The 64,525-nt window shown below is 40.9% G+C and overlaps 2 protein-coding genes across 5 annotated transcripts; both read left to right on the forward strand.

Annotated features, from left to right (window-relative positions):
* The first annotated feature begins 6,391 nt into the window (after positions 1-6,391).
* fzd6 (frizzled class receptor 6) lies at positions 6,392-35,114 on the forward strand. 4 transcript variants are annotated; one of them, XM_031903284.1, is made up of 7 exons: positions 6,392-6,534; positions 9,717-10,077; positions 24,787-24,983; positions 26,655-27,672; positions 27,990-28,138; positions 32,556-32,993; positions 33,873-35,102. In XM_031903284.1, exons 2-7 carry the CDS (start codon positions 9,844-9,846, stop codon positions 34,009-34,011), a joined length of 2,175 nt encoding a protein of 724 aa, XP_031759144.1. In that variant the 5' UTR covers positions 6,392-6,534; positions 9,717-9,843; the 3' UTR covers positions 34,012-35,102.
* A 12,040-nt stretch (positions 35,115-47,154) lies between these two features.
* cthrc1 (collagen triple helix repeat containing 1) lies at positions 47,155-61,433 on the forward strand. Its single transcript, XM_002931537.5, has 4 exons — positions 47,155-47,407; positions 59,045-59,266; positions 59,708-59,924; positions 60,605-61,433. Exons 1-4 carry the CDS (start codon positions 47,282-47,284, stop codon positions 60,745-60,747), a joined length of 708 nt encoding a protein of 235 aa, XP_002931583.1. The 5' UTR covers positions 47,155-47,281; the 3' UTR covers positions 60,748-61,433.
* The last annotated feature ends 3,092 nt before the right edge of the window (positions 61,434-64,525 follow it).

Here is a 64,525-nt window from a genome sequence, read left to right on the forward strand (position 1 = left end):
GAATACATTAATACAAACAGGGGGTTATTAAGATAATAATAGATAAATACATAGTATTACAATAAATACAAATTAATACAAGGTACAGTTGCAAGAAGTTAAGAATAAAAGAGACAAGAGGATGGAGGTCCCTGCACCATAGAGCTTACAATCTATATGGGGGGGGTAACTTAGAGACACAACTAGGAATTATGGGATAATCGTATAATTGTAGGACGGTTGAATTTCTTATGTATTGGATTTAAAGGGGTGGATCATCTTTATGTTAACTTTTAGTATGTTATAGAATGGCCAATTCTAAGCAGCTTTTCAGTTGGTCATTATTTATTTGTTATGGTTTTTTAATTATTTGTCTTCCTCTTCTGCCTCTTTCCATCTTTCAAATGGGGGGCCCCGGGAGCCAAAAACCATTGCTCTGTGAGGCTACGATTTGTTTATTGTTACTTTTACTTATCTTTTGATTCAGACCCTTTTCTAGTCATATTCCAGGCTCTCATTTAAATGACTCCCTAGTTGCTAAAATAATTCAGTCCCTAGGAACCAGTTAACTGTTGAAATACCAAACTGGAGAGCTGCTGAACGAAAAGTGAAGTAATTAAAAAAAACACGAATAATGAAAAATAAAGGCCAATTGCATATTGTCACAGTATATTACTGGCTGCATCATACTAAAACTTAAATCAAAGCTGAACAAACCCTTTAATGGATTTCATTTGTACCCATAGGACCAGACCAGATCTATTCTCTGTAGTCTTCTTTCCTTTCTTTGCTAAACTGTACTTACCCCTGTGGAGTTACTAGTTAGACCCCATATTGACTCCACATTCTCCTTTGCTATTTAGCAATTAATTTAGATGCATGCTGCAGACTGAACTGATTTATGTGCAGCCATGCAGCATGCTTTTAAATGAATTGCTAACTAGCCATGCCGAATGTGGATTCATTATGTGGCCAGTATTAAAGGGGTGCTGTATCAACGCTAACTCCCGATGTGGGGTAAATTTGCTTATGGGGGGCCAGTGGGACCACTGACTTTATCTCTTGTTATTTACTTTTCTTAATATGATGAATACATGATTCCCTGCTGATTATTACTATATATGTCCATGCTGGAATGATGGCAACTTGCAATAGTGTGGGGGGGGGGGGGGGGGGAGATGGTGCTATGGAGCCCCTTAACATGTTCTAGAATTAGTAGAACACCAGTTGATAGTGGCTTAGCCTGCAGATTACAGTTGGATTACAGGGATTTTGTTTATACTACATAGGTAACAAAGATATTTAGTAATAGGAATGGCCATAACACCTCCTTACCTGTTTAACCTCAGGTGAATTCCCAGCATGGGGCCAACTCACACCCTCCTTTCCCCTCAGTAATAGCAGCCTGTGATAATTGCTTATGATTCCTTATAATTACCTATTTAATTAACCAGACTGCCCCCAGGAAAAACACTTTGCTTAGAATTTAAGAGCAGAAAGTGGTTTTCTTTTATATGTTTGCTTATAGAGATGCCAGCTAACCCTGTGTCATTAGGGAGATAAGGAGCCGAATCCGGGCACATTTGAGACTTTATTTCATGTTCTCAGAGGGAAGAGGATCATTATTCCACTAGTGACACAGGGTAAAGCTGCTAATGCACAGCTCACCTCTAGAGGGGGCCAACACACAGGTGACTGTTTGGCCGACAATTATGCAGATATCCATGGGGCAGGTAACAAAATCCCATGGGACAAGAGTCCATCAGAACAGTGAAGTGGCCCTCTCCCGAAGGGCCTACTCTATTATGATCCAGTCATTGGTCAGGGGTTGGTACCTGGTGCTAGTCATGCTTCTTAATACTGTGACACTTACAAGGAAATGTTTTGTTATACTTTCCCTTTATTGGTCCAACTATTAATTGTGGCTCTAAGGGCTTATTCAGGAATGAAGGTGCTGTATTGCTCCTCTCGCCAAATGATGACCATCAAGTTGTTCCTTTTCATCTTGTAGTCAGGGTCGGACTGGGCCACCGGGAAAATACCGATGTCCTACCCTGATGCGTTTCACATACGTACATTCAGGACGTCGGGAGGGGCCCTGCAGGGGACACGTCCGGTGGAGGTAACCTGGTGGCCCCTGCACCCCCCAGTCCGACCCTGCTTGTAATAAAATGAATTGCTGATAGGTTGCTACTGGCAACTGCACTTGTGCAATATAGTGCCTATGTTCATATATCAGCCCTTTAAATGTATTAAATAGCAGGGATATGGGGAGCCCTGGAAAATAAAGGGACCAGCAGGGACCCCAATTAAAGTACGGTTTTTATTTAAGCAAAATATAGATATGCAAGGTTTGTGGGGTATCCTCAACATTTGCTATGGATCAAGAAAATGCGTGTAATTTCCAATATACAAACATTAAATGTAATTACATTTATAAGCAGGGTTGGACTGGGCCGGTGGGCCACCAGGAAAAAGACCTAGACCAGATCCTCACTGCACTCCCCCAGGCCTCTGATCTCTCAGAGGTAACTATATTGTGCTCATGTGGGTTGGGCAGGTGGTGGAGGGCCCTGGTGGGGGGGGATGTGGGGGAGTCCGACCCTGTTTATTAGCAGTATTTGTTTATCCCTTTCTGGTTCTGACTCTTACAAATGTAGCACAAGACTGTTAAAGACTTTTCCAGGTCTGTTAACCAGCTGGCTGCTGCTACATTCTTTCAGGAGTCAGAACCCAAGTGCAGAGAATGTAAACAACCAGACTGACCCTGCTTTTAGTAGCAATTACATTTACAAATAGCTTTAGAATGCTTTTTAATGACTTTATAGTAGAAAATGGCTTAGAATTCATTTTTATTCATTTTTAGCATGGGCATTCCCCTTAAACAAAGTATTATATGCTTCTACTATAGCATCAACTGGATTTCTCCTTTTTCTAGTTTAGTCACAGCTAGTGGTGCAGGTATGAAGCAGCACAGGGATCAACAGCCAAGCAGTTTACTGTATATGATCCTTATTACGTGCAGAATATGTACAAATGGCTGCTGCTGGGTCCCATGGGTAATGGGTGGCCTGGACTGGCCTGTAATGAATAGGTGCCTGGATTATGTCAGAGACAGACGAAAGGCCAATTATACATTCTGGTGTCACTTACTCTGTAATTGACCCTTTAAGCAGTGTGCATGCTTGGAGTATTAGGCCTAGATACCCTGGGATACAGTGTCAGATAATGATGGCTTTGGTTTCAGCGGTTTCTCCATAAACCGCCCCAAAGGCCAAAGGACAACTTACATTTTGGGAAACAATATATTTTCCAGACTGTGTGGCTCCTACCTTTAGCTGATGGTATGGGTGTCTGGAGTGGGTTACAAGGTGGAGGGTGTCAAACCACTAATTTCTCCTTGACCCTCTCCATGTAATCACACCTCCCAATGGTCCTATTGCTAACAACACAGTCCAAATTCCTAGGCCCCAAAACAGGCAAGGCTTACTAGAAAATTTGTAGATATCCGGGCAAATTAGGGATGTGCCTGGGCATTTCTGTGCAGACGTTGTACGTGCCACTCCTGAACCTGGGTAAGTTAGGTACAGAGCATGATGCAGAGCATTTTCAACTAGTTTGTCAGATCAAGACAAGAATGGGCAAATCTCCATGTTTGGCAGCCTTGCCAAATGAGTAGATCTGGCTGTTTATAGACAGCTCAAGTCCTGGAAAAGAAATATACATTGCCCCAATTAACACTTCAAGCGCTGGATCTGTTGGCACATACTTGTGTCTGCCAATATGATCCGCAAGCTTGAGCATTAACCAAGCAGGGTGACAGGTGTTATAACTCAACAGCAGAACAGCACCTCCATTTTTATTGTGGCCAGAGAGTGCAATATAACATTGAGCAGCTGAACATACACCAACCAGAACAGGGGGACAGAGATTGTATAGAGAGGGGTTAGGTCTGGCCAATCGCAGGGATGGACACACATGATGGGCAGGAATGCTGTATCAGAGCGATCAGTTGGGCAGGAGAAGTGGTGTATCACTGGTGCACACTGGCAGTGGGTAACCATGGTAGTGTTTAAGGATGGAGACTGCTGGTTCTGGGTTCAGATGCAAGGACAAAATGTCTGACCTAAGGGATGTATGCAGAGCGGTGTAGTCAGTTTCTGAATAACCAGGGAAGGATGGGAGAAGTCCAAAGTACATGGTACAGGGGTGCTGTATAGGTGCTATAAGAAGCAAGGAAAAGGTCCAGTGTATCTGGGCTCACATAACCCCCTTTCATTAAAAATATATAGAGAATAATATTCAATGCTCCATCTGTTTTTAAATGACTCTCTTGTGGAACAGCATGCTGGGAGTTGTAGTTCTCTAATAGTGTGAATACTAAAGATTGACTCTCCCTGTCAAGGAGGAGGAGTTCCTTATATTCCACTGCCTATTAAAGACAAAATAAAAGGAAAATATGTCTAATTATAAAAAGAGCATGTAAGATGTTCAACACAACTTTAAACCAATATTCTTTGCAAATATGTATTGTTTCGGTCACTTGCATTGTAGAGATGGATTCTTATATATTTGGTGCCAGTCTGCCGGATACCCATGGAGATTTCCAGTTCCTGCCTCCCATATGTTTCAAGTTCCTCAGCGCTTTGCTCCCGTATGTCCTGGATTTAGCGCATATGTACTATACTGCCTTAGGGCGCAGGCTGCTTAATTCATATGCAAAGGCACACTGGGAATACTGGGAATACTGGGAATAGGTTCAGCTGTAGGCAAATACTGCTACCCATGTACTCCAGGATGGCACAGTCTATATTATACATATGCACCCAGTGAGGGCACACAGTATAGGGTCACACAAACATAAACACAGCCATTCTGCATATTGACACTATTCCTTAAAGTGTTACAGAGTGGCCAATTATACATTATTTATTTTGTATATTTTTTTTAATTATTTGTATTTTTCTTCTAACTTTTTGCAGCTTTCATATGGGTGTTGCTGACCCCAGCAGCCAAACAATATTTGTTTTGGGAGGCTACAGTTTTATTGTTGTTGTTACTTTTTATAACTTATTTTTTCTATTCTGGTCCTCTCCTATTCATATATTAGTCTCTCATTTAAACCACTCCCTGGTTGCTAAGGTAAGTTGCACTCTAGCACCCCCATAGTTGCCGAAATTCCAAACTGGAGAGCCGCTGAACAAAATGCTAAATAATTCAAAAACTGCAAATAATAAAAAATAATAAAGATTAATTGCAAATCGTCTCAGAATAGCACTCTTTACAACACACTAAAAGTTAACTCAAAGGTGAACAACCCCTTTAAAGGTACCTGCACCTAAACACGTGCCCCACACTTACACGCATTTGTGCCTAGCTCTGTTGCACCCACCCAGTCTATTCTGATCAATCACTTGCAAGTGGATCCATGGAGATACTGTCACCCCAAAGGCAGTAATTCCAGGTTTCTAACTGCAGACTTTAGCCACCTTTGGGGTGACAATAAACATTACAGTAGATGCGCAGACATCATTTTGATGCCGTACTGGAATTTTTCATTAGCAACAAAGTGCATCCGCAATCGCACAATTTAATGCCTCCTGGCGCAATCGCATCATGTGCAACTCTCCCTCGGCAAGGGGCAAGTGACACAACAAATCCTATTACAGGCATGGGATCTCTTATCCGGAAACCCGTTATCCAGAAAGTTCCGAATTACGCAAAGGCCATTCCTCATATGCTCCATTATAAGCAAATAATTCTAATTTTTAAAAATTATTTCCTTTTTTTCCTGTAATAATAAAACAGTACCTGTACTTGATCCCAACTAAGATATAATTACCCCTTATTGGGGGCAGAACAGCCCTATTGGGTTTATTTAATGGTTAAATGATTCCCTTTTCTCTGTAATAATAAAACAGTACCTGTACTTGATCCCAACTAAGATATAATTAATCCTTATTGGGGGCAAAACAATCCTATTGGGTCTATTCAATATTTAAATTATTTTTCGCAGATGTAAGTCATAAAGATCCAAATTACAGAAAGATCCCTTATCCGGAAAACCCCAGGTCCTAAGCATTCTGGATATCAGGTCCCATACCTGTAGTTACATTCAATCAAATAATATTTGTTTCTTATGAACTGTGATTGCCCTTTGATGCTCAAGTTGCCTGTTCTTGCCCCCAGGACATATGCACCTGAGCGACCTGCTCCAGAACTGTGAGGGTTAATTAGGGCAGCCACTGTTTCCTTAACAGGTCACACACACACACAAAGGCTGTAGGGTTTAGGAGGGTTGTGCTGTGTCACTGTGCAGGAGGGGCGGGAGGGTTGGCTTGGAAACCTTGGGCCAATCACATTGCACTGAGACCAAGGAGGCAGGGAGTTTCAAACCTGGAGCAGCCCAGTCCTCCCAGTGCCTCCCAGTTCCACTGCTGTGGGAAAGAGAAGCAACAGCCTGTGTGCGTCTCCCAAATAGGAACAAACAGGCAGAGGAGGATTGTGCCCCAATACACACTCTCAGCGCTGGTCCTGGTGAGCAAAGTGAGCATGGTGTGACACTTTCTATTGGCTGGATGGGTAGTGGGGTCCTACTTTTGGTATAAAGTCCTGTATCTCCCATGGTGGGAGGGTTATATTAGATCCAGGGGTGGATAGAATATACTCTGTGCGATACTGTGTATCCATAGGGCTTTCCTGTAGCCTGGGAAAGGGCGCAGAATGATACAGCTTAGGGATACTGCTCTGTTGTTATACTTTCAACTACAATTCCCATGATGCTTAGCAACTAGGACCTTGCAGGTGGGCCTGGGGCATTATGTTTCAATCCCATCGGCTGGCCTGCCCTAGGGACATATAGGGGTGGTAAGGGGAGAATGAAAATGGCCAGGACAGGAATGAGAAATCTGACCTAAATCTGACAAAATCCGAAACTATTTGGCTGCAGGGAATCAATGTGAGCGTGCTAATGTCACTCAGAGCTTTGTAGGCGTCACATTGGGGCAAATGTGTTAGAGCTTGTCAGGTGCCTGCGGGATGATATCCTTCTGTATGTAGATTGAACTCAATTATCACCCCTTGATAAATATGCCCCCTAAGATCCTCTACAAGTGAATAGAGAGCTGGTCTGAACTGAGGTGTCAGTGTGCTACCCATCTGATCTGCACAGCCGGAGACGGAAGGATTTGCCTAGGGTCATACAGACCAGACAGAGCACTTTCAGCCACATTCACTTGTCACAAAGGGACAATCCTAGTGAAACTTGGTCACGCTGGCCAATACTTATCTGATGCTTTTCAACTGCAATGGCAATGTGAGAGGGTCTTGTGGTTTTCATGGGTCAGTCTAATTGTCTTGTGTTCAAATAAGGCTCATGAAGTATAATGTTATGTAAAACGGTGTAGTTTATTTCTTAAAAAAGTGTATTTTTTAGTAGCCATGTGTTTCTACTTCCTTTTTGGCACAACACAACATCACTGTATTGCTTTATGGCAAGGATTTTTAGATCAAAATTCAAGATCAGAGCAAGTGGGGCTCATTTACCAATGCTATAGGCACAAGTACTGGTGGGATAATGGGGGGCAACTATTGCACCTGTAAGGGCCCATACACAGAGCACAGGGCCCATACACAGAGCACTTGCACCTGTAGCACTGGTAGACGCAACCTGTAGACTAGTAGCGCAACACAAAGTGCAAAAAGGAGGGCACTTTTCACCTGATTTTTGCACTCGCCTATTTGCCTCATGTTTTGTAAATAGTGCTCACTTTTGCACTCAGTTCTTTGACCCATGTTTTGTAAATAATGCTCCAGAGACAAAGAGAAGGGTCTGTAAGGGCTTTCATCAGAGATGAATAAATGGAAGATATTGCTCTTTCTCTAATAGCTTTGTTGTTGCAGTGATCACCCACCAGGATAGTGACATGGAGCAATTTACATAACATCGGTTATCTGTATGAGCAATATAGCGGCTATAACCTAGGCCCTAGTGTTACTACATATACGTAGGGCTCAGTAAAACACACTGGCATAAGGTATTCTGCATGGAAATCATTTGCCTGCATGTTTATTTGTTCATTTGAGTGGGAACTGCCCTACTGTTTGCTCTGACTAGTCCCTTTTCTTTTATTTCTTTCTTTGAGTGCTCTCCAATAGCTGATGACATTTCAATATTTGCAACTCTTTAATAGGGCTTAGGTAGGACTCTCCTGAGTGGTGGCCCTAGTTGGATGATGGTAGGTAGGAGAAGTTGTGAAGAGTTGGTATAGATTATGATAGGGATTCTAGGTGAGTTGGTGTTGGCCAACCCCCTGCAACCTTTCAGTGGCTGAAGTGCAATGACAGCAGGGCTGCAAGGTTACTAGCCGCCGCCTGCTTATCTGCCTGTGTATCTCTCCCACAGGGGTGTAGCCTGCACTTATTCAGAGATAGATAAGCCACAATTGTCCAGTACTTGGTCACATGACTTACCCCTAAGGCCAATTTGGAGTTTATTCTTGGCTCTCCTGTGCTGGCTGTCTAGCCACCCATCCCAAAACACCTGTCTTTAGCACTCCTTCCTACTCCTGCAATCCGAAGTCTCAGGAATCTAAAACTCCTGCTATTTACTACTACTTATCTACAGCGCTAACTACACCACCAATACCCCAGTTCTACACTCCCTACACTGGCTTCCAGTTAAATGAAGGATTCTGTTCAAAATTTGCCTTCTCGCCTTTTAAATCTCTAAATAATCACGGCCCTGTTTATCTGAAAGAACTTCTCATTGCTTACGTTACCTCCTATCCCTAGTTCTCAAGACTGAGGAATAGTCAAGGTGCCCAGAGTTGCAGTAAAATCCTTCGGGTCTCGTGCTTTCAGTATGGAACATGTTGCCATATGCAGCCCGAGAGGCATCTTCTGTGGGTGTTTTTAAAAGCAGACTCGAGACATATCTGTTCATCCAGGCTTTTTGAATACAATAAGAAGCATATCTTCAATCAGTAATGTATTAAGCGCTTTGAGTGCCATGGGAAAAAGCGTCATAAAAATGTTTTTATTCTTACTTTTATTAACACCCATCATCCTCAGTTATGCTGTTGGTGGGGTTTTCCAGATAAGGAATCTATGTAATTCAGAGCACTGGGCTGCCTTCAGCTTAAGTAATAGATACTTTACCTATGCTCTTTTTATAATTAGCAGGGTATCATTTCCTTTTATTTTTGTCTTTAAAAGGCAGTCAAATTTAAGGGCATGACCTCCTCCTCTGCAGGGGAAAGGGGGTTTTTAGACTACTATGTACTCCATGCAGACCCACTTGGAGATGACTGCTGACATTTTTAAGCCTACCCAAGAGACATCTGGCTGATCCTTGACCATGCTTTGGTTGGGCAGGTCGCTGCTTTGGTCCCAACACAGTCTAAAAGGGCTGAGTCAGCAACTAAAATGGACCTTATATGCGCAACTCTGTAGTCAGCTTTTCTACCTGCATGGGGAAGGGTATTTCATGGTACTGAAAAGCATCCAGACTTGGCCAAGGACCCTATTACTTTAATGCAATATGTCTGCATGTATAATGTGCTTTCTGATCTGCAGTGCGTCATGGGCTGGGACTTCCTTGGTTCTACATTCTGTATTCTTATTTAGAATATTAGGATGGAAACAGATAATACTAAAAAAAAAACTTTGTTTCATTGTGTAACACAGAATGTCATTTCCTACCATTGAGTTTTTTTTTATCCCTTTTATATTAACAGGATGTCTGCCAAATATAAACTCCATGAGTTTTCACTGGTTGACACTGTGCATTTACACTGGAGCACCACCATAGGTCTATACTGATGTCCTCTATGAATGGAACACTCCTGTGCTAGCTGCTGACACATGGATCTGATTGGCTGTTACTTCCATGAACAGAGCATCTGCTGTACAAAGATGGCAGCTAGATTAGGCAAGGTGCTACTTGTGACACTGCTACTGCCACTTGTGCAAAGTCACAGCCTGTTCACATGTGAACCCATCACCGTGCCCAGATGCACAGGAATGAATTATAACATGACGTTCTTTCCAAACCTCCTGGAACACTATGACCAAGATATTGCAGCGCTAAGGATGGAAGTGAGTATATTGTCTCTGACTCTGTATACACCGACCTGATTCTCTGAATTGTTATCATTCTAAATCGGTGATTTCCAACAAACTAAGCCCAGGGGCTACAGTCTGACAGCTCTATTTAATAATAGTGCTCACGCTATGCAGACCACACAGGGGAAAGGGACAGAATGTGATAAATCTGGAAGGAAGGCGTTAACAAGAAGATGAGTGCTAGAGTATGGGTCATAGAATGGAAGCTATGGGAGGAGAAAAAATAGTACAAATGTAGAGAATACATGGAGGTTAGAGCTGAGAAGTAAAGAAGATGATGAACATAAAAGTGGAGTGAAGAAAAAGAAAGAGAAAAGAAGAAGAGACGTTAAAATGGATAAGGGTAGCAGATAAGAGAAAAAATGGGTTTAAGAAAAAAAATGGCAAGAGTGGACAAAAATTTAGGAGATAGAGCAGAAGAGTAACATTAAGGGCATGTTGGAGGATAGAAGAGAAATATAAGTAAGGGAGAGCAGAAAATAAAAAGTGGGTCTGCAAAGAAAAGAACATTAGAAAAAAGGGCAAAGTCAGAAGAATAGGGGCAGAGGGGAAATAAGATATACTGAAGTATGGGGGAAAAAAGAAGTGTTAGAGGAAAAGCTGAAAGAGGGAGGAAAAAAGGGCATATTGTTGGGGGTAGGTTATTAAAATTAGAGCAAAAATAAACAAGGTGAAGGTGGGAGACAAAGGAAAGGAAAAAAAATGGGGAAATGGAGAAGGGGAGAGAAGGTGAAAAAAACAGAAGAATTAGATAAAAACAAGAATTATAAAGAAAAATATAGAATAAATATAGAATAAGAGGAAGAAAAATAGAAAAAATTGGAAGAAAGGAACGGCAATGGGATCCCAGATAAGCCTACATACATGTGGCTACTGTACTCAGCAGTATATAGCGGTACCACCTCTCTCACACACACTAATATATATGTATTGTCTATTATATTGCAACAATATGTGGCCCTCGCTCTATAAGACATTGATTTTAACCAGACTACAGAATTATACAGTTTTGTTTTGACTATTTACTGGGCATATGTATATATCCTGCTGGGGAGTTGAGACAGATATGTGTACATGCCTCGTAGCTTGTCGTTTAACCCTTTGAATGCCAGCAAATTCACTGCAATTAGCATGCACCGAAATGGCCTTAAATGTACAATCTACAGCAGGTACTTGAGAACCAGTGCAGATATGGCACTGACTAGAGGTTAAATTGAAATGTGGACCACATGCACTATAGGGTTAGAAAGGGTTAAAAGTTAACGAGGAAAAATAATTAAATAATCCCTGCTCTAAGCTGGAAGATCACATGGTGTTTCATGCTCCTAGATCAGGGGTCCCCAACCTTTTTTTACCTTTTGGGTTGCCAAATAAGGGCTGGGATCAGTGGTGATCCTGAGACTGATGATGGCCCCTCTCCTTCTCCTCACTTACAATTTAAACATCAGAGCAGGTCCAGAGGGGACCCCATCACTAAAAAAAAAAAAAGAAAAACGAAAATTCAGCTCTTACCAGAGACAGCTTTTTGCCATCCCTGGTAACTGGCCATTAACTGCTGCCTGAGGTAAAGTTGCTGCCTTATGGCAGAAGCGGCACTGGCTAAGATTGGCTATTTGGTAGCCCCTATGTGGACTGGCAGACTACATGAGTCTCTGTTTGCCAGTTCACCTGGTTTTTATGCCACCAAAACTTGCCTCCAATGCAGGAATTTAAAAATAAGCACCTCACTGTTCTAGATCTATCTATCTGTCTATCTATCATTATCTACCGTATATACTCGAGTATAAGCCGAGTTTTTCAGCACCAAAAATGTGCTGAAAAAGTCACCCTCTGCTTATACTAGAGTATATGGATTTGAAGATATAACTTACTGGCATTCTGGCGAGCAACATCACCCCCCCCCCGCGAACATATGGAGTCTTTATACCAGTGGTCCCCAAACGGCCCTCCGCTGCCATTTACCCGGCCCCCTGTCCCCACTCCATTGTTTGTACCTGTGTTGGCGTTCTTCCCCAGCAAGTCACAGCGTTGGCGCATACGGGGGTTTGCCAACAAATGCAAGTGAGTCTTTATACCAGTGGTCCCCAAACGGCCCTCCGCGGCCATTTACCCGGCCCCTTGTCCCCACTCCCTTCTCCCTAGTTAGTACCCGTGTTGGCGTTCTTCCCCAGCGAGTCACAACGTTGGCGCGTAACGCGGTGACATCATCATGTTGCGCGCCAACGCGGTGACTCGCTGGGGAAGAATGCCAACACGGGTACTAACTAGGGAGAAGGGAGTGGGGGCAGGGGGCTGGGTAAATGGTCGTGGAGGGCTGTTTGGGGACCACTGGTATAAAGACTCACTTGCATTCGTTGGCAACCCCCCGTATGCGCCAACGCTGTGACTAGCGGGTGAAGAATGCCAACACAGGTACTAACGTCAGTTCATAGAGTTAGTGGTTTATTTGTGCATTTGTTTGCAGACCACAAAAATTTTGGAAACGGCAGCTTACATAGGGGTGCGCTGATAGATGGACAGCTACTAGCTAGGAAACAAAGGACCTATAAATAACCGTTTTGGGGAGCACTGTAGTCATACTTTTGCCCAATTCCAAAGTAGTCCCAGCCTGTTTTGTTGTTTAACCACTGAAACCAGCTGCAGTAAAGATTCTCCCTTTGGTGTTGCATTTAGCTAAGAGACTGTGCAAATACCTTATTGGGGGGGGGGGTGCGCGCAATGAATGCCAACGCAGTGACTCGCTGGGGAAGAACGCCAACACAGGTACTAACTAGGAAGGAGGAAGGGGTTTGCCTGGATCTGGCTACTTTTTCTGAGAGGGATGACAGCACATTATGCACATTATGCCCAAACTCAGATCCTGCCTAGCAAGTACCTGTGTCTGTATTCCAGTAGGTCTTCTTACAAATGCAGGTATCATTCTGCCAAGTTTCACCCTACTAAGCTTCACAACGTTATTAAAAAAAATATGGCTCATTATTAGTATGGCAGCTTCCTTACCCTTCCCAAACTTGCTTTTGTCTGCTGCTGTAGCATTTTTCTTTCCCTAAAGTTATCAAGCTGTCAACATGATATATTTATTAAGAGTTCACGGGGTCACGCAGAGTGTCCTTTTATTATTTATTTGATTATTGAAACTTAGCAGTAGCTGCTGCATTTCCCACCCTAGGCTTATACTCGAGTCAATAAGTTTATCCAGTTTTCTTAGGTAAAATTAGGTACCTCGGCTTATACTCGGATCGGCTTATGCTCGAGTATATACGGTATATATTCAAACTCCAATCACATACACATTATGAAGATCTCATTGTTTGAGCAGATGTTTACTTGATTAGGCCAAGTGATGGGCAAAATGAATCTTGTCATTTGGTCTCTGGACCAAATATCAAGGCACCAAAGGGGCCTATGGAAACCCACCAGGAGGAAACCGCATCTGTGTGCTGATGTGGTTCTCATCCAATTAGGTTTACAGATATTCCTCATCCATCCTATAATATCTGGTCAGGAGGAAGTTCTTTTTGCCCCATATAGGGGCTGACTTGTTCGGAAATGGCCAAATCAGTAACAGGATTGAGCAGTATATGTCAGTCTAGGAGTCCATATAATTACTTTATATATTTGAGTATCAGTTTGGATCCGCAGCTCCCCTACCACATTTAGTTACTCTGTAACTTTAGGAATGTTTGGTTGTGCAAACTGGGGCTTTGTTCTGCGAAATGCAAGATGAAACAGCGCTCTGAATCTGGCACTGAGCCGTGGAAGCAATGGCATTTCCACTGCAACACTCACAGGTTTCATCAAGCTCTGAAGCTTCGGAGAAGACCCTATCAGATGTCAGACCGAACACCTGAATGGAAAGATCTATTTGATACCCCCCTCCCTAGAGGGGCCCCTCGCCTTGAGAGGTTCAGCCCTAATTTGTTAGTGACAAGGAAAGCAAGTTGCATTCTTTTCCACACTTCCATGACACTTACACGTCAGTTCCAAAATCACACACACGCGCCTGAAGTTAAAGGGGATGTAAACCCAAAGAGGAATGTGTGACTAATTCAAGAGAATGTAAATATCTGCAAATTTCCAGTATATATTAATTTTAAAACATACAGTAATTTTACAGTTATTTTTAAATGTAATTGCAATAGGAAACCATATTTGTCTGCCCCTTCCTGCACTGCTGGTTCTCTTTCTTAAATGCAATAATGTAGTAATGCTGTGCATTACAGGTCTGTTAACGAGGCTTCTGATTTCAAATGTTACCAGGGCAGAGAACAGAAACAGGACAGACAGATACTGCTTTCAATAGCAACCCTTGTTACAAATATCAGGAAAATATGTCATGAATGTTTATAGGAGAGTTGCTTAGAATTACATTTCCTTTCAGTAGATACAGTCACATCTGATGCCAGGATTGTAGCTGGTATTTTTTAGGATCTAATGTAAATAACCAATCATTTTTTACTCTAACTAGGTCCAGATTATTCTGATGATCGTTAGGGGGCTGAAAGCCACATGGTCACTGAAGGGGGCTGTGCCATTGTTACACCACAGTGTCCCCATGGAAAGTGCAATTAGGAATGCAGTAGTCTATACAAAAGAAAGGTTAATGATTGACATTAGTGCTGATCAATGCACTCCAAGAGGCAGCTGGAAGCACTATGGGCCCTGGTTTTGCTCTGCAGGGGTGCATTTAACCATATTCAGTGTCAGGTTAAAACCAAATAGCAAGAGGGCTCCCTGTATATTGAACTTCATGATTTGTTCATGGCGAGGACTAGGCAAGAGTTTAAGCAACCCCTACAAGTCTCCTAAATTTCTCTGCTATTCTGTAGCCAGATTGGAGAGAATCACAAGAGTCCCTCCCAAGTGGAACTCTGCACAGGGGGCTTCTCTAGTCACCCGTGTTAGCCCCATAGGTCTTGGAATGTATGAATCAGCACTAAAAGGCATGATGCCAGGAGGTTTTTGCACTCAGCCCACATCTCAGATTTAGTTACACTTTAATAAAATACTATATTATAAAATCAATATATTCTACAGGAAGCTGGGGTTATGTATCAGGTATTATCAGCTGCATGCACATAATATCTCTGTATAGTTGCATATACTGTATATATATGTGAGTGTGGGGTGCCATATTCTCCATAAATAACCAATTCTACTTGTAACATTCACAAATAGAAGATGTAGAAGGCAAATTTGGGGCACATTTCAATGCTTTGTATACAGGGTTGGACTGGGGGGTGCAGGGCTCACCGGGGCTCCTGCAGGTGCCCCCGCCCGGCCGCTTCCCGTGCACCCCCTAACCCCCTGTAGGGGACCCCACTGAGCCTCCCTAACTCCCCGCAGGGTCCCACACCCGACGTCCTCCCCTGAGTTTGTATAAGTTTAACGAGTCAGGGGAGGAAGGGTCACCCGGGGGAGCGCCGGCAAGGGTTGGGTCTGGGCCGCCAGGGCCCACCGGGTTTTTTCCCAGTGTCCCAGCGGCCCAGTCCGACCCTGTTTGTATAAATGCAAATACCTAAACAAAGATGTTTAATTATGTATATATGTGCAGACACATATACACTCATATAAATATATATATAAAAAAAAACATTGCAGGAAAAGTACAAGCTGGGTGCATAAAGATAAGTATGTTCAAAGGGTTCAACTTTGCTTTGCAAGGCAGGTCCCTCAATTTACTTTCCAGTCCCTGCACAAAGAGAGTCAAGTTAAACTTCAACCCAGCACCGACCCTTCAGGCCTTACATGAACTAAGGCAGAGTGAGAGATCTGCGGCTGTGCGAGGGCAGAACATATGAGCTTCCAGAAGTGGCTGTTCAGGAATGCACCCGTGTTTGTTCATCACAAAGCCTTCACAAGCTTTCTGCATCTCTATAGAGACTCATTGTACTCCTTCCATGCCTCCTTGAGCCTTCAAGGTTACTCTAGTAACCCCTGCATTCATTGCAGTCTGTGTGAGGTTCCACAGGGAAGCGTTAGCTTCTAATCACAAGAGCTTCCTAAAAACAGTTTCATTAAAGGGGATGGAACCCAAAAAATGACATTTTCTGCAATGAAAGAAAATGTAATTCCAAGTGACTTTCCATTATTGATTCATTACCCATTTTCAGTGGTTTTAAAGTTAATTGTAGCTATATAACTGCTATTGTAATGCCTTTCTGTTCTCTGCCCTGGTGGTTCTGACTTTTGTAGGGCCAGACATTTACCTATTTTATCTGCCTCTTCCCATCAGGCTAAGCATCCATCTCTTTTGTCTGCCAGTTGAGTTGCTACTTCATCCCTGCCACATACTGAATCCACATCCTGAATGGGTTGCTACCTCACTTCTTTAATACCGCCACATATTGAATCCACATCCTGCGTGGCTAATTAGCAATTAATTTAGATGCATGCTGCAGACTGCACCCATTTATGTGCAGCCACGCAGCATGCATCTAAATGAATGGCTAATTAGCCACGCAGAATGTGGATTCAATATGTGGCCTACCCTTAGTCTCGGCCCTTATACCCCCACCGCTGCTTGCTGCGTCCCCCCCACCACCACACATCATCACAGACCTCACCGGGGGGGGGGGCACTTCTGCTGCATTGTTTCAAGAGACAGAAAGAGAAGTGGAGAAAGGGGCAGAATAATTTTGCTTTCAGTTACATTTACAAATAACTTTATAGCCACTAAAAATATTGTTTAGATTTACATTTTCTTTCATTGGACAGAATGTATTTTATGGTTTATATATCCCCTTATAATTCAAAATCTTTTTAAGGTAATATGGGAGGCAATGGGAAAAGTGTGTCCTGGAGAATTTCCTCTGCCTGCCTGTCATTTTATTGAGAATAAAAGGTAGCAAAGACCCCTGGATATAATACCTAATGACTTGTTGGGGCATATTTATAAAAGTGTGAATTTTATTCTTTGCCTAAAGGTGGCCATATTCTATATGATCTGCTCATTTAGCGAACAGATCTTTCTCTAGATATGCCCACCTAAGGTGTCCGATATCAGGCTAATCCAATCATTTGGTCAATCCAAGCGTTTGCCCCTAGGGCCAAACAATCAAATTATAACTATGGGAATATGTCAAAAAAACTCATACAATCCTCAATCTGACGATTTTGTCCAAATATTGGTCAAGTATGCCTATGGGAGGGCCCCATACACAGGCAGAAAAGCGAATTGGTCTGAAGGCCCTGAATCCGCAGATTAAATCTGCCCATGTATGGCCACCTTAGTGCATCAGGTGAATTTTCTCTTGGTGCTAATTTCCTATGAAAAGTTACCAGTGTATTTTTCCCACCTGTAGTAGGGAACATTTGCTTGTGACTTATATGGTAAATTAGTATAGAGGAGGTGACTTAGATGATGAGATGCAAAAGTGTCTTTTCTGTCATGTGTGGGTCAAAGATTTTTAAACTCAGGGCCAGCCCTAATCCAACCCCTCACCAACCTGGTCCAAAGATTTATATACCCACATCCAACCCCCCATATCTGTTGCCTCTGGAGAGGGTGGGCAGAGGGTGCGAGAGTGTATAGGCAGTGGCGCAGTGTTTATAATGGGACTGGGACATTGTGGTGAGTGGCTGCTTTGGCAGCTAATATTGCCCCCACCCGCCTACGATATGGTGGTTTGACCCTGTTTTTTGCACTTTGCAATGTGCTTTGCACGTAGTAAATTACCTCTAATATGTAAAATACTAAATACGCATCTAGGGCATGTAATACAAGTTAATTATAGACCAATGCATACAGTATATATAAGAACCCTATTATATTCTGTAGCCAGAAGCATATTGTACAAGTTCACACAGCTTTTTTTCCCTTCTCAGTACCGATGGTTTTTCAGGGTAGAAAAGCTGTTTCTCAGAAGATTGGTTTCAATAATGTAACTCATACCAAGAGCTACCTGAAGCAACAGTGTTGTGTGGGAAGCCTATAATCAGCGCGCTATTAGGTTACCTGCAGAACCAGTCGAACGTGTGTATGCAGAGCATTGCGAGTACTTACTTGTGGCTATAAAATTCTCATCTGTTTCATTAGCTGCCACTGTTGGCAAACAGGTTTAAAAAAACTGGGAGGGGTGTGAGGGCCCCGTCTGTGTCCTTCAGCGACTACTCCCAAAAAATCTTATTAAGTTCCTGAATAGACGAAAAACCACTGGACTCACTAATAAGCTCAATGAGGTGCCTGCCAGTCTGACTGATGGCTATCAGCTGCCATACTGCGAGGCTTAGATACTTATTAAATTATACAGTGGAATGCCAATTAATAAAAAAATGCATTTTTGGAGCCATGATAAAAAATGTAATTCGAAGCAACTTTCCAAATAAAATATTGTCAATTATTTGAAAGTTTTTTTGTAATTGGTATTGTACATGGTAAGGGAATTGGAGTCTTGGCTGCAGGGAATGATTGCTGCAACAATATCACAATGGACCAGCAATGGAGGGGATAGCTAGAGGGAAGCAAATACTACTTAGCATTATATTTTTTATTTTTAATATCAGGGGTGGATTTCAGGGGAGTCAGGGGTAGATTTCAACATTGCACCCCCACCCCACTCACATGTACCCTGTCGCTTGCAGCGCCATTTTCTCATCCATTTAGAGTCAATCACTTTGCAACCCACTCCAATAGGGACTGGAAGGGCACAGGCAGGCAGTTTCTAGCCCTAATGCCACCTCAGGCAGCTTTCAAGATGCTGCCCCCCCCCCGACCCCAGCGCTTACTTTTTAAGCACCAAAGGAAGGGTCTATGGGGTGCTGCATCACTAGTGCAGAGTGCAATTGTACTCCCTGCACTAGAAGAGGCAAATTTTCATTTTAAAAAACAAAATTTGGCTATTAAAGTTACCAGGAGTGGCTTTTTGCCTCCCTTGGTAACTCATGGGGCGCTGCCACCTGAGGCGAGTTTCTCAGCTCACCTCATGGCATCAGCGCTCCTGGGCACAGGGGCTTTTATGGGGCTGCTACGACCATCTTTGGCATTGGAGCAGGTCCAATTAAAAAAAACCAAATTCTGCTCTTTCAGCTGTTTGAATGTCCTTGACCATTTCCCAGTGTAGATGCGGCCAGCTGGTGGCAAGCCACACTTAAAATTTTGCTGCTTTAGGCCTGGGTCTTTTTGGGCTTCACACAAATCCGGGCCTGGGGCTTTAGAAGAATGAGACCCAACAGTTACAGTAGATCAGTATGGAACCCACTGTGCTGGTATATAGATCTGCTTGCAGGGGGCCTATGTATCAAGCCTTTGAAACGGTTACAGTTGCTTAAGAAGGTGTGTATTTTGGTTTAGTCTGAATCCACCTTGTTTGTACTACACCTAAGATCAATGTCAATGAGACAAGTTTAGTCAAAGTAGATATTCCTGAGTAAAAATTGGTGCAACCTTGCAATGTTTTTTTTTTGTTTGTTATGCAGCAAAGCCATCATTTTTAGATATGTCTAAATACCAAATTATCCCCAAAACATTCAGTTTCTCGTGTTTGCTTTTGGTTTAGGGCAAAGGTTGAAAGTAGAGGGAAATTTCAAAGCTCTCTGTTCACTTGTATAGGAGTTTTACGGTTGTACTTATCACTTTCACCCCTTGATAAATGTATCACTCAAAAAATCCAATACAAGTAATAGAGAGCTGTGCTATTTCCCTCAGGCTCTATTTCACCCTTTGATCAATAGACCTCCCCATGTCAGCCAAAGGAATGCAGGTCTGTCAGCTTGGAGCACAGCTTAGAAGGCAGGTGTTTCCTCAACACACAGTTGAAGTACAGTTGAAGGTACATCACTTTTGATTTATACCCTAGGAATTTTGCTTTCTTGCCAATTATAATTCAGTTTCCCTCTATACACCCTTAGTTTTCATTGTCCTTTTACAGATGGACCCTTAACAGGGAATTTTTTTTTATTATATCCATCATGTATTTAGGTGTGTGCTTTATGAACAGTGAACAGGTGCTTTTGTGTACCCCTATGAACAGAAATAAAGAAATGTCCTGCACTGACTCCCTGCATGGTACCTGTGGCTCACCCCCCTGGACACACAGCAACATATATCCATATATCTGTGGGCACATTCATTTGTGTTAATCCTATCACATATAATGTAACTTTAGTAAAATATATTACATAAACCCCTTGAAGTTTTATAAATGTGTAGGTGCAGTCCATTTGGGATATGTTTGTCTATGGGGGAACAGACAGAGACCTCCACAACTCTATTCACTAGCATAGGACTTTACTGCTGGCGAAATGTCTTTGATAAATATGTCCCTTCGATGCTACTTTAGAATTATCCAGCCATCTAGGACAAGGTAATCACAAGTGTGCCACCCTCGTACAGGGCAGTTGTGCACCAGTAGCTGTCCTTGGATGCGTCTCACAAGTAACTCAACCTTGTGTTCATGGAATATTTGCATTCTAAGATAAGATAAGCTGGTCTGTTGGTGAGGTTCTTGCTCAGCAGCTCTTCAGTCTGGAATTAACCCTGTTGTCTAGTTGCTAGGGTGCCACTTCTCCACCAGCCAGGCAGTGGGATGAATAGGTAACGGCCAGAAGATAAGAGTGATATAATATAACTCTATAGGCCACACTGGGCTGGAGATAAACACAGGCAGAGAATCAGCCCCTATGCTGGCATTGGCTATTAGGCAGCCTCTATGCACCCTATCAGCTTACAGGGGCTTTATGTGGTAGGAAATCTTGTTTTTATTCAACCAAAACTTGCCCCCAAGTCAGGAATTCAAAAATAACTACCTGGTTTGGGGGCACTGAGAGCAACATCCAAGGGGTTGGGGAGCAACATGTTGCCCCTGAGCCACTGGTTGGGGATCACTGGGCTATACCATAAAGCCGGAATTAGTAGCAGGTGCTTTGGGGCAGAATATTCCCCTATCTCTTCCCCCTCTCATTTCTGTGCTGATGTTACTAGACATCGGGGCTGGTGGTTGTACTGATCTCTCCATTTTGGCTGGTGGATATGCTGTATGGAGATATTATGTAAATAAGGCCGGTTCTTACTTTGGGTAGGGTAATGGAACACACAGTGCTTGTTTGTGAAACCTCCGTGTTTTTCCCTCCGGCATGAGCAGGTCCATTAACAAATTGAAATAGGCAGGTGTTAACACCTGGGGATCATTAATGTGACAGCTTGGCAGCACTTTATTCTTACCGAGCCTTGCCTTGTGCGTCACCTGTTTAGGAGACAATGTATGAAAAATGAATAAAATATCCAACTGGGCAAAGAGCAATAAAGGAACAACTGTGACCCACAGAGTTTACTGAGTTCACTTCTGCCCCATTAATATATGATCTCCTGTGTTTTTTATTTGAGCTCATGTCCATTTTGGGCGTACAGTAACATATTGCCCTGCTCAGAATTTCCTTTATGAGGAATATAACAGTGGGTGTGTGTTCTACACCTTTGGCCAAATAGAGTGAAACATATTTTCCATTCTGTTCCGTGTGAAAAACTAGATTTGTAAACCACATGAAAGTGCGAAAAAGATAAATTACACCCAGACGCCCTCCATTCGAGATGGTATTTATTCTGCATTGTTGCTAAATCCATTTACTGGACTCTCCTTTCTTGACAAACATCTTACAGGGATGAGTGTCGAGCAACATATTTTATAATATAGTAATCAGGGTCCTACTTGAGGAACACCAAGAAGCTGGGTCAGTGACACCCATTGGAACATGTATATGTTCCAATGGGTGTCACTGACCCAGCTTCTTTTCGCTTTTAGTTACTCTACTCCTGTATATTAGTAATGCCTGTTTATGATCCTAAAGGTGCCCATACATGGGCTGATTTCAGCTGCCAATATCGGTCCTTTAGACCAATTTGGCAGATTATCTGCCCATGTATTGGCACCACCGACGGGCCTGCCGACCGACATCATCATTGTCCAGTCATCGATCGGGCGGGTTTGATTTTTCCATTGGATAGGAGACCCCATCGGCTTAACTGATATCGCCCACCTGTAGGTGTGCCTATCGGGAGAAGATCTGCTCACTTGGCGACCTTGCCAAACAAGCGGAACTTACAGTGTATGGCCATCTTAAGATTTGGACTTATGATTGTCTAATTTGATCTTAATAACAAATAATTAGGCTTGAAATGCTACAACTTATGGCTCATTTAGTGACAGCAGAGCTGGGTGCACTTTCTTTCACCTGCAGGTGCACCACAAGGATTCTGCACATGAATGCAGCACTGCTGGGGGCCCTCAGGCCTCCTAGAGTTAATGTACTTGTAGGATTTCCACCTTTCATCTTCTGAAACTTTGTTGCGCGGGGGCTGTGATATCATGGGAGCAGGGCAGGTGATGTCAGGGGCGGCACTGTGACTTTAAGGGGTGGAGTGATGATGTGGCAATTGGCCATCATCACTCCAATCGGACAACCCTCCTGAAAACCAGGCATCAAATCTCGATCAAATCCAGGCAGGTGGCAGCCATATGTACTTGACCTCTTATATGTCACATACCTGAATTTTGGAGAACATGAGAAAATAGAGGATTAGAAAATACAGTTGCAGAAAATGCTTTACTGTATTCACATCTACCAATCATACAACTGATAAATAGTTTCTAATTAAAGGGAATGTTTAAGCAGACAGTGGCACTCTGCTTTGATCCAAAGAAAAGACCTTCTGGCAAGGGAAAGGTATTAAATAAGCAATGGGCTTTCTGGCTTCAGCCAATCCAAGTGTTAAGACATCTTGGCATGTGAGCTAACATTCTGTTTGCCCACATGGTCCTATGGAGCACAAGTATCAGTTGGTATGACATTGTGTCTAGCAAGGGGAGCTTTGTATGAATGTCTTTATATGCACAGAATGCTCTTTTACACATAATCCAGTTATCTTTTGGATGTAATTTTCACTTGCTACATGCTGAAGAAAGCGGATAGAATGCCCTGCATTGTGTGTTTTGTACATTGATGTTTTCTTGAGTTACTGCTGCTTTTCCTCCCGGGATCTCGGAAGCCCTGTAGAGTGTGTGGCCTCATAAAAGACTGTTCTGTTTTCTGTTCTGCATAGTGAAAGCTCTTTTCAGGCTAAATGAGACTGTCTGGTAGGGTTTGTTACACTATATTGGCTGTCGTCCATCTGGAGAAAACCGACGGCCGGCTTCATTTCTTGTTTCTCGCTGGAGATCCATTTTATCATTTATAGATTTATTCAGACATTTGTATTCAGGGAATCCAAACTCTTCATATTAGAGCAACAATTACTCCTGTATCATTACCTCCTGCTGAAAAGATGTTCTGTAGAGACAAAAGCCACTTGGTAATGTTTAACCCATGGGTCAGAACCCAAATATGGGTCCCCAAGCTGGGTCTGCATGGTTCCATTTATTTACTGGACACCTATATTTACTTTGGATTAAAAGACCTTTTTTTAAGATAATTGGCAGTAACAATAATAAGTGTGGGATAACCTGCAAAGGCCTCTCTCTAGGACCACAACACCCACGCACCCCAATATGACCAATCAGTAGCATGTAAAATTGAAGTCAATATGATCCAGCTTTTAACACTCATGCTTCAAGCCACCAGGGAGCCAATCAAGAGGGTAAAGATGGCTGCAGCCAACCTCACTGCTGTTTATCATGAAGTACATGGGCCCTTTTGGGGTGCGTCAGTGACACCGTTTGTGAGGGGGTAGGGTGGCATCTGCAGGTGTCAAAGACCTCTTTAAATGGTGCATCCAAACAGCAGGGGATGTTTAACATATGTGGGGAAAGTTATAGCCAAAGTGGGGGATGTTTAAATGAGTGTATAGCTCTTTAACGTGACCAGGATTTCACCTGATTGGTTCCAGACCATTAGTTTGAGTTATGGCTTGCAGGTGAGCTTCTGAAGGAGTCTGTTTTTATGCCGAGGCCTACAAAGCCAGCAGTATTAATGGAGGCCGCTGCCGGTGTCAGCTAAATAAAAAGCAACATGGTAGCCCTGGCTAATTATATGCCGTGCAGAGGTGTTCAGAGATTTATCAAAATTGTGTCAGCGCTGCTCAGCAAACACATTTCCACTGTTCCACACAATACCGATGTTAATTTTTTCCCAGGCAAACAAACTTTAGTTGGGTGTGTAACTGATTAACGCCCGTTTCCATAGACAGGTTTGTAATTGATTACTGTTCATATCTAAAGTATTATTTGGAGGCAATATGTACTGTTTATAATTAGGTTTTTACAAGGGGGAGGGACCCCTAGGAGACAAGTATAATTTGCCGGGTTCACAGCCCTTAGCCAGATGTTTATTGGCAGCTCATTCCAGGAAAGGGTCGGACGCCTTTCTAACAAAGCAATAAATATGAGGCTGCTAAAATTGCGTATTTCATTGTGGTCATTCAGGGGGTCATCCGAGAGGATATTTCACTCTCATTGTGTTATTTGGCCTCCCCCTGGGTGAGTTGAAAAGGAGTCAATGAGAATGACAGTTTGAGCTTTATGGACATTTGTTCTTTCACCCTCAGCAACAGTTGCTATGGCCTCTGAGTGCAATGCTTTTGTCTTGCCTGTCTTGCCTTGCAATGCTTTTTTTCTTACTGCGGAACAGCTCAGAAAATATAGAATCTCCAGTCAACTGGAAAATTTCCAGTGACTGATACAAAGGTTTGTTAACAAAAAGTTACCCTTAATATGCCCTAATAACTATCTGTTTCTGTCATTCTGTCCTCAGCCATTTCTTCCACTCCTGAATCTTCATTGTTCCCCAGAGGTGCACACGTTCCTGTGCCGGGCCTTCGTTCCTGAGTGCACGGAACCCAAACATATAACAATGCCTTGTAGGAGCCTCTGTGAGCGAGTTTATTCAGACTGTAAGAACCTCATTGAAACCTTTGGGATTACTTGGCCTGCAGAGCTGGAATGTGACAGGTAATGTTCCTCTCCAATGCAATCCATTGTAATCCAGTCGTGTGTATCTAACTAGTGCTTCCTACGGTCAGTGGCCTCTAGAAGTATGGGTTCATTCTGCTTCTCTACTGAGAAGTTAATATGAACGGAAGAAAGAAACTGTGTTTTAAAGTCAAAGGTTTTTCTGACTTTTTGGTTCAGTTTAATTCATCATACTCAAAACCTCACTCATAACAAGGAATATTGCCATATAGTCACCGAAGATATCCATAGCAGCCAATTACCATTCACCCAAAAATGTTATCATAAGTGCTGCTAGACTAGACCCCTAGCCCCATCTACAGGGTTTGTGAACCTTGAACTAAATAAAATGCCAAAGTTACCTTTGCAAAAATGTAAGGGCAGTATACAAAGCACAGTATTGGACACAAATTGCCATGTCTTTTACCCATAATGCTGCATTTCTCCCCATAGTTCCAGCATAATTGTTGCTGTGAATTGTTAAATCCACTGCTATTCTGCCTGATGCTTCAAATCAGACCCAGTTGTGCTTGCATTTAGCATTTGTGGAGTACTTGTTCAAAATACCATTTCCATCGAATTGACTGTGGGCTACTGTGGGGCATCTTCTGATGCAACCTGCTATGGGGAACCTGGAGCTGCTACCAGGTCCAGGGAAATGGTAAGTTCAGGGTTCCCCTGTGGCAGTAGTTGCAATTAGTCACCATTTATCATAAGAAGCAGGATGCATTGGTAACCATGTGGAAGTGCAGGAGAATGTTTGGATGCAATTGCATCAATATGCACTCACCGTTGCGTCCATTTTAGAGCCCCTACACTTGCCAGGGCATTTACAAATGCCACAAATGTGTGCAATGGTGACCTAAAGTGCCAAAAGTCCAAGTATGTATTTAATTATGCATTATCACCAACCCCAAAAGTAGATTACATCTAGGAAGTAAAAGACCATGGCCACACACTCATAGGGGTCATTGTTTGTTCAGGTCAGCCATCACCATTACTCTTGCATAGACCTCACTCATACACCTATGATTATAAAAACAGGTTGAAAATGGCCAAATTCTATATATACTGTACTATTTTTGGCCTTCCTTTGTAGGTTTAGGTTGCCAGCGCCTTTTCATTTCCTTGTTCTAGATTATCTATTAACTATATTGTACTGGAATGTACATATTGCATTACTGGCTCATGAAATAAGTTGTAATGCCAGCTACAAATACTTGTTTGCCTCATGTTCCTGCCCTAATGGCTCACATCAAGTGCTTTTAGAAATCATCTAATGTAATTTCCACACATTAACAAGGTCACAAGAACTCACTCTAATGGCAGCACTTGCACTTTGAATGTTATGGACCATGACGGGTTTCCTGCACATCAAAAAAAAATGCAGCCCAGTAAAATGGAGTCTCAGTTCAAAGTGAAATAGGTTTTAAAAGCTATATATTTCTAGTGAATGCATGATAAATATGTTTTAGATGTGATTTTTAGCATTTTTGGGATACCTCATTGTTTACATAACGCCAGGCCCTCAACCTTGCATTAATACTTGGTGCAACCATATAGCTCCTGCTGTTACTGACCAATAGCAGAAGTCAGCAATTGGAAATCATGGAATGTTTGTTACCTACCAGAACTGTTACCCAACCTTTTCTGATTTGTTTTCTCCCTTAGAATGAGAGATTGCAACAATTCCCAGTCCAAAGGGGGCGGTGGACCTGACGATCCACATGATGCTCTTCGACATCCTGAACAAGTTCACAGAGACTTTAAGTTCTGGTGCCCACAACACCTGAAGACTTCCCAGGGATCGGGTTTCAAGTTTTTGGGGGTAGACCGCTGTGCACCGCCATGCCCTAACATGTACTTCAAAAAAGTTGATATGGACTTTGCAAAATATTTCATTGGCGTCATTTCAATAATATGTCTTTGTGTCACCCTCTTCACTGTTCTAACCTTCCTGATTGACGTACAAAGGTTTAGATACCCAGAAAGGCCAATTATTTTTTATTCAGTGTGCTACAGCATGGTGTCGCTGATGTACGTCATTGGGTTTTTAATGGGTAATTCCATTGTCTGCAACGAACGAGAAGAAAATTTTGCTTCGGGGGACACTGTTGTTCTTGGATCCCAGCACAAAGCATGCACCATCATCTTTATGCTCCTTTACTTCTGTACCATGGCAGGAACCATATGGTGGGTGATGCTTACAATCACTTGGTTTCTGGCTGCTGGACGGAAATGGAGTTGCGAGGCGATTGAGCAGAAGTCACTGTGGTTTCACGGTGTGGCATGGGGCATTCCAGGAATCCTCACCATCATTCTTCTGGCCATGAACAAAGTAGAAGGAGACAACATTAGTGGTGTTTGTTTTGTTGGACTCTATGACCAAGAGGTTTCTATATACTTTGTTCTCCTGCCTCTGTGCCTTTGTGTCTTCATTGGACTTTCTCTTCTCCTAGCTGGGATTATTTCCTTAAATAATGTTCGGCAGGTCATACAGCACGACGAGAGGAACCAACAGAAACTGAAGAAGTTCATGATCCGCATTGGTGTGTTCAGTGGCACATACCTAGTTCCACTGGTGATTCTGCTGGGGTGCTATGTCTACGAGCAAGTATACAGAAGCTCTTGGGAAATGACCTGGGTCTCTGACAATTGCCAGGATTACCATATCCCATGTCCTTTCCAGGTGAATATTGCTAACGTATATCTGGCGCTACATAGTCATAAACAACCCAGTCAAACTCCAGACTGGGTAAAACTCATCCTTCCTATAAAAGATAAAATATTTAGCATTTAATTTATATATATTTTAGTAAAACCTTAGCATTGCAAACAGATCCATAGGGCACACAGAAGTCAGTCTGACAAGGTATGGTGGCCAAGCTGACTGTTTCCATGTTTGTGTCTAGGAATCAAATACGTTTTGTCAGGCTCCAGTGCAAACAAACTCATGTTCTAAAATAATAGCTTTCGTGAAGCCTTATAATGTCTCTTTTATTGCAGCTAAAGAACCCAGCCAGGCCTGACCTTGGATTGTTCATAACCAAATACATCATGACCTTAATTGTTGGCATCTCTGCTATCTTCTGGGTGGGCAGTAAGAAAACTTGTTCTGAGTGGGTGAATTTTTTTAACCGGAGTCGAAAACAAGAGTAAGCTATTAATGCCTGTGATCTCTATTTTCTCTTTGTGCTTTGATGTGCTTCTAAAATATACCACAGATGTTTGCTTATGGGCCAGGGAGTCAGCAGTTTGTGTAGGAAGAATAGGCAAGGGAATGAAAAAGTTTAGAACCAGCATAATAGCAGATTTAGAATAATGGTTGGAAGTCTTTGCTGCTCTCCAAGGGAAGAATGTAATGTAATAAAGGCATTAAGTGTAGGTTGCTACTGAACAGAAAACCTATTCTAGAGTATGTATAAATGGTGTCTTTTCTAAGACTAGGCATGGAAAAATAGTTCTTAGACTTGAATACTATACTTGAGCAAACTGCTGTTGCATTACTGCAGGCACATAGGTGCAAATAAGTGTCCCCCTAATGCTCTTGCACTTCTTTCTGGGGTCTAAGTAAATTACCTCTAATGTTATAACTTTAGGCTAATGTATGGGATCTGCCTACTAGGATTCCTAAACAAGATGCAGGATTTTGGAAGGTTAGGTTCCTCCTCATCCTTAACAATAAGCCTAATGTCAGACCAGGCGTATGACGTATATTTTCCGCAAGATGAAAAACACTCCCATATGCCACCTACCTGTGCCTGCACCCGAATGAATGGAATACCCTTGGGTGCAGGCACATGTAGCCGATATCCAGATAAAAACGCAAGAGAATGCAAAAGTCTAGTGTTTGTATGCGTATTTCGGCTACATGTGCCTGCACCCGAGTGTATTCCATTCATTCAGGTGCAGGCACAGGTAGGAGGCATAGGGTGGAATTTTCAGCAAACGTTTTTCAGTTTGCCGAAAATATAAGCCATATGCCTGGTCTTACATAAGCCTAAGGCCAGATCCAGGTGTATTGGACAGGTGCTCTCCCTATTGTGTGATCATAAGGCAAGCACCATAGCATCATTATCGAGCACCACACCATACTTCTGAGACTTTAGATAAGGAAAACTAAAATGAAAATACTAAACAGGTAGTGGAAGTTGGTTAAAGGACAAGGAAACCCAAATTTAGAGGGGGTGCCAAATGAATTCTAGTTCACTAAGAACTCTTTTTCCTAAAAATGCACCAGCTAGATGAACATACCTAACCATCTCACCTACCTTTCCAGTTATCACAAGCATAGACTAAAGCTAGTGGTACAATAACCCCCATATGTAATAAAAGCCATAACTTATTTTGTTCTCTGCAACCAGCAGATGTTCGGTGTTATTTGCAAAAAGCATGTGGGGGGTTTCTTCATCATCATCGCTATCATTCATCATTTTCCTATTAATACCAGCCTTTAAAGTGGGGGCAGCCTGTGATGTCATTTGGGGGTGGGGAAATGGGTGGGCTATGTGTGCCACTGGATTTAGACTTGGGCCTCCGCAATAAATAAAAATCCACAATTTTGTGCATTTCACCAAAATAGGCTTTACCTGCACTCAGCACAAGGTGTAATTTGCATGCATGGGGGCAGGTTTCATGGTTCAATAGTTTTTCAGTTATTTAACTTTTTGTTTAGCAGCTCTCCAGTTTGAAATTTCATCAGCTTTCTGGTTGCTAGTGTCCTGTTTACCTTAGCAACCAGGCAGTGGTGTGAATGAGAGACTGGAATATGAATAGAAGAGGGACTAAATAGAAAGATAAGGAATAAAAAGTAACAATAAAAGTAAAATTGTAGCCTAAAGAGCAAGGGTTTATGTTTTTTGGCCAGCAGGGTCAGTGACCCCCATGTGAAAAGAGGAAAGATGTAGACAACGAAGGCAAATAATGCAATAACTATAAAAAAATAAATAATTAAAACTAATTGCCAAGTTGCTAGGAATTGGACATTCTACAACATACTAAAAGTTCTTAAAGATGAGCCATCCCTGTAAGTGCCCACAGTTTGCATTGTAGCACTTATGTGCATTTACTCTTGTGTATATGTGCATTTACTCTTGTGTATATGTGCATGCATTTACTCTTCTGTTTGTAAATAAACCATTCCGTATGCATGTGACCTTTAGGGGAACTTTCCTTTCTTCTTCCTTTGTTTGTTAATTTTGGATTTTAAAGAGTCGTGATCTTATGCCATCAATGGTGCACCGCAGAGCACCACCTTACTGATAACATTAACTCTAATTCTCTTGCTAATTAACTGATAATCCTCTCTAATAACAGGGTTAAGTTGCCACTCCAGGGCGAAAGGCTGACCAATGAGCCTCAATGGACAACACTAATTATAGCTGATTCTACTGAATGAGATTGTATCTGCAGGGGTATAAAATAGTTTTCCTGTGTCCTTGTATAGGGTCCAGAGCCTCCACAGACACCCAGTCTAGTCATAATACAGATTTTGGCTTTGTGCCACTTTCCTGTTAACCCTTCCTAGTTTTCCTACAACGGAGTTCTGCTGCCGCAGGAAGGAAACGTCATACTGCCCAGGTGGCACTAGTCTCCATGGCACAAGGACTGTTTGTTTTTGCCTTCAGCCTATTCTTTTGTGCTTTCCAAAGGGCATCATGTGCAGCCATGTAGATCAGTATTTGGATGTTACTCACAGCCACAGTGAATAGAAGTTTGTGTATTTTTTTATCTCCCAGCTTTTCCTTTCTTCTTGGTTTTATAAGAGGTGATCTTTGTGCAGTGGGAGAGTCCTGTTTGCAAAGTAGTAGCCAATGTCAATAGAAAACCTGTTTGCCTGCCCAGATCTTGCTCTCAGTATGAATATTCACCCATACTGTCTATTCAGCATTTATACTGTGGGTTTGTTTTTGTGCCATGTTCTCTGTAGCTCTCATCCCTTTGCCTACATGTGGTTATTCTAACAGGGTGGTGGTAATGTAACGTCTCTGGGTGTATTTACTATTGTCCCTCCATGTTTACATTGGTTGGGAGCTTGCGCCAAACGTTTCCATAAATCAGAGGTTTGTAACAACTGGATGTTGTTAAAGGGGTTGTAAAGTCAAATAGAAAATAAATGAAGTCAGTTTGTTCTGAGAGCTTTTGCAATCTTCTTTATTTTTCTGTTTTTAATGGTTTTAAAGATTTTTGTAGTTTTATTTTACAAAATGGGACATTTCAGCAACTGAAATGCCCAGGGAGAATAATGGAAACCAGTGACTCTATGGAGACACCACCCAGCTTAATTAATTAACTCTAGGACCACTGACCTAGCAGCCATAGCTCCCATTAGAAGCATAAAAATGAATGTATCTGTTAAACCCTTATAAAAGTATTCTGACTAGTGATGAGTGAATCTATCCCATTTTTCTAAAAAATTAGCGAAACAACAAATTTGCAAAATGCATTAAAGTCAATGGGTGTTTATTTTGTGGCTACAGCATAACTTTTACTGCACAGCCCTTTTTTGCATCCACTGGGCATTTTTTTTTTGTTTTTTACAAAATCTGGCAAAAAATTTCACCCATCACTACTGAATACTCTTAGCATGTATACATTTACAGGGTGGTCCACCTCCAGGCTAGCTCATAGTGTGTTATAGAATGGCCTATTTTTAGACACTTTTCAAATAATTTTCTTTTTTTATTTTTCATAGTTTTTGAATTATTTGCCTTCCTCTTCTGACTCTTTCCTGGTTTTAAATGGGGGTCACTGACCCCAGCACCCAAAAAACGATTGATCTTTGAGGCTACAATTCTATTCTTATTGTTACTATATATTAGTTATGACCCTCTTCTATTAATATCCCTGTCTATCTTTCACATAACTGTCTGGTTTCTAGGTTTGATTGAACCCTAGCAACCAAATAGCTGCCAAAATTCCAAACTGTTAAGAATTGCTGAATAAAAAGCACAATAAATAAACAAATAAATAAATAAAACCGCAAATAAAAAATAAAAACTAATTGCAAATTGTCTCAGAATACCAGTCTCTACATCATACTAAGAGTTAAATTAAAGTTGAACAACCCCTAATTTTAATTTGACTTTGTATTTCCTTTAAACTACGACTCTCAGAATCCTTTGACAGCCAAAGAAAGTTGTACTTTATGAACATCTGAATGACTACAATGTGCTAATCCCTGGGTTAAATAATCACCTGCATTACACCATGACTGGGGCTGCCCTGTATGCTGTTCATACTGAAAGTTTCTGTTGACATTGGCTAATACTTTGCAAACAGTACCACCACCACCTGTATACATGAGCTAGTTAATTCCTTTTCTCCTTCGAAACTGACCATGCAATAGTATACAGAGGTGGGGTTTAGTCATCACTTTGAAAGATTAGACTCAGATATGATGACATTAGGTGTGGTTGCTCAAAACAGAAAATCCTATTGGCTAGTGACCCCTCTCAAAAGAACCATCAGCCAACCTGGAACTTGTCCATTTTTCTGTTGTTTCAGCCAGAGGGTGTTGTGACCACATTGCAATATTCCACCTAATTGAGACAACCTTCTTTTCTCTTGTAGCCCCATCAGTGAGAGCCGTAGGGTTCTACAGGAATCTTGTGAATTTTTCCTCAAGCACAATGCCAAAGTGAAACATAAGAAGAAGAAGCACTCAAAGTCTGGCTCCCACAAGCTGAAAGTCATATCCAAGTCAATGGGAACAAGCACAAGTGGAAAAATTAACCATGGCATGACTGCTGTGACAAATACAAGCCATGATTTCTTAGGTCAAGAAGCATCTGGTGATGTTAGAAGCACGTTGGACTTTTCTCGTACTGAAGACCCAGAGGGTGCAAGTTGCATCCACAAATCGAGAGATGACATCACTGGGGAGGTCACCACCCAGACCCTGTTAGATGGCACTGAGGCACCTGTAGAACATACAGACTGTAATAATAAACCAGGAAGTAAAAGAGGAAATGGCTTGCCAGGAAGCATTCACACCATTCTTCATGAAAGGTACTGCATACCCACACTGGGTGCTTTATTTTTTGGTATAATAACAAACAACCATCTTAGTATAAATTAAAGCATAAATGAAGTCATCAAGTTTCTCCATGATTATATAAAAGCAGAAGGCTGCAGGCTGAGTTCTTTCATGCACTGAACTTCATAATCTTTATGACATTTTGGTGTCCGGTTATGACAACTGTTGGGCCAGCGCCTTCACTAGCAGTGTGTAGGGGCAATAGATGTTGCATGAATATCAAGCCCTCCAAAGCAAATCATATTTAGGTTCAGCTATGTGCTAAACTCAAGGTATATTGGTTAAACGAGAAGATGCAGCTTCCTCTCTCTGCTGTGATAACATATACAGTTGGTTTCTTCTTGGGTTTGCAGTTGAAGACATAGGACTGTTTACGGTTTCTCTTGTAGTTGATTATATTTTTTACTGCTTTCTTGCGGTTGATGACATATGATATATCTAACCATCTCTCTTGCAGTTGATGACATGTGATTGCTTGTTTTGTGTCTTGCAGTTAATCGCATAGGGCTATCTTTCACTGCACTTAATGGTTTATTCTTGTTTTCTCCCTTTCTTGCATTTGACTCCATGTAACTGCTCACTTTCTCACATGATGGCATGTAACTGACCTGTCTCCTATGCAGTTGACGGCTGGTGATTGTTAACTTTCTGTGTTTATTTCTGTCTCTTTTCTATTGCATAACCTGAACACACACTCTCTGTTGCAACCCAGAAGCATTATGCATTAATTGTAGGTTCCCTTTAATAGTCAAGTGATTAATTTGTTGATGAGCGAGCCATGGACACTTGTATTGTGATAACAGTCTGGCCAAAACACAATTGTCTGAACTCTGACTTTTGTTTCCATGCAGTTTACACGAGGTGGCTGAGAACCGTGTGAATGTGGAAAGTGCATCTCTGGATCCAGACCAAACAGAGGATCTTTCCAAAGTGCCCGGCCATACTTCCCCCCACGACAATGACACTAATATGAACACAACGAGTGCATGAGAATCAGATCATCCAGGACTTTTTGGTCTTCTGATTCCAGTGTTACTAGCAGATATTGGAATCCTGTTTTAGAGCGGAAAATAAACTGTTCTACTACACTAGACATTTGCACTTACCAAAAACTTTCTAGCTTCCATAGCAGAATTTTTTTTCTACTTTTTATTGTTTTGTAGAAGATTTACAGAACTTTGGATTTCTTTAAAGGGAAAAAGCGAACTTTCCTGTATTTATAGATTATTTGGGTTATTTTCCATTTATTTTCCCTCAGACAGTAATGCACAGGACATACCCAGCTTGCTTGCCAATATGAGTGCCAGCTGCCATATTATTTGCCTCTGGTGAGGCATTGACAACAAAAGCAAACACACCATATGCATGACTGAAATGTGCATACAACATGGCAGCTCTAATTCCAATGGGTCATTGTGGTTTTGCAGAGAAATAATGATCTGTAAACATGGTCTGCACTCATGCTTTACACAATATGTAATAAGTAAAGTAAATGGAAGATGTCTTTAGAAACAAAGTCTATTTTCCATTTGGCTGGCACACTGCATGTGTGGGATTTCAGTCACTTCAGTTATACACAGGCCAGTCGCCTGCTATTGGATGATACCGGCCCACAAATGTGCGGCCATAGGCAAAATATTTATTGCCTGTTATTTTAAGAAGCAGTAACAGATGATAAAGGGTGCATTGAGCGCAGCAGCAGTTTTGGGTGATAATCACCTGACCCACAGTTGCTCCGGCAGGCTAGATCTCCATCATAGTCTATAGAAGTGTATTTGCAAATGTTGTGCCACCCACCTGGAAGCTAGAAATCACATGGGCCACAAAACACGGTGTGTCATTGCAACGTGTGTCACGGTGTGTCATTGTCATTGCAGGACAGCTGAGATCAAAATGGCGCACATCTACTTCCAGAGTTCATATCCTGTAAATAACTGGATCTTTTCTCTTTCTTCTCTTCCCAGTGTCTGACTAGGTCAGACACTGTGCTTTATTTAAAATGACTACTGATGTTAATGTTTTTATATTCATATATTTAATTCTGAAGGTTGCAAAGTTATAAATAAAGTTTTTTACTGAAAGATTGTGATGGCAAAGCCAGTGGTGTTGAGATGAGTTTTGACAAGTTTGTGGATAGAATAGCAAAATAACTGTATTTATTGCACTAGCGCCCCATGATGATAAGCGTCTGTTGTACGTGCCCAGAGTGGATCATTATATAGGCACAGTGTACACAGTTTTTTTCCTTAGGTTCACTTAATAATTATATTTAGGTTGGCCTTTACCCATTAACATATAGCTGCAATGCTGCTTTTACCATATCCAGTCAGAGCTTCTGAGTGGCCACAATTTCAAGGAAAAAACAATCCAATCTAAGAATCATGACAATTTAAACTTTCCATATTTCCAATCTAATTTTGGTTTCACTGAATTATTGATCCAATGTGCTTTGATCCCTATCGCTGGCATATGTGAACAGGTTAGATTTATGACTACAGGGTTGGTTGTGCTAAGGAACACATCACGACTAATAGCAAGAGTCGTTAACAAAAGGCATTTCTCAGACACTACAGTGCACACAACATTTGGTCCCCATAGGAGAGAAAGGTCCCTATGGGGAATGAAGGTTCAAACACATGGTGTTATATTGCTGGTTCTTTGTCCATTACAGTTATCCTTATTAAATGTGACCCCCCCTCTGTTAGGATGAAACATGACCAGTAGTGATGAGTGAATCTATCCCATTTTGCTTTCCAAAAAAATTAGCAAAACAGTGAAAAATGTGCATAATGTGATTACCAATCAGCTTTTTTGATGTGACCACTTTTTTTTCACTCTGTGAATTTTCACCGTATTTTCATGAAAAAATTGCCAATGAAGGAATGCAGAATTTAGCAGCAAATCCATACCAGGCGAAGAAATTCGCTCATCACTAATGACCAATGTTATAGCTTTAGCTATCTAAAGAATTTATGGACTGTTTACTGATTCGGGGCTGTGTCCTGCTAAACAAACATTGAATATGGGGTTTATTCTTCCAAATCAAAATAAACAATGCGTGTCATTGCAGCTCCTTTCTTAGTTCTCTGCCATAAAGCAAAGTTGGACTGTTTTTCAAGAAGCACTTACAATTGCAATTATGGAGTCTGCTAGCACTGAAACATCCAGTGTGGAATAGGGAAAAAATTACGGGAACATAGGGGCAGATTTATCAAAATGTGAATGTAGAGCTCAGTACATAAAAACTCACCCATGTGCTATTTATACATTTTGTGTGTTTGATGAAGTTTATTTATCAAATTTTGAGTTCAAACTTTCACCTATTGATAAATTCACTTCTAACAATCCCATAGGAATGAATAGAACGTGGGTGAGTTTTTATGTATTGAACTCTAAACTGACATTTTGATAAATCTGTCAATAAATGTACCAAAACAACCCATGTCTGTGTTGTTACAAGCAGCACATCCCAGCATCCTCTGTCAGCTTCCATTTTCGAATCACGGTTTCAGCTGCCCTAGAAGACTGGGGATTTACAATGCAAACATTCAGTAGCCTTAGCTCCTTGGTGGGGTGCACATTAAAAAAAAAAACTTTGTGGAAAAAAGCCCATTCAACAGCAGCTGCATCCATTGATTCTGAACTGACAAAGAACTCAGTATTTTTGGCCTCATTTCCTCCCACTGCATTTGTTTTAGATTAAAGTCGCCCATAATATTTAATAATAGAGTTTGCCCAACGCAACGAAAAATAGGAGGGTTGGGCACCCTTTGTGAGCACTGGAATAATAGATTTGGCACAGAGAGGGTTTCTGCTCTCCTGTTTATTTAATGTCTGATAACCTTTAGCTTTGGGGTGGAGCCGCCGAGCATTATCACATTCCAGCACCTTTACACCAGGGTTGGCAAATCCTGCTAACTAGGGAAACAGACGTCCAGACAGTCCCACATTTACGTCCATATGATTTTCTACTTCTGTGTATTACAAAAGGTATAGCAGCAGCTGCAAAGGATCTATGGTATGTGTAAGTGTAGGTGCCAAGGAAATCTTAAATGGAAACATCATGTATTCCTAGGTAGGATTTAGCTTTTGTGCATTTGCCCTTAAACAGACAGTACAGTATGAGGGTGCAGCATACCAGGTGCACAGAACATTCCATCCTCTGTACATTTTCATTTATAGATATGAGTGAGGTTGCAACTCAAAGGCATTTAGAAGGAAAGATGCAATGCATACCTAGGGGCACATTCATATAAGTACGAATCCAAATCACGAAATCCAATAATTTCTGATGATTGCAAAAGTCACGAAAATTCCGTTTGAATAAGAAGATTTCGTATATGAAATGATCGTTTACGATTGGCGATCCGAAAGCAACAAAATTATCGTATCCCAACAATCGTAAACGGCACAAAACTCTTCCTGACTTTGAACCTTCTGTGCATGATTTTGGAAGCCTCCCACTCCAGCTTGAATGAATTACGAAACATTTGTACTCGTCGCGACACATACGATTTTGTCGCACAAATTGTCGCAGAGTACGAAAAAGTTGCGCAAATTAATGAAAATATCGCAGAAAATACGCAAAAGTTGTAAACTTTAGAAAAAATACAAATTTTTTGTAATCGGACCTGTCGTACTTTAATGAATGTGCCCCTTAGTGTATACTTATAAAAGAATATTTCAGCATTTTAATAAAACTGATGGAGAGTATCTAAAAGTGGCAATTCATGCCCAAAATGCACCTGGAGAGATACATTGAGTGCTATTGTAAAGGTTCAACTCTTTGGGCTACTGATGCAGCCATATTTATTTTAAAGGACAAGGAAAGTCTAAGTCACTTGGGGGTGCCAAAATGTTAGGCACCCCCAAGTGACTTAAATCGCTTACCTTGTACCCCGGGCTGGTGCCCCTGTTAGGAGAAAACAGCACCAGCCTGGGGTACCTGTAGCGCTTCCTCCTTCCTATTCACGCTGCTGGCAAATGTCCGGGACAGACGCATTCGCAGTAGAGTGAAACAACGACTTCTCTGTTCAAAGTTCCACTATTCACTCTACTGCGCATGCGCGCGCAGCGAACAAGGAAGTGATCGCTGCTACCCCGGGCTGGTGCTGTTCTCTCCGTACAGGGGCACCAGCCCGGGGTAAAAGGTAAGCGATTTAAATCACTTGGGGGTGCCTAACATTTTGGCACCCCCAAGTGACTTAGACTTTCCTTCTCCTTTAAAGGAAAACTATACCCTGAACAATGCAGGTCTCTGTAGTAAATATATTGCATAAAACAGCTCATTTGTAAAAACTAATGTAGGGGAGCTGTGTACACAGCGGAGGAGGAGCCCCCACCCTCTGTATGAGCTGACAGGAAGGAAGGGGCTGCTGGAACAAGGAAGCAGAACTAGGAAGCAGACAAGCAAGGTGCTGGTAGCTCACACAGTGTTCTGTATAAGAAAGTAATTGGGAACCCCCCAGTGGCAGAAAGCGCGCTCTTTTAGGGTGCGGAAGGAAAGGGGGTCCTGTACAGGGCTCTGAAGAGCAAAGCGTGCTCTTCTCAGGGCACGGAAAGCTAAAGGGAGTTCTTCTCAAGACTCTGAAGTACTAGCCACATAAGTGGGGAATTCCCCTCAGCAGTTCAGAAAGTATCAGCTATATTATGTGAGTGAAGTTGCCCCTGGCTGGCAGGCTGTATCTATCTCTGCAAATTTAAAGGTATAGCGTCCTGCCAATAAACCCATCAACCTTTCCTGTGTGTGTTGTGGATCAGAGAAGTTTCCCAGAGAGGGGTACTGCAGTCCAACCTGTCCTGACCCTGGGTGGAGGCACGCCATTAATCAGTGTACCTGCCCTTCCATGTAGCGGAGGCACAGGGCTCCTGTAGCGCCACAAGCAAGTGAATGCGTGCTAGATCTCATGCAGTAGCAAAAGAGGGCTACACCTAAATAAACCATCTTCGCACAAAAATACTTTTTTTTAGCATTGGGTACTCCTAAATAGAAAATCTGAAGTACTAAGGGCCGCCCCCTGGGATCATACGATTCACAGTGCGCACGAACAAACCAGGGGTACACATACATGTCAAGTCACATGAACCCATAAATTTCTGGTCAGGTGATCTCTGAGGGAGTACACAGACTGTTGCAAAATGGTGACTCTTTAATAGGCCCCTTAATATGATATCAACAATCTGTTGATTAAGCATTCATTTTGGGGGTATAGTGCTTTCCAGCTATCTACATACATGCTAATCACATGTTTTAGCTACTAAAAAGTGAGGTGGGCATTCCTTCCACAACTGGCCCTTACACCATTGCCTTTACACATAAGAGATGGCTTTAGTATAACTGTTAATAAACCAAATTTCCACAAGTGTATTAATTGTTCTGTACCCGTGTATAACAACACCCATCTTTTTTATTTGTTTCTGTGTAAATTTGCTCCTTCCAGGGATTAGCTATAGGCATTGATGGGGGTTTGTTGCCCAATATGGCAGTGAGCCGTACAGGGGTGTAAGTTGATGATTGTGTGCCTTGGTACAAAATACAGGTTTTCTGAATAATACTTACAGCACAAATACCCCACGTGTAGGATTGAAATAATACAGTTATAGTCCATAAGTTATGTTAGTCCATTTACTAATGACATGAGCACTATATTTCCAGATTCGCAAGAGGGGCCTGTATGTTCTAAAGTCAGACCTGTAAAAGGTATGATTTATTACTAACTAATACTAACACTCGTGCTCAGTAAACTGTTAAGTGTATGGGTGAATAGACACAAAGAACGTTTACAGACAATCTTACATTTGATAGCATAAAGTTATTTTTTTGTAATAATTTCCTTTTGGCTGACCTTTCTGGAATGCGAGAAGGAGTCACTGAGAATACAGAATGCAGTCAGATTGAAGTGATTTATTGTTTGTGTATATGAAGCAGAAAAATAACCTAATCTCAGCAAACACACAGTGTATGGGGATGAAATCTCTCTTTGCACATGCCATTTAGCTGTCACAGGTCTGCAGCTTTTTTTGCCATTGCTTTTATCCATTCCCTTATCTTAGAGATCACAGAGGTATGTTCCGCCATTGTCTTTCCGCGACTCTGTGAATGTAACCGCAAACCCAGAGAACAATGACGTGTCAAACCAAACAGTGAAACTTTATTGCTCAGTGTGGTTCATTTCAGAAACTGCCGACATGGTGCTTAAAAAGATTTTGCTCAAATATACATATGCCATTGCATAGACATGTCATCCTCAAAGGCAGTTGGAGTATAGAGTGCTGTTAAGGTGCATGGCCTCGATGGAACAGGGGCATGAACTTGGCGGACAAGGCATGTCTGGGGCAGAGTGGTGTGGCCAAGAACACACTACATCAGTAAGAATCCAATATGGTGTCTCTGCTTCGGAGAAATAGAGTTAACTTTTGGAATGTCAAATTAGTGTTGGGTAGTTGTTTAAGGACATAACTGTGCTTATTCATGCAGCACAGTGGGTATGGGTAGCAAGGTGACTAGGTTGGAAGGGTCCTAAGTAGCACAGTGGGTATGGGTAGCAAGGTGACTAGGTGGGAAGGGTCCTAAGTTCAATTCCAGCCAATCTGCAAGGAGTTTGTATCTTCTCTGCGTGTCTTCATGGGTTTCCTCTCACACTTCAAAACATACAGGCAGATTAACTGTTTCCTGCTAAAATTGGCCATACTGTGCGTGAATGTGATAAGGACCTCTGATTGTAAGTTCCACTATTTCAAGTATAATCTTTGAAAAGAGCTGTGAAAAATGTTGGTGCTATATAAAAACCAATTAATAAAAATGAAGCAACACTGGACAAATCTGAAGCTGGGCAGTAATCCATGGCAACCAATTACATTTTTTCTTTTATCCTTCTACCTGCAGTTAGATATTCACTGGTTGTTATGGGTATCTGCCCAGGTGCACTTTTGCCCAGTGTTGGTAAATGATCCAGTGACTGTTCGTGTTAAAATCTAAAATATCATCTAGGATTTCTACCTTTTGAAGTGGCAAGGGTGGAGGGGGGCAATGCCAGAGATGGGATGTCTGAGGTCTTGTGAAGAATTCAGCAATTGCCACATCATTCACTTCACAGTCCTGTCTGGCAGGCAGTTTTCACATGGACAACCCTTACAAAAACCAGACTGTCTGAGGGAAAACTGGGCAGTTGGCAACGCTGTCACTATCCCTTTAAAGAAAGCTATTTTTTTATCAATTCAGACTATTTATTACTAAGACAGACTACTAAAGCGTGACATAGCGAGCACTGAGAGCGACAGAGCTGCATGGCTCACAGGATCAGTCGTTTTATGCCTGTGTATTACCAAGCTCTGCTGCTACTGTGTTTAGATTACATTTCTAGGAAGTGACCGTCTCTCCTCTGCCCAAAGATTCATGAGCAATGAAGCTGAACATGGTTAGCAGACTGTTGGCTTTGGGCCCAGGTATCCTGACACATTCCATGTGATAAATAGCTGTGTTTTAAACTTTTTAAAACTTGATCAGTATATTTCTTGAATGGGAAAATAAAATAAAAATGTAATTGTGGCCATTTGTAACTTTCTTTTGGCTGCCTCAGGTCCCTGGTACTTTGGAAATCCTTATTGCCTAGAATGTGCCAGCTAAATCAGACAATGCAGTTCTAGGCAGCTTGCATGCTTTGGGGGGGTTGTAGTGGTAAGCACATGTATAGTGCGCTAAAATAACAAAATGGTTCAGGGGAGCTGCTATGCATAACTAATGGGTGCTAAAACACTGGCTGATTTGTCCTTTAACCCCTCCTTATTAATAGATGTCTGTAGTGGAATCTGTCAGTATTTCAAGAAGGTTGCTCTGGTTTTATCAGAAACTTCTGGTGAGTGATGTTTAATGTATTTTGCATTTTAAATTGCTGTTTGTGGCTATTACATGAGCTGCATCACAGGGAAGAAGTTAATCATTATCTTTGTCTTGGGGTCCATAAAATCATGACCTACCACTGATCCTAGGTACCATACCTTGAAAAAATCCTTGACCTATTACCTAGTTTTCTGGTTAATAAATTGATCATTTTGTTATTGAGCCACTCCAGTTGCTTTGTCCTTGTGTTTTGGATCATAGTCCTGCCAAAGTTCCTCCAGAAGTTTGTTTTTTATTGGCAGACTGAAGCTGGCAATACACAGGCCAATAAAAGCTCCAGTCAGCAACTGTGTAACAATATGCCCAGGACTGTCTGCTTGACCAATATCTTAGCTAAAAGTCATTCAGTTATTTTTGCAGCCCTTGTTAGTTTGGTCCCATATTCCTGCAGTATTATCTACTCAATAATCTTATGTGCCTGATTTGGCCCAACTCACAAGTAGCCACTGGGCTAAGATCTGCTCATCTGGCAACTTTTTTTTATGTATAGTGATCTTTTTATGGTTTCTTGTGTAGTATTTCCCTTTATTTTGCACCAAGGAAAACTACACCCATTAAATTGCAAGTCTATATAAAAACTATACCACATAAATAAATATAAAATCATGTTTCATATAAACAAATAGACTTCTATAAGTATGTGCCACTGGATAATCCCTGAAAAAAAATCTGTCAAGTCTGCCCTGTGTTTTATATGAGTCACTGCTCACACACAAACCTAGAGCTCACTGATACATGCTAGGTTACATCAACCAAAGAATGGACAGAGCTTGGCTTTTATTTTTTTTCCTGTGGCAGTAAGAGCTGCATTACTTCCTGTCAGGTGATCTCTGAGGGAATGTCTCCATAGTTACCAAGCTAACTCCTCTGTCTCCCTCAGAGCCACCACCTGATCATGACACCCACCTCCACAGCTGTTTCATATCTTAAACTTTACTCTCTTTCTGCCCCTTACATTTGTAATGCCATCCCTGAATTCATTTCAAGAGAATCAGTATTTGCTCTCTTCAAAAACTGACTCTTGAGGCCTGGCATAACATCTTACGCAGTGCTGGCACTTAATATAGTGTTGGCCCCTGTTTTTTCTATTGAAGTACTGATCCACTGTACAGCCTGCATGCAAGTTTAGCACCATATAAATAAAAATATACATAAATATATATATATATATATATATATATATACACGTAACAAAAATAGTGACTGACATACTATATACTGTACGTGCTACATTGCACTACAGCAGTTTTCCATAGCAAAATATTAGTACAGGTACACGTTTGATTGGATTTCAGTTAAAAATGAAAACAAAGACCTGATTTGTTGTTATTGTTACTGTAGCACCTAAGCTACTAAATCAGCTCCATAATTAATAAACAAAATGGCTGTAACGTGAAAATGTGTGCCTCCCAGGACTGGAACAGATACACTATGCCCTGTCAGCTAACATCCCATTGGTTTATTTGCTTTTAATTAAAAGCACATTCAGATCTTGTCAATAATTGTAATTAGCAAACTGTGGCGTGCAGCTACACTACTAACCCAGTTTAACCACTTGCAAGTCAGGGATGCCAGGAGTGTTCTGTTTCCATAAAGCCTCATTTGCTACATATGCAACTAGCTCCCCAGTTCATAAGAATGACATTATGGAACTGCAAACAGTCCAGAGACATTAATGGGCGGAATGGAACAATTCAGTTATGATGAGAGACTGGCCAAGCTCGGATTCTTTACATTAGAGAAAAGGTCCTTTATGAATAAGGGGGATGTGATCACATTATATAAATATACTAATTACACTACCAGAAAACAAACTCACTGTGTGGGTCTATTCACCTAGAAATCCTGTTGCATGAACATAAGTGCATCCTGATGACAAGAACGGAAGTTGTGTCTGGAAGGAGATTTTTAGAGTGGGAAATGATAGGTGAGCAGGACTTTTTGGCATGACACTGAATAGCTTAGAAAATGTTTAGATGCCTTTTCATTTAAGCTGAAAATACATGACTTCACAAGCAAATGGATGAAATGACTTGCTGTGAGCCCCCCACAGGCCCAATAAATAGTGACTGTCTATGACCAGCAGCCCCTCTGGCATTTGCCAGAATTCACAGATTGCCAGTCCAGCCCATGGAAGAACAGTTCAGATGGGGTAGCCTGCCACTGCTATAAAAAGAACCCCGTACTATTGCATTTTTTTTTCAAGGGAACCTGTGGATAAAACTTAGCAAGTTAATTTACCTACATAATTAAATTTTCCTTATTCTCTAAGGGAAAACTGAATTGTAAAAGTCAGAATCAGACATAGCCTAACTCTACCTAGGACTCCTATGGTACAGAGGTCTTCATCCAGTTTTCTGTCAAGTCTCCATTTTTTAATTTTTTTTCAATTGTTTTGGGTTTAGGCTCCCTTTTGTGGTCTATGATTATTTAGACTCATCCATTTACCCATTTATGAAGTTACAGATGTATGAGAACATTATTGTAGCAATTACATTTTTCACCAGACATGGATTCATGGTGAAATTCCTCTTTTTTTGTGAAAAAATAACCACATGCAGTGAAAAATCCCCATTGACTTCAATATATTTTGTGCAGAAAAAAAAACAGAGCAAAAAATTCACACATGAAAAAAGTGCCTGTTGACTTCGCGGTTTAGCTAATTTTTAAAAGCAAAACACAACATATTTACTCATCATTAGTAGCAATCATACAACTTTATTTTCAAGAATATCATAAGCTACAAATAAACACAATTTTGTTGCAAAAAAAAATTAACTAAAAAAAATGTCATTTTTTCACAATTTATAAAACGGCAACAAATCTAAAAGCAATAACTGGAGGATCTTTCTTTGCTTCATGGTTTTAGAGGTTTATGGGTGTTAAAATACAAAAAAATTAAGTTTTTCGTGTGACAAATCAAAACACGAATATACAAATGTTAATAAATTCCCCCTCCCCAATGTCACCAAAACCAAGAGAAACTTTATTGTTATTTCAGTATGGCATTTTTGGCTTGAATCTGCTTTCACTGTGACAAGGAACAAAGCCAGGTTCTGCGGTACCATGACAAATAAATGCTTGCACAGACTATTTGTGACTTTAATAGCAAACATTTTTTGGAATTTTGCTACAAATAAATTGATAATACACAATGATAGATTTGTATGTTTCTTGTATGATACCAGGATATCTAAGTGAAACATGGGGTGAATGAGAGTACTAAATATAAGAGGGCCCCCATACAATGGGAACATTAAATACTGGAGATTTGGGCTCAGGGCTTCCGTCTACATGGTGAATAACACTAGAACTGGTTTATGGGAACCATACCAAATGAGTTGATTTGCAGGGCACTCAAGTTACTTCGAAATCTGTTATGTACATTGCCAGTGCATTACTATTCAGAGACTTGACTGTAAATAACCCATACAATCTCCTCTTCACCATAATTATATGCTTTAGTGCTGCACTGTTGGCAAATAAATAGCTTTTCAGGATGACTTTTTGTATCTTATCCTCTTTCTGGCCCCAGGGCTTCCAATAAACAGACATTATCTATTGATGTATTAGGCTGCCAGCTTGCCGCTTGGAAGCAGATTGCTTAGGAAGGAACTGATGAAAGACAGATTTGGTGGGCTCCTCTCTGTTTGATGACACTACTCAACTCTTTAAACTCAGCATCTGGCCCCACTCATCTGCAGCCCAGACACATGCACCTTAGGGTGGAAAATAACTGAGCGTAAACACTGCACCCAAATGATAAAACAAGATGAAAAAAAATGCCTCACCCTTGAACACATATCGATGTAAAGAAACATTTTAATATACTGTAACATAAAATGTTTTTTATTGCCATCCCCTGCTCTTTGTGTAGTGATGAAGGTGATAATAAATACAACTGTATGGTAGGTTCCCAAAGGACTTTAACAATGTGCAGGGGTAGTGGACAACCTACAGGGTCATATTTACTTATCATTTTTCAAGTGGGGTGGGAAAGAAATCATTGGCTCCACAACTGGAGTTATTTATCCAATGACAGGGTTTGTCCTCCTCATACAGAACAAGAACAGGGTCTGTAATTTTACTTTTTGTTTATTTGACCCCAATTTCCCTTAAGTTGAGTATCTTTGTATTATGAAATAAGGGCTGCAATATATTTTTTTTAAAAATTTGACCACAGTCCAACCAAAATCCCAGTATTTATTACAGAGGTGGTTCACATTTACCTTAACTTTTACTATGTTATAGAATGGCCAGTTCTTAGCAGCTTTTCAATTGGTCTTTATGTTTTATTTTTTATAATTTTTAAATTATTTGCTTTCCTCTTCTGCCTTTTACAGTTTTCAAAAGGGGTCACTGACCCAACAGCCAAAAAACTATTGCTCTTTGAGGCTAATGTTACTGTTATTACTTATCTTTCTAGACCCACACCTATTCATATTCCAGTTTTCTCTCACTCTCAAACCACTGCTTGCTTGCTAGGGTAATATAAAAGCTAAATGGTTCAAAAACCATAAATAATAAAAAAAAATGAAGACCAATTGCAAATTGTTTCAGAATAGCACTCTCTACAACATACTAAAAGTTAATTTAAAGGTAAACAACCTCTTTAAGGGTGAAGACACATGAAGCTACTAGTAGCAGCTACTTGTCGTGGCTACTAAAACAGACAATGCTAATCATTTACTGAAAATTGTCACTTTGTGTGTTTTAGCAGAGGCAATTCTCAGTATTGTCTATGGCAGGGGATTTTCTAGCGTAGCAGTAAAAAAGTAGCTGCTACTAGTAGCACAGTGTGTCTTCACTCTAAGGGCTCTGGCACATGGGGAGATTAGTCGCCTAAGAGGTCATGGGCGTGATTTTTATTTCTTTATCAGAACCCACTTCCAAGCTACTTGGCATAATCAATTGATTTGTAGATCTTTATCGTTACCTATTGGGGTATGTCTCTATAACTAGTAGCAAATAATAACATGCAGAGCTGTACATGACCTGGCACGGGGAATCACAAACACAACCCAGTTCTCTCATCTTCCCCTGATGTGTTTTTACTATTTATCAAATAAACTATGCCTCTTGCTCCCTGGAAGTTGCCTTTCAGATATTTTTTTACCCTCTTCATTACTAATTGACAATACAGGGTTTGTTGCACCTCCAGACTCTCCAGCACATGTTTGCTGCGGTGAGGAGTTAAGATTCAGGGGCTGGACATTCCTCTATACCCCTGAGGCTGGCCAGCTATAGAGCAATTCAGCTAAGCACTTCCATTCATTTGCCTACTGCACTGTTCCAGTGCAGGCTGAGCCGGGAGAATCATTTTTTGTCATTCTGCTATTGTCCCTTCTTTTCTGCATTAAGATGTATTTATTATGGACAAGCCTGGTGCTGTGTGCAAGTCTTCTGCTTCCTTTACACTCTCAGCCTGAAAACCAGAAGGTAAAGCAGAGAAGCCTGCGGCAAAAGGAGCTGGATATCATAGAGAGAGTGAGTTCTTCTTTCTATTTTTATGCTTTGTACAGGTATGGGATCTATTATCTGCTTAAGGGGTCTTTTTGGATTATAGAGCACAGCACCTCAAGGCTGCTAAATAAAAAGATTTATGGAAGCTCAGTTAACTATAAGCACAAGGTAATGTCACAGTTTTACTAGTAAAATCAAATTAGGTATAAATGAAGGATTGGGGGGGGGGCTATGGCAAATTCCATTACTCTATTTCAGAGCTTTCTGTATTTACTGGTTTCTAGATACTAGATCCCATACATTTTTACATATAAATATGTTGTCAATGTATAGTTCCTGAGCCATAGTGGAAATACTAGGGGGCTGATTTACTTACCCACGAACGGGTCGAATGGAGTCCGATTGCGTTTTTTTCGTATTAAGTTTTAACGCTACGAAAAATGCGCAACTTTTCGCGTAAGTTTTAACGCTACGCAAAATGCGCAACTTTTTACGCAACTTTCGTAATGGATACGAAAAACTCGCGTTTTTACGCAAAAATCGTATTGGTAACGAAAAATTCGTACAGAATCCGAAAAAATCGCAAAACATACGAAAAAGTCGCAAAATGTTCGTTTTCAAGTCGGAACTTTTCCAATTCGGGTCGGATTCGTGGGTTAGTAAATCAGCCCCCAGGTATAGCAATAAAAAACAAAATTCTCACTAAAATGTCTGTGCCATAGGTGAGTGCAGAGAAAATACATAGCTTACATATAGTAGACCTGACCCAAACCCACTAACCCAAAATTCTTTTATTATCAGTCTGACCTGCCACTGGCTGCCCCTGGAAGCATCCATGTGATGTTATCAGGGCATGAAGAAAAGAGAGGTTTTGAGAAAGGGGAGGGTGTAAGATTCAGTTTATAAAAAGGGAGCAGAATGCTCTGCCAGTTGCCCCCAACTGCAAGTAAATCAATCCAAGCCTTGCTATCCTTCACTTACCTGAAACTAGAACTGGGTGCCCAATGCGAAAAAAGGCATTTCCCACAATGAAGCTGGATAATGTTTTGTGTTTTACTAGCGGCGATCTAAAGGTTAGGCAAGGGGAAGGCATTTCCCACAATGAAGCTGGATCGCTGTGGATAATGATTTGTATTTTACTAGCAGCGATCTAAAGGTTAGGCAAGGGGAAGACATTTTTAGGAGATTTGGGAAGCTGTAAATTTGGAGGAACCTAATGTTAAAGAAGGAAAGCAGAAAGTGACAACAAACAAATGGTTCTTCATGTGACTCCAGACAGAAGCACAAGAGCACTTAGGGGCAGAAAAGCCTATGTGCCACCATCCCTCGTGAATGCAGTGCTTCCGAACACAGGAAGTCATGTATTCACTGAAGAACACAGGCCCCTGCCCTTTGTTTTGGGGCACACAGACCTATGCAGGGCAGGGTGCCAGAATGCACTCATTTTTTGCTCTTTGCTCCCTGCCCTTCATGCTTGCATTAATTTATCAATTATTATACTGCCTGTTAAACTGTTAAATCTCCAGTAGATTCTTTTGTGTTATGGGCAATTTCATACTGAGTAGAGGGGCCAGCACTATATTTACACAGATTTCCATTCTCCCATAATTGAGAGTCCTCAGGCCAAGCAAGGGTGCCATATTACATACTACTGTGCATATTCTAGGTTACACCTAGAATATGTCACATGCTGTTATGCTGGTTTTCATTAACTCTTTTACTACAATGACATTACCTCCTACAGTAGACAACAGATATAGAAACTATACATAATATAAGCTGCCATGGCAGCCCGGAACACACTGGGCATGTGCAATGCCACTGACACACAAAAGATGGCCTCACCTAAAGGAGGTTTGCTGCTGTGGATGACTTTAAAGGTCTGGATCATTACTGTTATAGGGCTGCTAAACCTCAGGCTTGGAACAATAAATTCAGTATAAAATGCAGCATCTTTAATCATGTTCTTTTAGGCTTTAGCATCCAAAAAAAAAGGATTGCTTAAAAACTGGTAATTGAGACGTATGAATCAACTCAGTTACCGATATGAGTCATTTCTCTTCTGCCAATCACGAGACTGTAATGAAATACCACAAAGGCATGTTTATAGGAAATGCCTGGCAGCGGTACATTCATTCTGGCATATTTGGGGTACTCGCTCTTGTGTGACTCAGAAAATGGGAGTGCACTAAGAGTAGTTAAAGAGAAACATACAGCTCTTGTACAAAAACAATGGGAATATTATTCATAAGCAAAGGTGTAAATGTGCTTAATAATAGAATCACAGTTAATGAGTGACATGGTAGTTTTCTGACCATATAAAGGCATAAGATACAACAAGACACTCGGAGCACAATATCATTAAACAAGACACATAGGGTATGCAAAAAATATAGTTTTATATAGCATTTTACATCACAATTGTACAGTTAGATACATTTACAAAGTGATACATACCATATAAAGTGTCACAGCAAAAAAAGCAGAACTTGCAAGGCAGATACAGGTATAGGATCGGTTATCTGGAAACCAGTTATCCAGAAAACTCCAAATTAAGGGAAGGCCATGTCCCATAGACTCAACTTTAATAAAATAATTCAAATATTAAAAAATGATTCTCTCAGTAATAATATAACAGTACCTTGTACTTGACCCCAGCTAAGATATAATTACCCCTTATTGGAGGCAAAATAATCTTATTGGGTTTATCTAATGTTTAAATCATTTTTTAGCAAATTCAAAGTGTGGAGATCCACATTATAGAAAGACCCTTTACTAAGAAAACACCATGTCCCAAGCATTCTGGATAACAGGTTTTTGGCTTATGCAGGTTGTGGAAATCTGGGGGGAACTTCTAATATCTTTTAAATAAAACACAATTTGCAGGCCTGAAAAATTCCACTAAGCCAGTTGCTTGTAGAACCGCATTCATTAAAAATATTTGCATCAACATTCACTCCATGCACTTCCTTATAGCTGTTCTTGGCTCTGCTGCCTTCCTCCTTTCTTCTGTTCTATATTGTGTGCTGCTGCACCTATTGATGCAGGGCAGGGGTTCCCTACCTTCCTTACTAGGGAGCCACAGTCAAATATAAAAAGACTTGGAGAGCAAGACATCATCATAAAAGTTCATGGAGGTGCCAAATAAGGGCTAAGATTGGCTATTAGGCAGCCTCTATGCACCCTATCAGCTTACAGGGGCTTTATTTGGTATTAAATCTTGTTTTTATTCAGCCAAAACTTGCCCCCAAGTCAGGAATTCAAAAATAACTCCCTGGTTTGGGGGCACTGAGAGCAACATCCAAGGGGTTGGTGAGCAACATGTTGCCCCCAAGCCCCACTGGTTGGGGATCACTGATGCAGGGGAACCCTTGAGCAACTGCCGCTCCAGAACCAGGTAGTAGACCCAGGGTTCCCACAGCTGCCTACATCAATATGGGCAGTGCGCTTGTGGCTAAAGTGTCAGACACAGATGTGATTCGGACGGAAGTGGAAGTGGCGGCATCCAGACTAACTCCTATTAGGTATAATGCAACTAGGTGTGCATCATGGTCTGATAGAACTAGAATGCTAGGAGCTGGGCATTAGTGCTTTATAATCAGTAATTTGATTACCAGTGCTACTGGATAGCTGTTCAGTCTTTATGGAGCCAATAAGGTTGGATTTAGGGGTGACATATTTTCTAATTTTTAACTGTCCTGAATATTCCTGGAACAATAGCACAAGGACTGTTATGAGCATACATTTATATTTATAAGGAGCACTTAGAGGTGGGTCAAGTAGTGTTGGAGCCCAAGGCAATACTACTTGGCTGGTGCCCTGTCTGCAGGCATTTTTAATAGACCTCAACAGACTCTTTATTCTTTATAATTTATTACAATAAGGTTTGGATTGGTGGTAGACGCATACTGCATAGCTGCTTAGAAACAAGTGTAGTCTGCAGCATACCTATGTGCTTATTGCTAATCAGCCAGGCATCATTTTGAGTTTAAAGGTGACTGTTATAAAAAGCATCTGATTACAACACTAATCATATTTAGCCAATATACTTTGACCAATATACATCACCATCAGGGGCTGCAGTGTTACACTAAAGCTCCCAGCATTGCAGCAAGGGCTGTCCAGGGAATGCAGTGAACTACAGTTAAACAACAGCAAGGGCTACCAACCAAGGGTTAACAACAGGAGGGTTACCAGTTGAACATTCCTCATATAAATGCTGGTAGTGAAAATGAAGACAAAAAAGACATTTGTTTATTTTTTTTTTTATTAATATTTTGTATATTAGAGTTTTACATAAACATTTCTGGGCACATAAATTCAGGCCCTGGAACACACAATCAGTCCATTTAGCTGTGTGAGAGTTAAAAGGAACAATGTCCCATTTCATCCCTCCAGACATTTGTTAGTAAATTATATCTTTTAAACATTCCAGTCCCGTGATTACAGTATACACAGAGAAACTGCAACGTGTCCATTGTAAATCCTGCCAAAATATATCCGGATACTGCGCTCATTTGCACACACACACATTGAAACTGCAGTTCGGTAACAATTTGTACATTGAACTACAGATATATAAGTTCAAAGTAGATTTGGTTTTTATTTTTGTTGTGCAGGGCTGCATAATATTACTTAGTTTTGAACTAGAACAGTGATGGGTTAGATTTATTTGAAGTTATTATTATTATTAACATTTATTTATAAAGCGCCAACATATTCTGCAGCGCTGTACAGTAAGTGGGTTTCATACATTGGACATACAGAGTAACATATAAAGCAATCAATAACCAATACAAGAGTTGAAGAGAGCCCTGCCCAAAAGAGCTTACAATCTACAAGGAGAAAGGGTTGAGACACAAGGTGTGGGAATGGGTATTGCTAAACTAGATTAGGGTAAGCTTCTCTAAATAAATGGGTTTTTAGAGATCTCTTAAAGGCAGAGAGATTGGAAGAAAGTCTGATTTGGTTTGTGGGAGCGAATTCCAGAGAAGGGGGGCAGCCCTTGCAAAGTCTTGAATGCAAGCGTGTGAGGAGGGAATGAGAGAGGAGTTGAGGAGGGCCAATCAGACGCAGAGCACATAAAGGGCCACACACAGCATGGCCACCTTTCTACAGTATTATTCTGATTGCTGGAGCAAAAAGCACATGATTGAAACAGCAGGAAGTAAAGAGAAGCTGCAGCTGCAGGACCTGTTATCCAGAATGCTTGGGACCCAGGGCTTTCCAGATAAGGGATCTTTCCGTTATTTGGATCTCTATACCTAAGTCTGCTTATTTAAACATCATTTAAACCCAATAGGATTGTTTTGCCTCCAATAAGGATTACTTATATCTTAGTTGGGATCAAGTACAGGTACTGTTTTATTATTACAGAGAAAAGGGAATCATTTAACCATTAAATAAACCCAATAGGATTGTTCTGCCCCCAATAAGGGGTAATTATATCTTAGTTGGGATCAAGTACAGGTACTGTTTTATTATTACAGAGAAAAGGAAATCATTTAACCATGAAATAAACCCAATAGGGCTGTTCTGCCCCCAATAAGGGGTAATTATATCTTAGTTGGGATCAAGTACAAGGTTCTGTTTTATTATTACAGAGAAAAAGAAAATCATTTTTAAAAATTAGAATTCTTTGCTTATAATTGAGTCTATGGGAGATGGCCTTTATGTAATTCAGTACTTTCTGGATAGCGGGTTTCTGGATAAGGGATCCTATACTTGTACGTAGATACGTTATCCATTACATCCAGTACATAGAGCTTATAAATACAAAGACTTGCAGGGAATGCCCCGATACCATAATCTTTTGCCTAATGGGTTGTATGTAAATACATTGTGTATATATATAAATATGAATGCATCCTGGTTTGGAGGTACCAGTAGCTCCAGGGTTCCCACAAGTGCCTGCACAATGGACTCCTGTTGATCAGCGTACAGGAATTCTAATGATCTACCTCCCAAGGGCAAAACATGAAGGAGCTTTAATGTCACTTTTTCACTACCTTAAAACCATAGATTTTAATAAAAACCATATGATAAAAGAAATAGGCAAAAAGTATATTTAGCACGAGCCCTAATCATTGAATTCATGTTGAAAAAGGGAGTACACTGCCCCTTTAGTATCAGGAGCACTGGGGTCTTGTAGATATTTTGTCCCCATTTGTACAGGGTGTTGTGCCTTGGAACGGAAATGCTTTTCTAAATCTTTACTTAGAGAGACACTTCATTTCCACTCAGCCACACAACGAAACATCCAATAACAAGTGGTGTGAGAGTCCATGGAATTGGTCTCTTGTAATAGTCTGCAAGCTCCCTATACATTACAACACGCTCAGGGTCAGAGTGATGACATGAGGCCAATTATCCTTAAGTGGACTAATTTGTCCATTTGGTATTATTATTATTAACTCTCTTATTTTATAGCACAGACATATTCCATAGCAGTTTACAGAGATTAGGTCTATGACACACAGTGCTACTTGTCGCAACTACAAAATGCCAAAAAAAATAACCTACAATAGGCAATACTGAGAATGCTAAAACACACGCAGAGACATTTATTAGTAAATTATCAGCATTGTATTTTTGTAGCCCTGACAAGTAGCTGCTACAAGTAACTCAGGGTCATTGCCCTTATATATATTCTCACTAATCCCTGACCCAGAGGAGCATTCAGTCAGCATTTACACAAACTATGGTCAATTTTATCATTTAACCTGTACATTATCATTTAAATGGGTAGTTTACCTTTAAATGAATGTATGTAGTATGATGTAGACATTTATATTCTGGTCTTTATTTTTATGGTTTTGTCAGTTATTTAGCTTTTTTATTTCAAAGGAAGTAAAGGAATATCACTGAAAGTAAAGTAATAGCACAAGAATAATGTTTGATTTGAGTTAACCTGAGATAGCTGAGCTTCGCCAAGCGGTTAATTTTTTTGGAACTTTTTTGTATGAAACAGAAGCATTTTCTGGACAGTTTGGACATGGCTTTGTAATAGCAGTAAGGATCTTGAAGATGTAAGGGGTAATGTAGGCAAAAAAGGTGCAACGTTATTACATTGACTAACAAAGTATTTGCCCCCATTTCTCCACTGTGCGTTACAAAGGTTGACATTCTATGGGCGGTGCTAATACAAGTAGGGTGACAACCTTAGCATTACATGGGCCACCAAGGAAATAACCTAATGGAAAATGGAGTGTGCAGGCTGGGAAGATATACAGATTAAAGCTCCTACATATCAGTATAGTAAGCACTGACATGCCGCCACATATTTGTAGAATTGGTACATTGTAGGCTGCTCTACTGAAAGGCCCTGGCAATGCTAAGTAACACCCAAATACTATTCCCCACATCTTATAAAGGCTTTCTAGGGTCTTGTTTTAATAGAGGCAATGTTGGGTTAAGTAACCCTCATCTGCAGTGTCTGCATGCGACTTGTTCACTATCCTTAACAGTATTAAATGTATCTACAGTAGTACAGTATGACAGCACATTGGAGTAATGGACTGCAGATTTTATGTCATTCTGATGTTCCCTTGGGTCCTGGCCTGGTGCGGCTGGAAGCTAGAATCCGTATTGATAACACAGCAGCTGGCTTATTGTCAAGTGGGAACAGACAATGGCAGTGGCCCAGCCCTAAGCCCTGTCCAGTAGTAAAGGGACCGTGGAAAGCATTAACAGCTTTAAAAATAAGTTTGTTGGACATTTTACAGATACAAAACACTGGCAACTAAACATGCCCTAGTGGTTTTAGTATAAAAAGGATTATCAACTTTACATCAGGACTCTACACAGGGTTAGTTGTCAGAGTAAAATACAGAGATCCCTTAAACCAGAGGTCCCCAACCTTTCTTACTCGGGAGCCACAGTCAAATGTAAAAAGACTTGGGGAGCAACACAAGCACCATAAAAGTTCATGGAGGTGCAAATAAGGGCTAAGATTGGCTATTAGGGGCCTCTATGCACCCTATCAGCTTACAGGGGGCTTTATTTGGTAGGGAATCTTGTTTTATTCAGGAATTCAAAAATAACTACCTGGTTTGGGGGCACTGGGAGCAACATCCAAGGGGTTGGGGAGCAACATGTTGCTCACGAGCCACTGGTTGGGGACCACTGAACTCATCCTTTTAATTGCAGTCTTATACCTTAAAAATATGTGTTGGTCTTGGAGATCTCTCCCAAATAAAAATGGTTTTGGTCAGGAGAATTTTGCCCAAGATAATGCATCCAAGCAGTGAGGTGCCAACCTATGACAAATATGGCCAGGAATAAATTGTAAGGACCAGCACATAGGGTTTACCTTGACATGGGTATGAATAATACACTTGTAACACAACCACACTGGTTGCATTGGGCCCACTCAGAAGACTTTTCTGCAGTGGGTCCCATGCGATCAAGTTATGATGATGTCCATGACTATTGTGATACTAAAATCTACAGTTAGTATTGATGCTGGTATAAATAATGTATATATATGAGTGTATAGAAGGTCAGTATGGGTCTATGTGTGTGCACTGGGGTTCGCTTGGATGGGTTGAACTTGATGGACTTTGGCCTTTTTTCAATCCAACATGTAACTATGCATTATTGCATAACAATGTACAATGTACTATAGGATTGGGAAGAATAATTCCCAGCACCACTCCACCACCAGATCTGTCTGACTGATGCAACTGGGATAGATTTTAGGGGGCATCTGAGCTTACCTTAGGTACTGAGCTGCATTTCACTCATATTTTGTTTTTCTAGACCTTATATGAGTATATGTCAGTACCTATTACTGTGTGAGCATTGTCTAAATACACAGAGCTAGAATTGGATTAACGCGTGAGTGCAGGAATGACTGCCAATCATAACACAGCTGCACATTCAAACCAAGCATTGAAACCACAGAGAATAGAACTGATGACATTCTCTATTCTGAAATACAGATACTGGGCATGAAGGGAAATACCAAAGCATTTACATATATATTCAAATATCTCTATATTTGGTATTCTATGTAGTATCGGTTTGCTTTATCAAAAATAAAAAAAGATGTGAATCAGACTTCAGGTTTGGGCTAAGGCCAACTGCATATATTGTCCTGGTACATCCAAATGACTCCTGATGTCTAACCCTAACAGTGTTAGTAATTGAAAAGTCCACCATTTATTTTAACCCCGCATTTACACTGCCCATATAGTTACGCAAAATATGAGCCACTGATGAGTTGGGACGTGACTTTTTACTACAGAGGGGTATATGCAGCTTATACCATCCCACTAAAGCACTTTAAGTGACACTGGTATGTTTCAGTCTAGCAAACTAGACACCATCTTGTCCCAGCAAACCAGGTTTATTGAACTGACCCCTTCTGGCCTCTAGACCCTCAATATCCCTATTGCGCACATTCTCCCAACATGGTGTGAGCGTTTATATCTATCTATCTATCTATCTATCTGTCTGTCTGTCTGTCTATGTATCTATCTATATATATTTTCAGCTAGCTGTTGTTCCTTGACAAAGTATGTTTATCCTGAACAAGGTACAGGTTTGTAATTAAAAAGTTACTGAGTGATAGGCATGCAAGCCTAAACAAACACAATGGTTTAACTATAAGGAATGAGCAGAAGGATAGAACTGGCCCTGGGTCTGCTGGGAAAATCATAGCACTGTGTTGGGAATTCCACCGGGTCCCCAAGGGGGCCACAGCACTGACTGCAGTGGTAGGCTGAGGAAGGGGGGGGGGGGCAAGTGGGACTCCCCAGTACAAGGTTTGTGCTTGGGTGTGCAGCATTGAACAAGAAAACATCTCTGCATCACTGCAAATATCAATCTACTTTTCACTGTCGACTAATAGATGAAGCCAATGAAAGCTTTTCTGGAAGTCTTCTATTCTTTAGCAGTCATTTCTTGGCAGTCATTTTTACTCTCTTTTCTGGTTTATATGCTGCTTTTTTCATTATTTTGTATTTTAGTGTTTAATACTTCATATTTTCCACATCATGTCCTACAAATCAAGCCAAGGTATTTCATGCCGTCTCTGACTTCCAGGGTAAAATCAGTAATATCAATGCCTCTAGGAATCCTGCCTTAAATACAAGGCAACGCTTTGTTGGGTCTTCAGTATTTGTACTGGCACAGAACAGGCCTGTGGGGATTAAAGCCAACCCAAAGAGGAACTGTGGCAAAGCAAAGAGGCCCATGCTTTCTAAATAGTTTTAATTCATAGGGTGTTGTACAGTGAATGTATTTGTTTCATATGTAAAGGGACATATTAGCCCTTTAGTTGATTTTGTAGACATTTGTATAATTCACTATAAGCTTTACGTCCCATGTAGTACATAAATGTACATGCTTAGAAGTACTGGTTACGGGGGTTAGATTTAAAGGGGAAGCTCATGTTAGTTTTGACTATGATCTATGAGCCTTCCTGCAGAGCAAGTACTTGTTATAAATGGCTCCTTATAGCTTATAGACAGTTATTGTTATTGAGAGTTCCAAGTGACTCATTACCACCCTTTAAATACTAGGGGTCAGAGGTGTTCCTAGCACTAAATCAATCTATCCCAAGGAAATAACCTGCCAGGTACATTCACTGCCATTCTCTCATGGAACTAACTTAAGAAGAACTGGGCATCTTTTGGATATCTTATATAACCAAAAGCAAATCTGGGTTAGGGAATTGACAGCTCTTTTAGGAATACTCAAGAGGCGGAAACATCAGAGGTAAATGCCCTAGCCAACACACAATCTAGTGGTGCTCACAAAAGATGCACTGCATGACTGTGAGAAACAGCAAATTGTAGGGTAATGAGTTCTGTTTCAGTTATTGGTGCCAATTAACAGATCACACTTAAGGTTGGATTGTCATAGATGAAGTCAGGAAGAAATTTTATGTTTTTCCTAATGGATGCACACTTGGTTTCCTTTGCACTATTGTCTATCTTTTTCTTGCATCCTATTTTCAGCAGTGTAATTGGCAATAGTGGTATAATTGGCAATAGATTGAACACAATAGACGGGTGTCTTATTTCCCCTTTCTTTATTACATTACAACGCCTTTCAACCTTTATTTGGCCTATTTATGCTCTTTTGTGTTTTGCTATTGGCAATTGCACATACTTGACAAAAAACCAATGAGTGCAAATAAAATAACATCCCCCAACTTGACCACTCAGCTAATATACCTTTGCGCCTGAGTATCTGTAATTTCCACAATGATTATATTGATGATGTGTCCATAAGTCAATTAAAGGAACATTTCAGGTCTGTGACTCTCAAACCCTGCAGCGGGGTAGGTTTGCTGAACACCTCCATAAAACCAAAGGTGGATCAGAAAATGGTTGGGTTATTCTACTAACTGATCCACTTATGCTTCTATATTCAGAAACATTCACTGTTGGAAGAGAGGAGAGTTTAGAGCAGGTTTGGGACCCAGGATATAGCATGTAAATATTTCAGATTGTTTATTTCTCATGACTACTTTTTTATTACTTAAGAGAACAGATTTGTATATGTGTAATGTTATTTTTCTTAGAAACCTAATATAAAAGAAAGGTATGGATATAATTAGTATGTTTCGTTTTGCACCTGGTGGGACTTGACACTATTGTGCACCATTTTCTAGGAATTTTGATGAATGTTGTTTACATGATTTTCTTACAGTATAATGGAATGTGTGTTCAAGGAGCTATGGGCCCTCCTGGCCGAGATGGAACGCCTGGTGTAAATGGGATACCTGGGACTCCTGGAATTCCTGGCCGTGATGGAGCAAAAGGAGAAAAAGGGGAATGCATGAAGGAAAGCCTGGAAGAGTCCTGGACTCCAAACTTCAAGCAATGTGCCTGGAGTGCCTTAAACTATGGGATAGACCTTGGCAAGATTGCGGTAGGTAGATCTGTCCTATAGCTATATGCATTGAGGGACATATTTGCCAAATGTCGAAAGAGGAATGGGGGGGGTCAGTTATAAGAGGATTTAGGGTGAGATTTGCTCTTCAACAGACACCTAAAACCCCACCTTGAAGGTTAATTATGGTGAGATTTTTGGTTGAACATTCATTTGCTGTCCTAGAAGAACTTCAAACTATGGATAAATAAACTGATGCACCGATATTTTCCTATATATGTACCCCCTTAACCAAAGTGTGAACCTTCATGGGCAGACTTGAGAAAGAAAAGCTTGCTACCTTATAGACTATTTATGGGAAACTGGAGGCCAGACAGACAGTGATTAGCATGATGCTCCATGATGACTTGTTCACTTACTTGCATATATGTGATAAATTACAACTGCTGTCATTTAATATCTTTCCTTTCTTTCCCCAAGGAATGTACATTTACAAAAATGCGATCCCACAGTGCACTGCGGGTGGTGTTCAGTGGATCCCTGCGTCTCAAGTGTAAGACGGCTTGCTGCCAGCGGTGGTACTTCACTTTTAATGGAGCTGAATGCGCTGGGCCTCTACCCATCGAGGCCATTATTTACTTAGACCAAGGAAGCCCGGAATTTAATTCCACAATTAATATTCATCGAACATCAACTGGTATGTAAAAAAAACTTTATTATTTAAATTAACCTATTCATAGGATCTACCGGGCCATTTACTTGTTCATCTTCTCTACCAAGGATGATGAGGAATGAGAATGTTAGTGTGGAGAGAGTTGTAGCACCCTCCTACACAAAAAGTGACTAGCTTATTTGTAGGGAAATGGCACACGGTATGTGTTGTTGCCTATGCTCCACCTCCTATGGGCAGCTCTGCTGACAGGCAGACCAGATCATTGTATGTGGTGTTATAATATAGGATAAACTACTAGTTCATCTTATCACAATTACATATTACTCACATGTACTTTAAGTACCCTAACCAATCATCACTACTCTGAGCATGGTTTTGGGTATATCATTATTCAAAATATATATGATGAACACACATATACATGATCAAAGCTTTAAAATAGAATCTCCTTTTTATCCAATGCACAATGACAATATTAATTAGAAGATTAGAAATAAATGTGAATATAAAGTAAAGGTAATCACTAAAGGGACTAAAGAATGCATGCCTATCGGCCAGGATTATCTGTTTCATATTTAATTTGTCTGGATGTAGATGTTCTGCTGACACCTGGTAAATAGCAGTTGGGGGGGGGTTGGTCCTAATACAAAGCAGTGTGGAACTGGGATATGTTGGTGAATACAAATTTGTATTTGTCTTTCTAGTGGAAGGGCTGTGTGAAGGAATCAGCGCTGGACTGGTGGATGTCGCCGTCTGGGTGGGAACCTGCTCAGACTATCCAAGAGGAGACGCTTCTACTGGGTGGAACTCTGTGTCACGGGTCATCATAGAGGAGTTGCCAAAATAAACCCCTATTCCTCCCCTTATCCAAACACAAACCGCAAACTGTTTTATTGGGTAGAGCAAACGATATTCCTTTTTTCAGATAAAAAACACTTTTATAGGTACTGTATAAACAAGAGAGTGGTGCTTTTTAGGAGTGTATTTATGCAAAAGCATACCCCATTTATCTTTTATTATCATTTATTTTTACTTGCCGAGGCAGTAAATATGAGGCATAGCTTGATCTGTCTACATACTGTATTATTTGGATTGACTGATGTATTCTCCATAGCCTTTAGCAACACACAACTGAATGTGCAAAATAGATATGCACTGAACTATGGAGAATGCTTCAGTTATGAGGAGCAGTATGGCGGCTCCTACACACATATGCATTTGTGTGCATGCTGTAAGCTATTTCCTTATACTGTATAAATACTTTATATGTATAAATTCAGGGGAAATAGCAGTGTACAACTTTTTTTTTTGTATTATTTTGCATTTTATATTAAAACCCCATGTATGAAGAATACAGTAGGCCAGGTTATACAGCTGAGTGCTGGCTTTGTTTAGGTTGCTGGACAATTAAAACTGAGAAACTTGGCTCCTACAGGTATTAACAAACCAGATGAATACAACGGTACTGTGTCAGTAATCACTGTGATCCACTTTGTTTCTTTTCCCTTTTTTTTAATAAAAGAAAGACATTTAGTATTTTGCTCATTTCTGGGGCAGGGACATTACTACTTAGTTTAAGGTCAATGCCTTCCACCTGGGGCCCTCAGTTCCATGGGTACTGCAAGGGTGATGGACTCACTAACACTACCTATGAGATTATAGCTGGCTATACAAGCATAGATGAGACTGTACAAAACAAAGTTCTGTATGATTATCGCCGTTTATTTGAAGGGCTGACAATCCTGACTGATAACCATGTACAGGTATAGGACCTGTTATCCAGAATGCTCAGGACCAAGGGTATTCCGGATAAGGGGTCTTTCCATAATTTAGATCTCCATACCTTAAGTCTACTAAAAAAATCAATAAAAGATTAATTAAACCCATAAGGATTGTTTTGCCTCCAGTAAGCACTAATTATATCTTACTTGGGATCAATTACAAGGTACTGTTTTATTCCTACAGAGAAAAAGGAAATCAGTTTTAAATTTTGAATTATTTGATTAAAATGGCGTCTATGGGAGACGGGCTTTCCGTAATTCAGATAACGGGTTTCCAGATAAGGGATCCCATACCTGTACTATGAAATTTGGTTGGTTTGAGTTTAAAAAAATATGTGCATCGGCAGATGAGGAAGGACAGAGAGGGCCTGTAACAATCCTGTCCCGGGATAATATTTTTATTATTAACATTTATTTATAAAGCGCCAACATATCCCGCAGCGCTGTACAATAAGTGGGTTTCATACATTGGACATACAGAGTAACAAATAAAGCAATCAATAACCGATACAAGAGGTAAAGAGAGCCCTGCCCAAAAGAGCTTACAATCTATATAAAAGTTAATGGTAATAATCATGTTTAATGGTCTAAAGCAGTGCTATGCAACTGGCGGCCCGCGGCCCGCATGCGGCCCGCGACCCCCCTCTGTGTGGCCCCCCACCTGTCTGGCTGCTTTGATGGCTTACTCTTGTGTAAGCTTTAAATGGTATCAGTACTGAGATTAAATGGCCCCCTGCATGGTTCTCACCTTAGATTCAGGCTGTAATCAGGCTGTATTGTTTAAATATGTAATTCCTTGTGTCGTTCACACCTTTTAATCTCTGTATTGTTCACCCCCTGCAGTGTTCACACCTGAGGCTCAGGCTGTAATCACCCACATTGTTCCCCTGTTCACACCTCAGGAGCAGTAGAAACCCACAAATAATCCCTGCATACTACAAAAAGAACATATACTGAGGTGGTACTTCAATTAAAAAGTTTTTTAATATATAGTTATTGTGCAGACTGTAGGAGCAGTGCCAGCACAGTGTCACTGTAGGCTGACTGTGTGTGCCATACACACAGTCATCATAGGGCAAGCAGAGTATGGCACACACAGGCAGGGTAGGGAAGGCAGAGTATGGCACACACAGGCAGAGTATGGCACACACAGGCCAAGTATGGCACAAACCAGCCAAGTATGGCACAGACAGACAGGGTAGGGAAGGCAGAGTATGGCGCACACAGGCAGGGTAGGGAAGGCAGAGTATGGCACACACAGGCAGGGTAGGGAAGGCAGAGTATGGCACACACAGACAGGGTAGGGCAGGCAGAGTATGGCAGGTTTTTGCTGTACTACAACCATTAATATGGGTACGGTCATGTGATAACATGGGTGTGGTTTCAAGTGGGTGCGGTTTCAAAAAGGGGAGTGGTCAAAACTGGCTTCCATTATCGGCCCTCCACCACGTAGGTCGGAAAAATTCCGGCCCTCGGTACAACAGAAGTTGGACAGCACTGGTCTAAAGCAACTAAAGATAAATAACAAACATGTAAATAACTTGTCTTGTGTGGCCCAATGTTTGATGATCCCCCCATAGCTCTTAATAGTTCTAGAACTAAATAACATTGTAGTAACAGTCCCCTTGCTATAAGTTGTAGGAATATGCTGATCAGCACTGTATTGAACCTCACATTTGCTTCAGTCCAACCATATATTGCATTGGACAACAAATGCAAACATTTATAACAGCAGGAGTAAACAGCAACTAATACAAATGGAACCCTGGGAATAAAGCAGAATAAATGATTCTGTCCTGATCGATTAATCCTCATAGAAACACATATCGTCAGGTCAAAGGAGGCTCTAGTTAATACACTGTAAAATCAATTAAAAGTTCTAGATACTTTATGGTGCTGCTGCAAGATGCCATAGATAGTCAATATCTATAAGGTTGGGACCTGTTATTCAAAATGCTTGGAACTTGGGGTTTTCCAGATAAGGAGTCTTTCTGTAATTTGGATCTCCTACCTTAAGTCTACTGAAAAATGATTTAAAGATTAATCAAACCCAATAGGATTGTTTTTCATCTAGTAAGGGGTAATTATATCTTAGTTGGGATCAAGTCCAGGTACTGTTTTATTATTACAGAGAAAAGGGAATCATTTAACCATTAAATAAACCCAATAGGGCTGTTCTGCCCCCAATAAGGGGTAATTATATCTTAGTTGGGATCAAGTCCAGGTACTGTTTTATTATTACAGAGAAAAGGGAATCATTTAACCATTAAATAAACCCAATAGGGCTGTTCTGCCCCCAATAAGGGGTAATTATATCTTAGTTGGGATCAAGTCCAGGTACTGTTTTATTATTACAGAGAAAAGGGAATCATTTAACCATTAAATAAACCCAATAGGGCTGTTCTGCCCCCAATAAGGGGTAATTATATCTTAGTTGGGATCAAGTACAGGTACTGTTTTATTATTACAGAGAAAAGGGAATCATTTAAACATGAAATAAACCCAATAGGGCTGTTCTGCCCCCAATAAGGGGTAATTATATCTTAGTTGGGATCAAGTACAAGGTACTGTTTTATTATTACAGAGAAAAGGGAATCATTTAACCATTAAATAAAACCAATAGGGCTGTTCTGCCCCCAATAAGGGGTAATTATATCTTAGTTGGGATCAAGTACAGGTACTGTTTTATTATTACAGAGAAAAGGGAATCATTTAACCATTAAATAAACCCAATAGGGCTGTTCTGCCCCCAATAAGGGGTAATTATATCTTAGTTGGGATCAAGTACAGGTACTGTTTTATTATTACAGAGAAAAGGGAATCATTTAACCATTAAATAAAACC

Source organism: Xenopus tropicalis, chromosome 6 (assembly GCF_000004195.4).
Source record: "Xenopus tropicalis strain Nigerian chromosome 6, UCB_Xtro_10.0, whole genome shotgun sequence".
NCBI lineage: Eukaryota > Metazoa > Chordata > Amphibia > Anura > Pipidae > Xenopus > Xenopus tropicalis.

Coding starts and splice junctions, on each gene's coding strand:
- fzd6 (XM_031903284.1), top strand. CDS start 9,844: ATGGATCTGATTGGCTGTTACTTCCATGAACAGAGCATCTGCTGTACA. Junction 24,984..26,654: donor GCAGAGCTGGAATGTGACAG/GTAATGTTCCTC, acceptor TTTCTCCCTTAG/AATGAGAGATTGCAACAATT. Junction 28,139..32,555: donor AACCGGAGTCGAAAACAAGA/GTAAGCTATTAA, acceptor TTTCTCTTGTAG/CCCCATCAGTGAGAGCCGTA.
- cthrc1 (XM_002931537.5), top strand. CDS start 47,282: ATGTATTTATTATGGACAAGCCTGGTGCTGTGTGCAAGTCTTCTGCTT. Junction 47,408..59,044: donor AGCTGGATATCATAGAGAGA/GTGAGTTCTTCT, acceptor ATTTTCTTACAG/TATAATGGAATGTGTGTTCA. Junction 59,267..59,707: donor TAGACCTTGGCAAGATTGCG/GTAGGTAGATCT, acceptor TCTTTCCCCAAG/GAATGTACATTTACAAAAAT.